This window comes from Contarinia nasturtii, unplaced genomic scaffold (assembly GCF_009176525.2).
Source record: "Contarinia nasturtii isolate CC-2019 unplaced genomic scaffold, AAFC_CNas_1.1 Cnas_scaffold_745, whole genome shotgun sequence".
In the NCBI taxonomy this organism is placed as follows: domain Eukaryota; kingdom Metazoa; phylum Arthropoda; class Insecta; order Diptera; family Cecidomyiidae; genus Contarinia; species Contarinia nasturtii.
Window position 1 is genome coordinate 2,815,884 of NW_022198093.1, and position 61,274 is coordinate 2,877,157.

Sequence of the window (61,274 nt, forward strand, 5' to 3'; positions counted from 1 at the left end):
CATATTGGATGTCCAAATATCATCTAAAAATTCGGTTTACAACGGAAAGTTTATAACATCTGTTGAGCCGCTCAACTTGAGCGTGTTAGAGAATTCGTTTAAAGCTAATGCGTATTTGTTCATGATTTTAAAGTGTTTTTCTCAAATGAAAAGGAATTTATTTATCCGAAAGAACGAAAATGTGCTTATTTTTCATGTTCGTGTTACCAATAATTTTATTTTCACATAAACAAAGTATTGTCAATATTTTTATTACATCCAAGCTGTGCAAATATCACTTTCTATTTGAAGTCATCATGTAATTATCATTATTTACCGATGAGACTCATGCAAGGGGCAAAGCAGTACTTGAATAATGATTCTAATGCAAAGTTAATGCCAAAAAATATACATATAATGCCACTTAATACCACCTAATGCTATGTGTAGAAAAATAATGTCAAACATACTTTTTCTTCCTTGAATGCGTATTGCTTCTTTTTAAAAACTTTAGCATATTTTTATTATAAACATAATTTCAATGTGAATATAAATAATAAATCTTCCTAAAATTGTAAACGCATCGAATATGCGCGTACAGCCTAACATGGCTTCGATTCCGCTGTACGTACGATGGTGAGAAGAAAAGTGAAGTACGTTACTGTGACGTAAACAACGCAGCTACTCTGCATTGGTAGATTTGACGTATGGTTGACATTATTTTCTATTGGCATTAATTTTGCATCAATGTCATTGTTCTAGTACTGCTTTGCCCCTTGGACTCATGCTAGTCCAAAATTTTAAACCTTTTGGATTTTAAAATCAATTGACCATTTGGAAATTCATTTGTTCACAAGTTAATTTGAGAAAGATTAGTTGGCGACACTACGATGATTTTTAATAGAGTATACGTGTGATACACATTGTGAAATTCCAATGGTGTCAATCATTAAATTCAAGTACAGCTAGTTTTTGAAAAGATTTCACTAATGATTTGCCCCATGGAAATTCTAAATTTGCGTAAATTAAATTTTTTTTTGAACGATCCTAAACGTGCTATTTACACACGTTGACACGTTTACAAACATTTTACTATAAATACAGAGCTGAGATACAAAGAAAATTCAGTTCATGTTGGGAATCGATCACAGGACAAATAAAAAATAAATAGAAAAAGATGGGTGTTTTCCGTAGTCTACTGTTTTTCGCGTTGGTCGCTTTGATGATCATTGGGTAAGTATCTGAAGAGACGTGAATTTCTTGGATCGTTTCTTATTAGATTCATTACAAGCTCAAGCTTCATTAAGAACAGGGGCGAAAAATAACTTTTGCTCAATTAATTGAGTTTGAAACCAAAGTTCTACCTAACCCTTGACGTTTTAAATTTTCAAATAGACTGATTAATTAAAATTTTTGGTTTTGAGCAATAAATGACTTGAGACCAATTGATTTTCTGAATTTAAAGAACAAGACGAACACTCTATAGTCATTCAATTCAAAAATTCAATTGATTAACTATTAGTTGAAAGTTTTAATTGGAAAATAATACTAAAAAATATTTTTTGTATCCCAAAAATGACAAAAAAATAGTATTATTCAGTTTATTTGGCTGTTGAGTCTCAAATTAGATTACTTGTTCGGTATATATTTTAAAATAAAAACATTTGTAATTATTTTACAGAGCACTTGGTAATGAGTGAGTATAAAACTTCTGAAAATCGACCAATGTGTGATCGATGTTTGTTTGTAAACGGCAGAGGGCATATGTGTTTCTGATGCAAAACTAACTTTATATAACTTGTTAATTAAACTTAAATCTTTGGTTTTTTTAAGTTTTAAGGAATTCAACGACATGGTAAAAAAAGAAAATATCGCAACATTGGGTAAAGAGTATGTTCATCAATTCAAAAATGTAAGCAACTAATTGAACACAAGCGTATTAATGAAATTATATTACAGCGGACACAGATGTGTGGATGCTGGAAAGTACGACACTGCGTAAGTATATCGATTTATTATTCTTTGCTTTTGACTTTTTTTTAATTATTATAATAACTATTAATTTTAATCAATACACTTATAAATTTTTATATTCCACACAGAGAATGGTACGCGCGAGTATTGGAGTAAGTATCTGCTGGCATTCATTCACGCATATAAATGTTTTAATTTTTGAACAATTTTTCGTCCCTGATCGAACAGTACAAAAAATGGTGGATCTATTGTGGCGTAAGTATACATTTACTATATATATATATATCGCCGCGTAAATGAATCTCCAAATTTTAATGTTTCTGAATCATTCTAGTGCGGCAATAAGAGATAAAATACCCAAGTAAAGTATTTGATTACATTTGGATAACGGAATTTGCGAATTGAATTTTCAACTAATATTTTTTTAAAGGGATTTTGATTACTTCAATAACCTGACAAAAGAGTTATCTGTCCAAAGATTGAGTGAAGAGTACGTTCATGAATTTATTAATGTAAGCCACTAATATTAAAGCTTATTAATGAAATTATATTTCAGCGGAAACAGAGCTCTGGATAATAAACGGTATGAAACTGCGTAAGTATTCCAAATTATTTTATTTGTTATTTTTATGGTTTTTTAAAAAAATGTTTTGAACACCAACATGGGAAAATTCATGCTAAAATTAAGAAAGATTTGGCCTTACAAAACAAACGGTTAATTGTTAATTCCGGTGCCATTTTTCTAAATTTAACATTCAAAATCCTTAATCCTGGCTTATTAACTATTCATTTTAATCAATACACTATTATATTTGAATATTTCACACAGAGAATACTACGCTAGGGTACTTGAGTAAGTATTTTTCTATCTCGTTTTATGATGGTATTCATTCACACCGTTAAATGGTCTAATCTTTGAAAAAAAACTTCCCTGAACAAACAGTGAAAAAAAGGACGGAGCAGGTGCGGCGTAAGTATATATTTACCTAATTAATATATCGCCGCGTGAATCAATCTCAACATTTTAATATTTCTGAATCATTCTAGTGCGGCAATAAGAGCCAAAATACCCAAGTAGAGATAATTGGCAGGAATAGATGAAAAGGTGGAAATATTTCATACACAAAGTTCATCTGCAGAAAAAAATATCGAAACTTTTGACTTTAGACATAAAAAGGTGTAAATTGTAGTACAACTAAATTTGGTTGAAATTATCTAATCAACCTTTATGTAAAATATCAAAAAAAGGGAAAATAAAAATATAAAAAAAAGTGAAAAATTCTTTTAATCACAGCGGACGACAGTTCGCACAATTATTTAAACAAAGTCATTACATTGCAACTCGACAATCCTTTTGTTAATTCCTGTCAAAATATGAAATTGTAAAGTTCACTTCCAGTATGGGAATATTTTAGCAGAAACCTTCTGAATACATTTAAAATCCTTTAGATGTTTATGTTCAGCTCAATCAAGTTAGCTTTTATAGTAAATTCATATCTTGATATGAAATCCAAAATAATTTGTCAGGTCTCTTGTGTGATATTTATCAAATATTTATATAAAACTTTTATTTAAGAAGAAATACTTTTCCGTTGAAAAAAATATGTAGTTGATATAAATAAAAGACAGTAACAATACATAGCCGTTAGTGTAAATGACGTCACGGTAGATGTACTGCCATCTAACGTTTCGAGGCAGACTTTGTCTTTAAAGAGGTTATATGTAAGGTAGACGCTTTTTTCATTAGGGAGCATACATGCAAGCGATTAGTTTTAAAGTTTATATTCTGCGCTAAATACACTTATTGTGAATATATCTTTGCATTAAATTCAGACTTAAGTGATGGAATCTTGATGTAGCATTTATCGGGAAATTTATTGAATATCTCTACAAAGGTGATGTTAACACCATTGTCCAATGATCGAAACTGCAAACAACAAAGATCAACAAATATTCTCATTATTACCAAGTACTATGGAATAAAATACATACACAGTTTTACACCCAACAAAGCCATCTATTCTCTATCTACTCCGAATTCGATGGATACAAATCAAGAAAGAAATGTGTGCGAATATTCATTTTTGTTTTGTAGACAAACTTATTGTCAAAATATTTTCAGTTTGACTCTTGTCCACTTTCATTTACATGTATTTCTGCGTTGTATGATTAAACCCTATTATGGGTCCCATATACATGCACAAATACAAGAGTTCGTACGTATTTTCTATTGAATGACAATTCAGAGAGAAAATTGTCCTGTCCTGCGTGTTGATATATATTCATAATACGTATATTTAGAGAAGAGGCGAGCGCAAATGCATTGTTTAAATAAATTTCAAGTTTTCTTTGTAAGAAAACCATATTGGAGGTGGTTAATTGTGATTGCATACACACATACACACAGTATCGGGTAATTGTTTGTGCCCGTCCGATTAAAGGGAGAATCTCATAAATAGCGGCTGTTTAGTATACTTAAATTTTGTGACACTTTTTGAATGTGGTTACAATTATTGTCTCTGAAATTGAGATTTTGACATCAGCATTTTAGATGTTTCCTTGCGCAATGAAAAATTGAGAACATGTTTTGTGCGTGTTAAAAAATTCGCATTGAATAATTTTCAAATCGAACAGAATATATTTCTTGCAAAAGATAAAAAATGTTTTTATTTTTTTGTGATCGTGTTACTTAGTTTCTATCGTTTGTTACTGACGCAATAGATATAATTTTGTTTTCACATTAAAATTCAAAGATGTTTTTTTAAAAAAATACATTCCAGCTGTGTAAATATCATTCATAAGTTTTTCGACAACTTGCCTTGACATAAAAAAATTTAAAATTCGATTTTATTGACGTAAGTAATTTACAACGTCTACAATTTTTTTGCTATAAATATGAATCTGATAAATGAGGAAAATTCAGTTCATTTTGAGAATCGATCCCGGGACAATTTCTAAAAGAAAATCAACAAATATGTCTTATTTCCGCAATTTAATATTTTTCGCTCTGATCGCTGTTATGATCGTTGGGTAAGCATCTGGGATACGAGATTTTCTTGAAACGTCTTTCGTTATTCGTTACAAGACACATTTATTTGGATGTTAATAATTTGAAATAAGTTTATCCTTAAAAAAACAAGCCGAAAAATGACATTTCACATTTAACAATGAGCTCGAAACTAAATAATATTTACTTGCTCAGTATCTGCGTATACATTTTGAAAATAAATATCTTTGTAATTATTCCACAGAACACTTGGTGCTCCTTCAAATTATGAGGAATTTAAAGCAGCGGTGAAGAATCAAAGTGTCGAAACATTGAAAACCGAGTAAGTTAATCAATTGAAAAATGAAAGCAACTAATTGAACACAAGCATACTAATGAAATTATATTGCAGCGGACTCAGATTTGCCAGAGCTGGAAAGCCAAGCACTGGGTTAGTATATTGCAATTTCTAATTTTGCCTTTTTTTTGTTATTATAACATTTTAATCAATACACTATCATATTTCAATATTCCACACAGAGAATGGTATGCAAGGGTATTGAGGTAGGTATTTTTTATATCTCATTTTCTGCTTGTATTCATTCACATAAATGAATATCCTAATTTTTGGACCATTTTTTCGAATAGTTCAAAAACTGCTACAGGCGCCAGTGCTGCAGCGTAAGTATACATTTACCTAATTAATATATCTATCGTAGATAAATATCTAAATTTTAATTAATCACACATTCTAGTGCGGAAATAAGAGCTGTACTAAAAGGATTGGAACATTGAATGAAGAAAGTGGAAACGTAACATAATCAGAAAAAATTAAACTTTCGGCTTTAAACATAAAAGACAGCCTTTTTTATTTTTGTGCTGTAGTCTAAATTATATCTAATAAACCTTTATGTAAAAAGTCGAAAAATAAATAAAAAATATAAAGAGAATCTTCTACAAAATCTTTTACTCTATAACAAATATGAAAAAAAAAATCTTCTGGTTAGCTGTATACAAATGAGATTATGTTATCACAATTTAACCGTCATCGACATTATGGAATTTTGGAAATGATAATGTGATGAATAATTCAAAGTGCATACTGTATTACATCCAATTTCAATTGAACCATTCTTCTATCGAAATATCATTAAATGAAATGTTCTACAATCACGAATCAGACGAGTTTGATGATGGAATAACATGCTAACAACTCGACAACAAATGAGCTCACGTATAATATGTTGCTTTCTCGGAAAAAGATCCATTCCATTTCCGCTATGCATGTATTACATGTTGAGAATACGCATTTTTTACAAATGTGTTGTACATGATCCATCAATACTATCTTCTTCATAGATACATAATGCATTGTTCATGTTGAAATTATTGTCATTTGCTTTTAGAAAAAGTGAAGTCAATCAAACATGAATTGCCACGCATAACTATTGCTACATCATTTTGCTCTTTGACTTGAATCATTATCATTGGCGCTGATGTCAACGTTGCTTGTCGTCGTCGTGCTTTCTCTATTGAAGCATCTATAATCAAACTGACAGCCAATAGACAGATTACATTTGATATTATATCATTCGCACAAGTTGTTAATCTGATTGGAGAGAAAGTTTTTATTTCGGAAATTGGCATCACCATTTAAGACTTCGTACTTTATCAGATGAAAGGAAGGGTTAAACACTCAATTGACTTAAAATATTCACTTCAAAATGTGGCCGGAATTGTTTTTTATATTGAGACAAACTTTTTGATTAGAGCCCCAATTATTTTGCGCATACACCAATTTCCGTGCAGTAAAATTATCATATAGATTATCATAAAGTTTATTTTGTTTTGCAAAAGCTGTTTTCAAAATGATCTATCCACATCTTCTTTCTTCAAATGTATGGGCGGAAATGATTCATGTTGCCGACTTAGTAGTCTCATGCAAAAAAATGATTATTCAGTGAATGAATCCGAATCTGTTCAGTTTTAATCTTGTGCTATTGTAAAAATCATGTAAGTGATTCATTGAAAGTTCGTGCATGGATCAACTGAAATAAAATTTATTTAAATGTTTCACACATTAAAAATCCTAACAAAAGTGGTGTTGAGTACTTGAAAAATGCTTGCAAATAATGTGCATAAACATGTGTAACCATTTGCAGCTGTTGAATTTCCGTAAAAAATCTTGTGTAAGATTGCTCGGTGTAATCTATGTATGTGCACTTTGTTCAAGTATGTATGACAAACAACAAAGTTTCCAATAAAATGTTTAAAATTCTTTTTTTAGTTGTTTTCCTGGTTATTTTTACACTGTTCGAATCAATGAAACACACAATCCGGCCGCAATCTCAATGTTTGAACATTCTTTCACTTTTTTGCGCACATAAATTACCTTGAAAGTCAAATATAGTAATTTTTGGCAAACGTAAACAACTTTCAAGTTTGTGCTACACAAAAGTAGCAAACATCGACCATGTAATTCGACGTTGCTGTCTGTGTTGAATTTGTGTGCCATCTTAAGCAACACACTTTCATCAGATTCATAGACAAACTTCTCGATGTGATCTTATAACTTTGTAATATTCCTTGAGTTATTCCATGGGAATTTCCTTTTTGTTGTACGTTGTACACTTGTGGCAATGTATAGCATGTCCCTATTTTCGCTAATGTGACTAAATTTCAACAGAAAAGAGCAACACCACATTCCGATTCGTTTTCGCAAACGAAAGCAAACCTTGTGAACATCATCATATTATAAGATTCGTAAACTTTTCAGTTTTACGGCAATTCGTGCACACGTATACGAGGCTCTCGATTTGATGGAGAGGACATCAGCAGCAATGGAAATAGCAGAGTCAAGGCATTGCTGTGGACAAATTTTATGCGCGTTTTGTAAGATAAATATATGTTTTACATTGACATGGAACATGCATTATACACTTTCACATGCTACGCGCTCAAATTACAAAATATAAGTTTTGGGGAGAATGAGCGCATCCCATTCGATGTGTATCACTCGATCTTTCTCTCACGGTGGTTGTCGACAATATTATTATTATTATTATTATTTTGTGTGTACGCCTTACCAAAAGGGATAAACGTGTAAAAATAACGCAAGAAGAACAAAAAAATGTACACGACCCCGAAATGTGAACAAGAGAAAAGAAAATGCGATTACAAACCATAATCGCCTCTAATCTTTTTATCTTCGCATTTAGCCCCGAATACAAAAATGAACCGTTTTTCGATTTTATGCCTATCGCATTTCGTCTGGAAAAAAATGCGCCACCTCAATCGGGTATGTTTACTTTACTTGATGTTTTCAAGTCAACCGCTTACCAGGAGTACAGTTTGTATTTTTTCAAGGATTCACATTGAATTGAAGAGTAAGTTAACTTTTCAGTCAACATGAACTCTATATATGGATTTTAAAAACCATAATCTCCGAGCTTATACTCCTAGTGTACATAAGAGACGTGTGCATCCAAATTCTTTGCATCAATTTCATTTACTATCTCTAATGCATATGTATTCGTTGGTTGCATTCCTTTTTGCATTTCATTTTGTTTTCGAAGAAATCTCAAAAGCGTCCGCAATATGGTCAGCAAATGTGGGTTCTTCAATAAAACCCTGTAGTAACATTCTCTGTATATTTGATGAGTTTTTTCTCCCATATTGCTTGGAATTTAAAAATGAAACGCTTTGCATACTGAAGAAGCAGAGTAAGTAGCATTCACTCAGCACGAAATTTCTATACTACATTCCCCGAAGGCATAACAACAAAAAAAGCACAAACAATGAGGACGTTCTATTAATCCAATTTCACTTTTGTGATGTCAAAATTTGAAAAAAAGATGTAAACAATACTTTCGCAAAAAAGAAGCTCCCTCAAAAAATACAATGGAACCAACATGATTGAATCGAGAATATAAAGCGAAATAAAGAAATGAATCGAATGTTTTAAAATTCGAACATTTTTGTATTGTGTCGTTCATTACGACGGAAGCTATTATTTATAATCTGTAAACAATTTAGTAAAATGCTTATCTTAATGACCTTTCGCAAAATGGTCGAACACGTTTTCTTTTTCATCTAAAGACGTGTCGCACACACACAAAAATGTTGTGACTAAAAGAATAATCATCACAAAATGCGAAAACGAGCAAACGGCATTTCTTTGGACCGAAATGGTCGTGATGTTGACTCACTTGAGCTAATGATACGAAATATTCTCGATACGTGTGTACATAAATCGATGTAACATTTACTCACATATTGCAAATGTACAACATTTCGCTATTGACGATTCATCGCCCGAGTTGCTGAATTCATCAAGTTCATTGCTTGTGCAAATGTGTTCTACGCATGCGATTAATTCGAGGGGGAAATGGACGTGTTCCGTACTTCATTTCTCGCTTGAAAATATGAAAAAGGCTATAGATTTCATTGAAAAGCCTACGCGCGCCTCATGTATCGGATGCAAACGAAGCAAAGTAGAATGAATGCATATAACGAAAGAAAGTCATTCAGTTGGCCATAATGTAGTGGGACAAAAGCACATGGAGAGAAAGGCCACGTACATATATTTATTACACAGTATAAGCTTAAGCTTACTCCGTTCAACGCAAAAACAATCGATATCTATATGGTGCATGCAAATTTTGAATTCTCGTATAATTGCTGAAGTCAATCGGCAAAGATATAATTCAATTTGGTGTGGCGTACAAAGAAACGTTGAGCATTCATTTCGAAAGATCAAAGTATGCGTTTGAGCTAGCACAGTATCTGGACAATTATCATGGGAATGTGGAAAAAAAGGAAAGGTGAAAACAGTTCAATTAGTAGAGTTATTTATGATTTCGTTTTGCAAGTGTTGGACTCATTCCATGATATGGCAAATAATAAATTGTAAAAAAGTGAAAGAAAAACCGGCACTGAATTTAATAACAATATACATTTTTATGGTTGCGCACATGACAGCTGCCTGCTTTTGCATGCTTTCGTGGGCTTTCGTGCGTTTCATAATTTTTCGTTGTTTTGCGATTTAATTCATTACACCAGTGGCTGCTGCTCGCTTTGATGAGGTCAACCTATTAAAATGTGTTTAATTATTTGTGCAGCCATCGGTGTATGGAGTGTGTGGGTTGCGCGAACCAATGCCATGTTGCCATAAATCAAAACAGAGCGAGAATGAATTAATACGGGACAAGAGTAATGAGTTTCGTTCTCTCTCTCGACGATACGTATTTCGTGAATTTTTTTGCCGTCGTTGCAATGCACGGGCCTAAAAAGCCAAACTCGTTTCGTACCGAGACACGATATGGTTGACCAACAAACATTAACAAACGACAGCTCTTTCTCGTTGCCACTCTGTTACACCTCTTTTCATCCCACCCTCCCCCGCATATCCATCCGCAATCACTCTCGCATTCAACCATATGAGGTTGATCGAATTGACTTTTTGTGGATTTTTGCGACATGATCACACAAAACAAAAGAGACGCACGCAAGAAACATTGAAATTGACTACTCATCTGATTGATAGAAAGAGACAGGAAAATTGGATACAAAGGGTAAAGGATTGAATACAAAACAACACATCTCGATTGCCATTCGATAAAGCAAAAACAAACAAATTTTTTCTGTTGCGATTGTTACATGTTTTGTATACATTAATGGACATTTTACTGGTGCTGAAAATGTGAATGTTGCTTTACTCTTTTGATTGGCCTTTTTGCTTGCTTTTCATAGTCAATTTACAATTAAACGTACACAATGACCCGGAATGACTCTGTGTGCTCATCGACTCAAACATATACATTGTAGCACAGAAGAAATAACGGAAGCAATAATTATAGCGTAAAAAGCATTACGTTCGAAAAATAGTCAACATACAAACAACATTAGTGGACATTTTTATTTGGTCTTTTTTCTCTCTCTCGCACAGTTTACAATGCCAAAATCATCATATATGCAAAAAATGAATGATTTTCTTTGAAACGTCATTTTATTTGACAAGATTTCAACGAGAGAAAAACGTCATCGTTGACAGAATAATAAACAGAGTGAATGAAGATGTTAGTAAAAGTTAAAATTTACAATAGAATTCATCAAAATGTTCACTTGTTATACACCGACACATAAAAAAATTAAAGCTCAGTCAGCTACAAAAATGTGTCGCACAAAATGAACATACAAGAATTTTTATCGTCATATTGCCAGACATACACAGGTCTTGGTAAAAGTTTGCTATGACAACTGCTTTTTTCTCTACAATCTACATGGTTGTGCAATAGAATTTTTGTCATTCGTACAACACGATGTCAAAATAAAAAAATACCGCTGGATACTGATATTCATGTAGACACGATGCAATTCGCTTGACTTCTTTTTTTTCACTTGCAACTACACAAAAACGACACTACAACAAATGGTATTTCAAATGACGAAATTCGAAGCACAAAACCGACGATGCACATTTGTGTAGGCATATTTCGACTATTGTTAATGAAGATGAGGTTTTATCATTGGAACTGTAATAACATTTTATTGACGTTGCCCAATTATTACCGACTCACAATGAGGAAAAAATGGGCTCCATTCTCCGGGAAAAAAACAGGAAGTTTTGTGTACATGAAGACGAGCACAATTTTTTTGTTACTGAAAATATTCCTTTCGATTGAAAGAGATGGATTAAAAGAGCGAATATTTTTTTCTGGTTTTTATCCAGTTGGGAAGAATGTTTTCGAGTAAATAAAGCCTCATCAAACAAATGAATGCGGATTCATGGCAATGGCATATTGCTTCCGCTGACATCGTTTTTACATGAATCTCATCTTATAATAGAATTCTAGTGCTTCCTGCCCATTCTGTTGCCATTCACTTTCTTCGTACTTTTTTCCTTTTCAAAATGAGACACGGTATTTGCAGTTGCATTCCATTCTTTGTATCAAGGGGTTTCTAAGCACTAAAGATACAATAAGTCTATTTGTCGCCGAAATTACCAAATTAAATGCCACTTGCTTGTGAACAATTGGTCCTCATTGATGAAAATAACAGTTGTGTTGAAACATCACGTCCGCTTCCAAACTTTTCCGGGACAATTTCTAATTCTTTTCATAGTTTTTTCGCCTTTTTTTCATTCGCTACTTTTCTTTTACTCTCTCTTTGCTTGTGTTTCGAAAATGAATGAAAACCCCTGGGCTACCATATTATATGAAAATTCTTAGCAAGTACGATTTCTATTTGTAGTAAAATATTAAAATTTTGTGCCGAATATATAATTAAAATAGTTGGTTTCGTGTGCCATGAGAAAGCTCTGAATTCTTCTTTTGACTTGTTCAACACGTAACACATATATTTTATCCATTTTTCACCACAAATATCTCATCAACTCGAATAATTTGAAATTCACTTTCAAAGAAAGTTTAAGGAAGGCAACCGGATGAAATGAAATTTATAATCAGTCCAAAAACATGCCACATTCATGTTCATACACACTAAATATTTTATCAGGCATTTTTCCCGGCGAAGTATGTCTTTGAACGGGTATATTCATGCCAAGAAACAGAGAACTGTTCATAAAATGGCTGATGCAGGAATTGTAGTCATTTCCATGCCATCATTTTATATATAATGATAAAATAGAATTTCTAAAAACCATAAATGCTCAATTAATTATTCATGGGATATTTTAAATGTGATTTTTAGTATGGCATAAAAGTAGTCTTTTAATTTCAAATCAATACAAGATATTGCTTCTCACAAAAACTTGACCACAACACTTGAGTACAGTTTTCTGTGTCGTGAATAGAACGTCAAAACTTTTGAATGCATGCAATTTGCTTTGAAGTACATTGTTGACAGTAAAAAGTTCAAAGTAAGATTCGTGTGAATACAAAGTATGGCCAACGTTAACGATAGGGATCTAAACATCACGCTTACTAGTCGAAAGTGGGAAAAAGTTAAACTCGAGATATTTTCTTAGATTAAAAAGTTTGAAACGGGTTCAATCAGAGCCAGGCTCTCTCAGTAAAAATGGAAATAGAATAGAATCCATGCTCATATTCAATTTCATTTTTAATTTGGATTTGGATTCTTTTCATCTGCAGTCAATGGAATGAAATATTTGTCATGTTTTCAGTTTTATAAACTATTTCAAGCATTATGTTTGAAATTCGATAACGTGAAATATAGAGATACTATTATTGTTGGTTTGAACTGAATAAAACTAATGCTGTGTGCTCGGGTGAATTGAGAAGAAAATCGAACCAAATCAGAACGGAAACAAAACATACAAAAAAAATGAATATTTTTCCCTTGATATTTTGTTGCATGAAAAAGACGATCGAAACTTCCGCAATACCATGACAATGTTGTGTGAGAACAAGTCGAAAATGGGATCAATGTAAAAGTAGAAATAATGAATTCTTTTCTGGTGGGTTAAGAAACATGGAATCGTCTGTGCTGCTGTAATGCCGGACATAGTAAACAAATGAAATGACTTTTTATAGTTTGCCTTTGTCTCATACAATGGCTCTATTGTAAGTATGGGTAATACACAAAACCAGTTATCTTAATATATATGATGGTTCTCGGTCATACATACAGCCCATGGGCATATGGATAGATGCATAGGTGCAAGTCCGAATAAACCTCCGCCCCTTAAAGCGTCCAACCTACTCCAATTGACCGATAGATCATTTGACGACTCGAAGTTGAAGACGAAATTCCATCAAGGTACTATGATCATCTTTTTCGAAATAAGGACCTTTTTCGATTCTTATTTTTTATGAGACGAATTTACACTAGGCAGAATGACTTTTTGAAAATGAAGATTTTTTCTTCCTCTAATCTAAATTTTTTCCCGGCTGTTAGCCTCAAGTATGCTCTCTGTCGTATTCATTTTCATAAAGCGGACGATTTTACAGAAATCCGAATTCACTTTGGGAATTTATCTTTTGAAATTGAACTTTCGAAATTATACAATTTAGAGACTACCAAGCACACATTCATCCGTAAAACCTCGTTGTTTTCAGTTGAAAATGTTTATTTTAATATTAAATTAAAGCGAAATTAAATTTAGTTAAAATGTAATCTTAATGATCTCAATGTGCGTGTATACACGTAAAGCATTGACTTTATAAATAAACTTAAAAACGTTTTCAGTGAAAATTATTTAGCAAGCATGTAAATGCAAAAGCGAATATGAAAAGTCACACACGGAATCGTGTATCAAGAGTAAAATTGAATTTTTTGCCATGTGCTCACCGCAATGGTGGAGTGATGTAAAATTTTCTTGTCAAAGAATGTAATTTTCTGCACTCAATCATGTTACATTGCCTGCTGTGTTATTTTAACTAAAAATTCATAATATAATACATGCTCTTTTAAAGTTTGACACATTTTTAATGGAGCTCGCATTTGATTTATATCGTTTGTATATACTTCTTCGATGACCAAATAACGTTGAAAAAGTTAAAATAAACGTTTTTACTTCGATAATTTTTGAATCTAAAATCCTGAACTTGTGTGACTTGGTACTAACTCTTACCTTTTAACCAATCTCAACCTAAACATGATAAACTCACAAAACGTAAGCCACAATACAAATTCAACGCTGTCTGCATTTTTGTTTGAACGAGAGCTAGTTTCAAGTGCTATCATAGAACAACGGGGGTTTATGTTTTGAATCCCAAAGCAATGCTATTAAATATTCTACGAAATGGCATTTGTTGTCCCATTCAATATGGAAAGATGTTGCGTTACACGTTGTAGGTTGTACCGACATTTATGTAAGCAAAATGCTTCATATGTGTAGAAGTAATTAACGTTTTACAAGCTTAAAATTTCTAATTAAATGAAACTTGAAATAATCGGAATGTCTCTCGATAGTATGATTTAATTTTGTTATTAAAAGGTTTTGTGGTGCATACCAATTTTGTTGTTGAGTTGAACTGATTCAATGCAATTGCTGTGTGTGCGCGCGTGTGTGTGTATGTGTATAAATTCAATGGCAAACCTTTTCACATATAAAACCAAAAAGTGCAAATGGAATTTTAACTTTAGATGAAATGGGGCCAGAGCCAGATTGCCCTTTACAACCGAAACAAGGAAATAAAAACGATAATATGGGATTAAATTTTTATGACCATAACTTTTTCGATGTATATGTGAGTATTGGGTTGAAGTGTTTGTGCATGGCGAACGCCTATCAAATCCAATAAACGAAGTTAATTGCGTCGAAAGTATTTTGAAAACCCTTATCGGCATTTTTTTGTTTTCTGCCTGCTGGAATGGATAATTGGCCAGCTAACCGTTTAACAAACAACCATGCATATCGTTGGAGATTTACCTGATACTTCAAAACCTTTATCATGAAAAAGTTACCGGCTCGAACATCACCCGATTCGAATTAACTTGAAATTTTTTTCAAATGTTTTGCAGTTTTTCAACAGCCATTCATGAAGCAAATGGGAGAAAATCCACTTGAAATTTCATACGCATACCTTTTCTCGTACAGTTTTACTCTGTTTAATTTGACATGTGTCGTTTTTGACTTTCGTTTTTTTCACTTGTGTCCACATTTTCAAAGTGCAACTTTTTTTAAATTGAGACAACAGTGTACAATTACAGCTTTTTTCACTCTCCTCTTTGTTCTGTGAAAAGTGTCAACCCAGCACCATGAGCCACATGAAATGAACGCTGAACATGTACATTTGTTATGGGGTTACGTTTACTTTACGATGATGAATGTTGTTTGTGACACGATAGGTCTTTGTTTGTCGAATGAATTGAGTCCAATTCAACCGTATCGGAAAAATGACGCGGCATCACATAACCACAGTTTATAAAAAATGCATATCAAATTTGATAGCGCATATTTGAATGTGAAATTGATCCTATTTTCATTCTCTTTCTCTCTCATCGTCTCTTTTTCTCCCCGCCTCTAGTCTCTCTCTCTCTCTCTTTCCAACTGGTTTTCTCTTCCTCCCTCTTATTATTATTATACTATCTCACGCTCTACTTTCTTTCCATCACTCTATCCGGCTTCTCTCAGTGTCTCTCTTTCTCTCGTATTTCTCTCTCTCTTTCTCTCTTTCTTTCTCTCTCTCACTCGAAACAGTAAAATTTAATTCTCTTTGTGTCAATTGAATTATGCACTGGTTTGCATTGATTTGAAAGTGAGAATGTTGTTGTAATGCGAATAACAAAAGAAGTGGCTTTTGATTTTCATTGAAAACGTGAATTGTTTAATAATTTCAATGGTTTTGGCTGGGTGTTTCAGGCAATTGGCAATATTCAAAGTTTTTTTTATCAACTTTGGCACCCTGATGTTATTTTCATCGCATTCAAAACGTGCAATAAGCTGCCAACTTCAAAAGTTGAACCAATTATAATGTTAGATTTTTTTGACGTCAAACTTTTCCGCCATTTTCTCGCAATTCAAACTTCGAATTTTAATAGATGGTTTTCTATTCATCGCGCTTCGACATTATTATCCAAAATAATTGGCTTATTTCATTACATAAAATGATTTGCGTTAAACACGTGATATGATGATGTAAAAAGGAGTGTTTACAAGTAGACAGAAATGCGTTTACAAGTGTATATCATCCCCCTGATCGAAGTTTATTGATGTTGTCTGACAAACTTTTCGGCAGCCAAATAAAAAAAACGACAAAGAAATTGTTATTGGCTAGAATTTCATCCAGAAAAAGAACCAATGCGAAAAAGCGAGAAACAATCAATAACAATAAACAATGTTGAATTAAAGTCGAAACTACATGAGAATTCATCGTGCGAATAGAATTCAGAATATAAAGAGCCACCGGCCAATGCGTGAGGTTGGAGAAAATCCGAGTTGAATTGGTGAATCAACGCTTTGGTCTCATTTGACGTGGTTAAAGTTCTTCGCCAAAGTTAAATCTAGGACACGAAATGAATTTTATACTTTTTTCTCTTGTTATCCTTCGTTAATGCTCTCTCACACAAAGAATGCTCGTTATAAAACCGACTTATGCGAGAAAAACTTTGTGGATTTGCACGAAACGAAAATGATGCGAAAACGAAATCGATAACGACCACGTTTTATGCAAAAAATTGTGCGAGAGCGAGAAATTATACGACGAAGAGCGAACGAAAGAGATATCGAAATCAGATGTTTCCGTTGGGGGTTTATTTGTCGCAATGATTTCTTATTCAAACAATGTAAGTGGGAAAGTTCAATGACTGCCACGCTGATCATCATCATAATGTTTTCACCCGTTCATGATTTTCCGCACTTTATTTCCATCACATTCTTATCATCATTCAAGCTTCGATGTATATTTGTGTCTGTGTTCGTTTCGTCTTCGTTTACATTTTTCTTATATCGTGATTCATTTTGTTTATGCGATCGAAATTCCCATTGTCGCATCTGATTGCAGTCCATTTTTCTTGGTTGTTTGATTACTAAAACTATTAATATGCATTAAGCAAATGTCGAATGACAAAGATAACAAACCTCAAGGCAATATATGGTTGTTACATTGGATTCCATCGATAGAAATTCTTTCTCTCCATTGCAAAGGAACAAAACAAATAACAAAACAAATAACAATAATTGTATAGCTCTCTTTGTGTGCACCACAACAGCGCTCCTAATCCTTCATGCTGTCGATAAGAGAAATACATTACCAGCGATTTCAACAGCATAGAGAAATTCCGACTCGTTGACATATCGGAAAGCACAGTGCAATAACCAAATGGAAAACTGATTGCTTCTTCGCATTTTATAAAAATAGCGCAATATTTTATTGAACTAAAACAATTACGAGCAATGAAAATTTAAAAAAACGATAAAACAAACATCGTATTTCAATTCAAGTGCTATAAGCTGAGTCAGTTCAAGTTTTAATTAAGTCCTACAAGAGAATAAGCTTATATTTAATTGAAAATGTTTCGGTTTTTTGCTGCTGCCGTTGCAGTAGCGCGGCAAATTGACATTAATTTCAATACGAGGAAGAAATACAATAACAAATTGAAAATGCTTGTACATTTCGCTCAAAAGAAAAATTGCGACAACAAAATGTGGCAAAAAAAAAACTATGTGTTGTATATTGTTCCACGCGGATGTTGCTCAATTCCTTCTTCATCAATTTCAATTATGTCTATTGAAAATGTGAAGGAGCAAAAGTCATTTCGTATTTTACATCTTATTCGAATTAACTTTGGATAATAGCAACATGATTTTTGTCGTGCAGCACTTGATTATAGTGTGGCAATGTTTTACAATTATTTCGACCAACGAAAGCGACGTTCGGGTGAAACTGAAAAATTTAATTAGCAAGCAGCAGCTCGGTTCAGTTTTACAGTAGAACAGTTGCGAATGGGTTTGATTATCTCTACCCGTTATTCCGTTTTGAAAATGGTATTTGTCGCATTTCTTTATCAATTTAGACTATAAGAATGGCTTATTTTCGATGTTGACTTGGAAACAATGACAATTCGACACAGACACCCACAAACAAACAACAACAATCATTAAATAATTCAAAATTCTTCGCTGGAGAATTAATATGTATTTTCTGGTTGATGTCACGCAAATTCGGAGTTGGTTTGCATGCGTATCGAAATATCTCACTTTATCTTAGCAAAAATTCCATCCGAGTCGTCTGTTCAATGTTCATTTCGTTGCAAAGCATTTGGATTATATCCATTGGTTTGATAAGCGGCATTTTAGATTTCGCATTTCGATTTGAGATGTTCAAACAAATAATCACGAACACATAATTCAAAAACATTCAAACTTTTTGGCCAAAGGATGTTAATGTTGCTTTTACGTTCAACCCATCTTTACAGCTCATTTGCCAACATCCTGGTGAAATTTATCCAACAGTTCCATTGAAACAAAATGAAAGACGGAAGAAAAGTCTATTGAAAAGTCAATACCGAAAAATATTCTACAAAACATAAGCATTTGTTTTCATTTGCATTGTTTTTGGATTGTGAACGACAAGAGTTAATTGTAAGCACCCATTTCGATTTGTACAATCGTATCGACCATCATTTAAGCATCCTTGATCTATATATTTACCAATGGAAATGGTTTCTATATCAAAAACACGCAAACTACATCAAGCCAGAGAGATTCATTCCGGATTTATGCACGAGCATACAAATTTATAGTCAAATGGATTTAGTTATGTCACTTTTGATCACTTAGTTTGGGGAACGATTATGACCAAATTGTAGAAGTGCATACACGATTTGGGTTAATGGTACAAAGTCGTGATGCCATCACCATGGACTTTAACGAGACCAAAAAGTTGCACACAGGGATTTCTTATGTAGTTTTTAAGTTTTCACATTGGAAAATTTGCAAACAGCAGCATGACTGCGAGGGTGTACGTGCTGTGTGGGTAAGCACTGGTAAGCACAAACATATTTTGCCTAGTCAAGCATCTATAGGAAACGACTTTGGATGAATCAATTTTGCACGTTCTACATCGGTAGAACACAAAACTTTTATTCGATTCATGTGCAAACAATATCGTTACGGCCACTGCACCGGTCACACCATAGATCTTTGAACAAGCATGAACAACTGATTTTTGATTAAAATACAATTTATCGTTCTATTAGCGGTAGTTTCACGAATGAAAGCAATGAAGTTATTTGGTGGCTAAAAAAATATATGCACTTTTCGATTAGAATCGAAAGTCGTTTCAAAGCTAATTTTTTACAGAAGCACCATAGTTCTATCAATTGCCACGTTGCAAGGCCAAATTTCTGTCCATAAAACATAGACTTTCAGGCACTTTATATTACACGACTAAAGGTAGATATATACAATGCTTGTATTTCACAATAGTCACTTGAATATTTAAACAAAAATTCTATGAATCCAATTTTATTTGCTTATAAAGTTGGTGATAAAAGGAAGGGCTTTAATTTTAAAAAAATGTGGAGAGGTAAAAAAAAAATAATAATAGTCCACAGTCCATTCTCTTTAGTGTAAAAATATGATTCCACTCGGATCAAAATTGATTGACCGGGGGAGAATTTTCGGAATTTTCATCAAAAAACCAAATCGAAAGAATTTTTCCATTTTTTTAAATTTTGTCTCGGAAATAGAAGTCGCCACCTGAAGTTCCAAGACCGAACCGCGAATATTATTTTCTGATCTAGCGAGATTTGTAGGAGGTAGACCGTCCGGTTTCCAAACTCCACGGTGGTATAATTGAACCCATTGGAACCATAATGGGAAGCCATGTGTCAATATGTTGATCTGTCTACAATTTTGTTTTGTTCCATCGATTGTCTGAATGATTAGAAATGGCCCATTCGATGTAAATGAAAATTAAAATTTAACAATGAAAACGCAGCATTTCAAATAACCAATTCAATTCATTGATTATCTCCAATGCTTCAGCACTAACCTGTGTCAACAGCGTTGCAAATCTCGAACGTACTTTGAATAATTTATTCATGTGATTTATGGTTGTTGGTAAAGAATGCGCGTCAAAACGACTTGAGACTGAACAAACCATTCTATGTTTTACGCTTGGAGAATTTGTTACTAAGAAAGAGAGACAGCAAGTGCAAGATGAGAGGAGAGTGCTTGTAAGTTTATATGTGTCATATTGTAATTGCAAACAATTCATCAAAATGAATATTGTATCAAATCTCAAGCAATATTGGTTTGTGCAATACACTTCATGCTCGAGTCTCATCCATTCAATCGTTCTTCGAATTTTATTTTCAGCACTATATAACACTTAACCATTGAAGCATTGGTATTTGCACACACACATTCCAAATGAGCAGAAATTCCAGAAGAACACTCACACACAATGTGTGTTTGAAATATGCATTGCCAAACCAAAGAATGATGGAAATTGCTATGGGATTGTGAAAACCAAAACAAACCCCAAAACCATGTCATGACTTCAATTTCTCTCTTCGTATACAATAAAGTGTAAATCGATGTTTGTTGCATAAACCGGATAGAGAGCAGTCCATTGAGAGGTTTGATTGAGAAAAAGGGTTCATTTTTCACCCATTTTTTGTTATCTACTTGAGTACGAATGCACAAGCGTGATAAATGCTCCATAGAAATATGAACGACTGGAATTTACACACATACACTATTCACAATGATTCATTCAAAAAACATATTGATTGCCTTTGATAAAGCCACATTGTTGTGTTTTCCTCTGCATGCTCGGGACATTTTATGATCGTTTCGGTTTTGCCATCATATCGTTTCTGGAATGAATTTAACTCAACACGCCTGTCATAATGCAGAGGCAGACACATTGAAAATCGGTATACATTCATACAAAAATGTGATAATCGCACAACAAGCGCATATATTAAATAACCGTGTAATTTTTTTAAAATAAATTGCGGCATTTGAGACACACTTCCTTTTCCGTTGCCGGCATATGTGACGAAACTTGTGAATTTTTTTTTTTGAATTCACTCTTGTGCCAAACTTTGCAAACTGAATCGATTTTATTCAGTTTATTTTGTCGAACATTCACCAAAATCAAAATATAAAAAAAACACCAACAAATCATAACGAAGCGGACAAAAGTCGTTGACGTGACATATTTAAATCCTTCAATCTTTCACGCTTTAGCACAGTGAAAAATGAATAACAAAACATTCAGGTGCATGGAAAAGAGAAACGAAACTTCTGTGCCACTTTATTCGTATCTTTCAGTTCTTTTTCCAAAAAATTGAGCATGGGATTGGAACAATAATCAAGCGTAAATTAAGGTACATTTTGAATTCTCCAAAAAACACTTTCACTAAATCACTTTCTTCTCTAAAAAAATTTTACTAGAAAAATCGAAAAGTGAATATTGTGCACAGTTGTTAGAAATTATTGCTTCCACACAAAAATAGTCTACATTTATTCTAATTCAATAATTTCCAACTGTTACTGTATAGTCCGATTTTTCCATCGTGGTGCATGAAAATGGGAGATGATTAAGTTTTGTAAAAAAAATAAGTCATTTTCAGTAATTTTTAATCTAGCCCATTTTTGAACAAATTCAAAAGCTCCGGAATCTTCAATCGGGTAGCATCACGAACCGTTTGTGATGAACGGAATATATCTAGGTGAACTTGTATTGTTGATGTATGAATTGAATCAAGCAAAAATGTGCGCCATCGTAGACAACTCATCAATTTTTTGTATCCAAAGGTGATTAATTCAACAATTATCGTAAAAGTGGCGCACTAAAACTGAAATCCCATCGGGTATGCGATAAATTAAATCTTTATAATTTATTTGAAGCAAACGGTGCGATATTTTTGACCTCAATAACGGTATTTTTCTGCCATTCAAAGTCATTGACGTGATAAAATATATGTTTCTGTCACGATTTAACGCTTGTTTTTGTTTGTTGATGCGACATATTTTGCGACTCACCTTAATTTAAATAACAACTATGAGAGCCGTATTTTACCATCTCAACCTTTTCATTTGCCTTTACCATGTCACTTGCACAGCAACATTCACCTGTGTGATATGATGCGAGATGTAAGTTGCCAATCCACATGCTTACATATGTCTCTTTTGACAATTTTGCTGAAAAACAAAAGGCACAATCTGTTAAACGACGATGACACCAAATACAAAAATCTCATACCTGCGTCGGATAAATGACGGCACAGATATCAGGTGTTAAAGACCTAAGGGTGCTTTACATTGTTTTCCGTTGGGATTGTAAACTATTTCACATGCTACGCATCATATCTAGTGTGCACAGGTCATTTCCAAAAAAAAAATCAAAACTCAAAATAGCATTTCTATTCTCTTTAAACTTCGACTTTTGAGCATTCAAAATGGCGACGAGTGCTCGGTCAAGTCTTTATCATGAATTCCAAAGAAGCAGACATCAAATGTGTTCTATTTATGGAGACAGAATATATATAAATAAATCCATGAGCACACATTTCAATGGCAAAATTGTAAAATTAAATTTTTGCCAGTCAAATGCATTTTGAATAGATGTGGCGGGAAGCACTTAGTTGTTTATCATTTTCTCAACTGTCAAAAGCACAATTTTATCGGTTGATATACTATATATGCAAAACCACTCTTCAAAACTTAATTCGTGGATTTTCCATATTTGACAATTCAGTAAAACATTGAACATATTCGCATCTATTTGCGGTTCAGTCAGACGAAAGTCAGATTAGAATTTCAAATGTTCCATCGCATTTGAATGTTTGTACACAACATTTTATATGCATTCACATTACTACACTCTATAGTGAATGTAAAGGCTTGCTCCATTTATGCCTGCTTTAATTATTATTCACTTTTTGTGCATTCAACTCATGTCGGGAACATGATGCCCCAAAAATGAACTATTAAAACCATCCAAATTGAATTTGTGATAATAATCAACCATCTTTTTTTGGATTGATTCTTTTCAATTTTGATATTTATAGGGTAGATAGAGAGAGAGAAATAAAGTGTAATAAACGAATCCAAATTGGAAAATTTATCAAAATTTTAATTAAGTCGTATTTAATTTAATCGTCATCAAACCAATTTGTGATTAATAGCCATTTTATTAGGTGCAAAAAATTCGAGTCAATTTCATGTTTTTCATTAAAAAACCCTCATATATTAAATCTATCAATTTGTCATTAATTGTTGATTTTTGGTTGTGTTGTGTGTTGAAATAGTTTAAAGGATTTATGCACTGGATGAGTAGTCAAATTACGACTAGCCAGACTCCGCTTCTGACCATAAGAGGAGTCTTCTCACCAAAAAAATCTTATAAGCTAAGTAAACAATTTGTTCACTTATGATTTTTATAAAATTGTGCAGCCAAAACCCTTCCCTCCCTTCCTCTTCGTCTCCTTCCTTCTCTCTTCCATCTCCACTCTTTCGAAAAATTCGTGATTTATGTCTGAATTTCGATTTGATGAAGAGTGAGCAAATATTTAATTTGCTTTCGAAAAAAACATATATTCATATTGGGTCTGTTATGTGGAATATCATAAAACACATTTGATGGATGTGTGAAGCACATCGAAAATGGATTTTTAGTAACAACAACCATTTTCTGACAATAAATGTGTGCTTAAATTATGTTCCGCCAATAAATTCAAGCGTCGTTGTTTTATTACCCGATATCATGAAGTTGAAATGTGATATTTGCTGATTCCGAAATTTAGTTTATCACATCTAAGCGCATATAATGGATGCTATACATTTTAAATTCGGTCCGTATGCGTTCACATACCGCGTGCCACAGCCATCACTGTGAAGTGCAATTGAATGATCGTTAATTCTTTTTATATCTACTTCATTTATTCGCCAAAATACAAATCCTTCAATACAAGCATTTTTTGTTTGTATAAACGCTATTAGCAATTTGTTCGTTTTGTTTTCGTTTTCCATATTTAGTTTTCGTTGTTGCCAGTTTGCTGCACAATGTTTTTTCTTGTTCGTTTTTTTTCTACTGCTTAACACCATTGCACAGCACACATTAGTCGAACCAAATCTAAACAGAGAATGACTCAAATGAAGGAGAAGAAGAAGGAATAAGAAAAAATGTGAATAAATCGAAAAACTTATTTTCTCATCTGTCACCATAAATTTTACGAATTGCACACTACGTTCAAACAACGAGAACATTGCTACTGTCAAAAAATGCTCGCCATAGCAAGCAAGCACGGGATTGTGTTGCACTGCTGCAAGGAAAGTGCTGAGAACAATAAATTTATAGTAACTAAAAAAAAGTGCTGAGAACAAGAGAGTGAGCATGGGAATTTCAAACTAGGTCAATGCGATGAAAAGAACAAAACTAGAATGAGCAACAGCCTGTGCAAGTAAATGTTTTTCAAGTATAAAAAAAGAAGAAGAAAAAACAGGAAGGTTTGAATGTCTATTGTACTTTAAGAGCTTCGAAAATTCGTTACCACGAACATTACAATTTTAAATAACACTTTCCGTATTATAAAAATTTTCGAATATATGCGATACACATTTAACGCGTTGAGCATTTTTACAACACAGCTTCACTTAAGTGGACCGACCAACTACACAGGCTCTAATCTGTGATAATTGCGATTAATCGCTTGTATAGTAAAACACATAAAGTCAAATATTTTAAACAACTGGATTATTTGCCAAACTTTTTGGCAAAGTATAAATTAACCACTTTTTCGTTTGACATCGAATCACTTATAGTTGCTCATTTTGTAAGAACAATATTTTCAAACTTTTACTTTTCTGAACAACAATTTTTCATATTTTTCACTGAAAAATGTGACAGTTGGTCTGAAATTGGTAAAGTTGAATTTTAAGTTCAATTATGGTGTAAATTCAATCAGCTCACTGTAATTACTCCCACGGATGACGATTTTATCCGTATCCTTGGCGGATATACATTTTATTCGTGTCCGTCAAATTGAGCTCGCAAAAATAGATTTATTGTACGTTCGATTGATCTGTATCCGGTTAAAAATCTGAATGCATGCTTCCATTATTAAAATAAAAATTCCATATCGAAATCAATAAATAACTTCTTAATAGCTCTAGTAGATAGAAGAGAGTCCAATTGAATCGGTTAGAATATTTGTGAGCTCAGGAAGTTTGTTAAAGTAAAATATCAACATGTTGTGCACGTTGCAGTTTTATTTTGACACATTTCTTGAGGTCACGAATATTCTAGCCGGTTCACTTAATATCACCAAGCTTAGTTTTGTTGATGAACTTATCACACAAAAATTGATGTTTATTTCATAAATGGACTGTGACTTGTAAATTAAAAACATTGAAATATTAACAACATTTTTATACCTATAACAATCACTTCTATTGTTTTCAATCCGTATCATCGCCTGACAATAGTACCTTACTCTATAGTTCAGTAATTTTTGGTGTAGGGCGGCGCCACCGTATATACATAGAAATTTACATTTAAAATAACGCCATCTAACGTGTTTGATAATTTTTTTCCCCAAAAAAGTGGCACTATAACCCGTCTTTGTCGCCTGACGTCATTCAGATGACAAAATCCAAATATATTGTCTGTTGAAAACCCAAATGCCACTGCGACGTTCTCCTTTCAAAGTTTATTTCTTTCTTTCTATCTATCTCTTCCTCTCTCTATTTCAGCTTCTTTCCACCTCTCATTATCTTTTTCTCATTTGATCCATCTAAACTTCCTTCTTAAATTAAAACATTCGCATTAAAATATTTTCGACGTTTCTCAATTTCAAAATGTGTTTGTTTTCTGGTCATATGTTTACAATACAATTGTCGGCATTATTTAAGTGTGATTCAGTTGTTTGTTTTGAACCTTGCAAAATGTAAATAATCAGAAATTAGTTCACATAGAATATAATGATGTTCACGTAATGGATGATGTACATAAAATAGTATGCACGTTGCCAACGGCGATGTTTTTATGCATTTTTCCCTTCAAGTTTGAGTTTTATGTGCTATTTTTTTCCCATATTCTATTTATTCAAAATCGTTAATGTGCGCGAGCAAGTTTGTCGTTTCTTCAATTTGTTTCGTCCGTACATAGTATTATTTCATTTTTCTCCAAAAATTTCTTCAATGGTTTTCGCATTAAAATGAATAGTTTACACTGCAATAAAGATTACCCGAAAGATGGCGGAAATGTATGGCTTCCCAGAGACTCGCTTTCGGACAAGGTTTTTTTCCTCTCTCTCTCTGTCTGTTTTCATTTGTTGCATTTTGCATGCGAATCTTTTCATCGCAATTTTTGATTTATTTCCTAGTTGAAAATGATGGAAAACTATTTTCTATTTTTATTCGCTTTCTATTCATTTAAAATTTAGTATTTGAATCGAGAGCGAAAAAAATACCGACGTGATATTTGAAATGTGCGCGCTTGAGGCGATTCCATGAATGGAAATTTCGCAGATAGAGTTGATAGTTTGTTGAATGGTAATTTAAGCATGGAACATAAAAAACACTCATTCACTCATTCGGACAGACAAAGAACTGAACGTCTAAACATTTCATTTGGATAAGCAACTTTCTTTCATTTTCGGACTCTCTTGCGAAAAGCTATTTCATCACTTGTACGTGCTCGCACTAATCCGTTCTCTATTTTTTTTTTAACTTACAATTTAACATTGGAATGAAATGTATAGAATCGAAATGGAATCCAAACTATTCGAATAGATTACTTCACGACTTTCACCTGTGAAATTGTGCTCCTTTTTATAGTGTGTGTATCATTGCAGCTACTGTCTGAAACCCGCACGAAAAAAACACGGAGCATCGATTTAAGGAGTCGAGTATGCACTGGAGAACAACTACATTTGAAGCAACGGAATTTTGAATCATTCTCAATGTTCTTTAGTTTTACGGGGATTTTGTTTTTTCATACAATTTGGACACACATAACGGTAACATCGAACACAATCCAGAACACAACTCACGTATAAATGCATTCACACATTCTCTTTTTTTGTGTACCTGTTATCCACATCCACTTATCCAACATGCCTGTGCCATTATTATTTTCTTCCGCTAAGCCAGCTTCATAGTGCTCTTATTACGATTTTATATCGATAAACTTGAGAACTTTAGATCAACAATCTGTGCACAGCATTCATGTGTATATATATCATAATAGAACGGAAACTTGTTCACATTGTGTAATTCACATTACATACGGAAGCATCTTTTTTCATTGAATGCAACACATTTTCATATGGCGTATGATGCAAATGTCTTCTTATCGAAACTTTTGTGATTTTCGCAATGGAAACGAGAGAAAAGAACGTATAACCACATCTAAATCTTCATTGGGACTTATCATTGAATATTCGATGCAATCATCATAATAAAACCAATAACAACCATTATAATAATAATACTTACGCTAGTTTCATGTACACAATATAACTCCGAGGAAATTTTATTACACATTTTGGCTTTGTTAGTAGAAATTGAACGTATCATGCATTGCGGACTTATGAGATTAAAATGTCTATTGAATAACAAGCAATCGTACAATTTATCAACATGAGAAAAGTCAATTTTTTTCGTTTTCATAATTTATCCTCCTATACGTTTATTATTTGTCTTCTTCATGTCATATTTACCTTGCCTGTGTACGATGCACTTGGAAATTGATTTTTTTTTTTGCAAATTTACAGGTATTATACGTACTAAACCGTAAATAATTTCCAAAAAAATTCAATGTCTCATATCACCTCTGACCGTCAATCCAAGAATAGTAAACTCAGCAATTTACCCAATTAAATTGGTAGCGTTCATTTTATTAATTAGAAAAAAAAAATAACATAAAAATGTTATTAATGTACAATTGTTCATTTTGGAAAAATTATGTTCCGTCATGTATTCACTATTCACTAAGTTATACGCAACGTTATTAATTTCATTATCATGTGTCGTGCAATATTTTGATGTCATTGTTTTTCATTTAAAATGTCAAAATTCAATAGTACGTTCATGCATGATTGTTGTATAAAACCATTCAAATTTAAAAAGTAAAAAACGGAAATCGTATATAAAAATACCGTCCGATCTTACATACAATTCAAAACAGTGTATAAAACATTGTACCGAGTTAAGCTCGGTCAATAAAAAATAACAATTTTTTCGTCTGTTTGGCATTTAAATTCAAACAAATAATGCAGATATCCAGCCGTTACCATTGTTTTGTGGAACATCCTTGTTGTCGTCAATGATGCCATTGTCATTTGGTGCACCGTCGTTGTCACCATTGTCTGGTGTGTCCTTCCATACTATGTGCCGTTCATAGAAATTCATGACAGTAATTGGATACTGCACATTGGCTTCGTCCGATGGAATGAGTTTCAATGTACTTTGGTTCTTGAATTTGAACAAAAATTCAAGATTACCGCTGGCTTTGGTTGCGCCCATAATTTTGGCATTTTCTTCACGCGGCTTTTTGGACGCACGCTTTGATTCGGAACAATTTCCAATCTTCTTCTAATGAAAGATGAAAAGCAAACAAGATTTTAGTTGGAAATGCTTGTAAATGAAAATGTGCAAAAATTAAATGTACCTTGGTGACCTTTTCATCTTCGGAATCGTCAAACAGATACTTGAGTGGTCTATTGATGGCTCTGCGACTGCGTTTTGTCACCAAATGAGCTATTGAAGCACGATGACCTTTGTGGCGTGTTTGTCTATCGGTAAACTGAAACGAATATTTTAATTAGAGCTAATGAATCGAAATCGAATTGATAAGAAATAAAAAAATACGCGCACGATACTTTCATACCTCAGAATCAGACGAATCCGATGTAGAATAATCAGATTCCAATTTTTTTCCGGTTGACGTCATTGTCTCTTCGAATGAAAAAAACTCTCTCAAATTGTTGGTCACAATTTACGATTTTCACAAATTAATTGATAAAAATGTAGAATTTTAACGATGCAATACTAAAACAATAGCAATTATCTCTAGACCATGCAAATCGGCTTGAATAAAAATACAATGAAAACCACAAATGTCAATGTTCACCTCGTGTTTTTCGTTTCGTCGGTGTGGCATTGTACCGATGTTTGTGTGCAACGGTTATGCGTGTGATTTGTCAGCGCTATCACAACATCACATTCAGAATGTATTTTCCTTTTCATTCACCCCATTTCATTCACCTAACACACCAGTGCTGTTGCACGGTGGTTCGTACGTTTTTTTCGTTCGTTCTTATTTATGTATGTGAAGTATACGTAAAATGGTTTGATGGTTTACACTCTCTTTGTGACAATTTTGAATGCCACTCAGTGACAATTTGGCCGAAATAAATGTTTCACTTACATTTGTACGTTCAAACGTGAGAAATAATTCAAATTTTGAATTTTTTGGCGCACAAATGTGCGCATGCTCAATTTTTATTCGATGCCTAACAACGAATAGTGACAATCGAATCAAACAATAGAAACATTAACTGAATGTTTATCACAACCAGTTTTGATTTCTTACCTTAATTTAAAAAAAACAAAAGTACATAAGAATGGATCGTTTTGACTATGTTGTATGGCAAGATCGTGAGGTTAAATTTGATATTTCCAATGTGTAAGTTGGATCATTATACTTCAGTTTTGTTCACAATTCAAATAAAATTTGTTCTTTGAACGTAGACAACATAAGATCCGTGGAGGTGAAGAGATTTTGGATATATTCGACTATGTCGAAGATACAAAAGGGAATCCGAATGAGAGAGGTCGTTTGCTGGTGACGAACCTTCGACTTATTTGGTATTCGTTGAACAATAACAAATTCAATTTATGTGTGTTATTTTTGCACTTGTTGTAAAGCCACAAATTATCATAAATATTTTATTATAGCCATTGGTTTCAATTGTATCCTGACAATAACATTGAAATCGGTGCTATCGAAGCTTCGTGGTACAACATTGGCATTATACATTTTGACATTGTGCCGCAACTCACGCTTTGAATTTATATTCACCAATTTGGCGCAGAGCAACACGCGAAAATTTTCATCGGTGCTTGATGTTCATAGATCTTATGAATCGACGGTTTTATACAGAGAATTGAAATTACGAAGTGCCATTATGTCATCGGGTCACTTAATACTGTTGCCAAAGGAACAGGTTTATAGTACTTTCGGTGGAATTTGGAATTTGTCCAGCGATCAAGGCAATTTGGGTACATTAATCGTGACAAATGTACGCGTCATTTGGTATGCTGATATCAATGAAACGTTCAACATCAGTTTGCCACACATGCAAATCGCTTCGGTATATCAGTTTTTACCGTCGCTGAATGATTTATTTAAACCATAATATTTTGTCTCCGAATAGATAAAAATCAGAGACTCCAAGTATGGGCATGCATTAGTGATTCAAACGCTGGAAACTGGCGGTGGTTACACCCTCGGATTCAGGGTAGATCCTGCAGCAAGACTAGTTGATGTGTACAAAGAACTCGATTCTTTGTTTTCGGTTTATTCGGCAACACCAATCTTTGGAGTAACTTATGAGCGCAAAGAGGTTTAATACTAACCATTAACATACTTAGCTATGCAACAATTTGCAAATTGCTTATTTATTTTTGTCCAAATAGGAAGCGCCCGAACGTGATGATGATACAATTTCAATTGATAAAATCACTGAGGTTGACGAATCCAAAACGGATGAGATTAATACCAAATTCTCAACTTATTTGGCTGATGGAACGGACAATGGACGTCGACCGCCATTCTATTGCAAAGAGCTTGGATTTGCAATGGAAAAAATTAAAGACGGTTTTACATTGAAAGATCTATGGGAAGTTATTCCAACTACGAATTGAAAAATGTTTGAAATTCAATTCGGTTTCATATTTGACTATAATAAATTTTGGTTAGAGTAAATGATTTGGCTTTACTATTTATTTCAATTCTTTTATGTGCAGCTGTACATGATTTTACTTATCCAAAAATATACACAAAATTTTGTTGTTGTAGGTAAGCATTACCAAACCGGAACAATATTGTGAATTCATGATTAACTCGCGGCTAAAATTGATATTGATTGAGAATTGAATATAAAAAAGCGAGGACCCATTCCTTTTCTCCAGTGAATTATAATTGGTTTGGAGTTCGTGTATTTTTAGAGAATAAATCATTTTTTTATTTAAATCATAAATTTAGTTCTCTCTCTTTATTTACGTTCAAAATATGAACAGTCAAACATGGAAAAAGAAAAAAAAAACTTTATTGAAACTAATGTTGATATTTGTTTTTTCATTCTGATCCCGAATTTGGTGAACCGGAACCACTACGACTTCCGCTACGACTACGTTCTGAGCCGCTACGAGAATGATGGGAATGCGCACTTCCACTGTGTGATCGTGAGCGAGATGAGCGAGAACCTGAAAATATAGAAAAATAATAGAAATTTATCAACTATCTGATTCACATAGATTTGAGCTCAAAATATGAAGAGAAGTGATTCGCTATACTTAATTCGGTCTTTTTTCTCTAATTTTTGTAAAATACTTACGACTTCTACTTCTGGCCGATCCACTTCTGTTAGATGCAGGGCTAGGTGAACGAGAACCTATTTTTTTTTTACAAAAATTTCATTAAAAAAATGAATTGTAAATAGATATTCAATTTTAGTGCTCACCACTTTTAACCGAGCCGCTGCGGTTTGATGCTGGTGTTCCGCTGCGTGAACGAGAATTCGAACGAGATCTACTGCCTATGAAAAGGTGATATTGTTTAGTGGAAAAACGACAAGAAAATCTATGAAATGCTTACCACTTCGGCTTCTGGCTGAACCACTGTGATTCGATGTAGCGCTACCGCTGCGTGAACGATTTGAGCTGCTACGACTTCCGCTTCTACTACGCTCTGAATCGCTTCGGGAATGGCGAGAATGGACGCTACTTGGCGAGCGTGATCTTGATGTGCGAGATCGTGACGAATGTGACTTATCCGAATGGTCACTTTCATTGCCATCAGTTTTTTCATTGACCTCAATAACTTCCTGACTTTCGGTGATTTTTTCACTTTTCGGTTGTTCGGTTATTTCATGCTCTTCTATTTCTTCGATTTCTTCATCTTCACATGGTGGTTCCAATTGTTTTTCACGATAACGTTGCATACGATCCTCACTCGCGTTCAAAGGAACGTGTTTTATTACCAATCTATTTTGAAAATCATGGAAAAAATTGTGTAAATGTTGTTCAGAAAAATTGATTAAAATTCAGTCACTTACTTTGTATTATTCGGTTGTTGTCCAATGTTTTGTCTACGTTTGTTTAGCCGAACTCGAGTCTCAAGTTCATTGTAATAAACACCATCTTGTCGCATAATCAAAAAATAATTTTCTTCGTATCCTTTCGATGCCTTGCTCTTGACATTCCAATTGTATTCACGGGCCATTTTGTATTCATATTCTTGATCGTCTTCGTACAATATTTCATTGATCAAATCCATACGACGTTTTTCCATCGTTTCTTCCGTCGGCAAAAAGTATGCAACGAATTGTTCACCACTTTCGTCCATCACACCACTGCAAGAGAATAAATTGCATCGAAACCATTGAACATTGAATATTTTCATTTAAAAAAAAAATTCATTAGAGAGACTATCAATACAAACCGAATCATAGCTTGTGACATCTCTTCCATTTGCGCGGTCACATGCTTATTCGTGTTGGCTGGCGCTGGATCACTGTCAAATATAACCTGAGCAAATGGATACTTCCAATTAGCAAAATCTGGATACACCGGACAAATTTCCATTGGCGTAACATTTGGCTTGCTAAAATTAAATAGAAATCAACAATATTACTTTTCGTTGATACAATCAGATTGAAATAAAAAAATGTCCAAATCGAAATCATTAACTTACCTGTAGTGACGTGTAATTGGTTTCTTATTTTCTTCGAATGTTTTTTCAATCGATTTGATTTGAGCCTCGCGATCCATGTACAATGTCTCTTCAACAAATGACTTACGCACATTAAAACCGACTTTTGCTTCAACCTTTTCATTGTTTTGTGGTTGGAACCGCGTTTGTTCCGTTGAAATATATTCCGATTTTCGTAACCATGATACACTTTTGGCATGATGCCGTGATCGTTGTGAATCTTGCGGTGTATGCACTTCTTCTTCCAGCAATCTTTCATCGGCTGGATCCAAATGAGTGTTCGGATCCGATTGGTATAAATCACGATTAATCAGATCAATGGTTACACCCAAATCATGTTCAGTTAATACTTCATATTTGTAGTTGCGTTCAAGTGACGTTGGATTGTATTGAACAAAACGGTCGTTGGCAAATGGATACGTAATGTATTTCAAATCGAACGGAATGTCCGGCAATGTATTGCAATACTTTACTCTGGCAATTAATTCAGATCTGAAACCAATCAATACACAATGAGTGAATAAATTTCAGTGGCACAACAACGGTACTGTGGTGCGTGAAAAGCGTCGAAGTCAACACAAAGTCACAAACACCATTTACAATAATACTTACTTTTTCTCGATTGGCCGCTGTGGCCGAACTTCAGTGCCAGTTGTATTGTTTCCATTTTGGATGGTAGGTGCCATCGCCTTTTTTTATTATTTTATTCAAACGATCAACACACGAGAGAAATAGAAAAGTATTCAATGTAGTCGGCAGAATAACACAACAGATGTCAAACCGCGTTGATTTGACAGCATGTTGTGTTTTTCTTGCAGTTTCTTTTATAGCAACGTTGCACATATTAGTGTTGTCGCTTTTCGGACTATTGACAATTTACTTCTGCTTACAACGAACACAAATAAATGTTTTTTTGATTGCAATGTGAACAAAAAAGAAGAAGAATTCCGTAAATTAATTTTTGTCAAAATTTTAAATTGAAAAAATCGAAGTTTATTTAAAAACAGACACCATGTTCAGTACGAAAAAGTGGTTCAATTTATAAAAACACAACTAAACTGAACCGGATATATTTGACAGCAGTGTCTAAGTCTTTTGGCGGTACATTGATGTTGACAATTGCCTAAACAAAACTTAGAGAGAAAAACCAACGAATCCTAACTGTTTGTGTAATTGATTTGAAATATATCTGAGACGCATAAAAAATAGACGTAAAAATGGAAGTTGACATAAAATTGGAAAATGACGCTGAATCAAAAGAAAATCAAGAAATCGATTCATTAAAAAGTTTGGGTCCGTACATAGCTCAGAAAAATAATGCCGAAAGTTTTGTGTATTTCTCAAATATACCGCAAATCTGTTTCGATGAACCGTGTATGCTTGGTGTTGACGAGGCTGGTCGTGGACCTGTTCTAGGTATGCAATTTACATAAAAACATAAATTCAATATTAAAACGAAATACTGCTTTAATTAGGTCCGATGGTGTATGGAATTGCGTTTTGTCCTCTGGCCAAAGCCGATATTTTGAAAACGCTTGGTTGTGCCGATTCAAAACAGTTGACCGAAGAAAAACGGGAGGAAATTTTCAATGACATTTGCACAAAAGAGTATGCAAATACGAATATGGCGTGGGCCGTTGAAGTGATTTCACCGAATGTGATTAGTAATTCAATGTTTCGGCGCTCAAAACATTCATTGAATGAAGTATCAATGGACTCGGCCATCGGTTTGATAAATCGGGCCATTGCGCTTGGTGCAAATATTGCCGAAGTATATGTTGATACAGTTGGACCCCCAGAAAAGTATGCATACCATCACATTTCCAATGAATACAGCTAAATGAATTGCTTGTAACACTCTCTTTCTCACATATAGGTACGAGGCAAAATTGAGCAAAATTTTTCCCGACTTCAAGATTACCGTGGCAAAAAAAGCGGACTCAACGTATCCAATCGTTTCAGCGGCTAGTATTTGTGCAAAAGTATCCCGAGATCATGCGCTCAAAGTATGGACATTCCCGGAAGGTATTACTGTGGATGGCTTTGGCAGCGGATACCCAGGTACAATGAAATTGAACGCAATATTGACCTATTACACACACAAAATATTCAAACTAATTTATGTTATTTATTGCTCTCAGGAGATCCGGTCACCAAACGATTTCTACAAGAAAACATCGATCCGGTATTTGGTTTTCCGCGTTTGGTGCGATTTAGTTGGTCAACTGCTGAGAATATATTGCTGGCAAAAGCATTAAAAGTTCAATTCGAGGATGCGGACGAAGCAACAACGGTGAAAAAACCTAAAAAACCAATCACAAACTTTTTCACATCAGATAAACCAACGACACGCCCACGGCACATATTTTTTCGCGATCGGTGCTTACAAAGTGTGTCAGATTTGTAAGTTCATCGCGCAAATGTCGTATTTTTCGTTCAATTTTCGACAGTTCATTTTGTAAATGAAGACTTATTATAAAAGACCTTGTTTTCCTGCCAAAACTCAAATAAATGAAACTCTTTTTGTACGGTCATTTCTTTATTCCTTTTTAAATTGATACAAATTAATTAAATGTGGGGACATTTTTAGACGAATTGATATTTTGTAAGTGTGTGAAAATGCGATATAAATCAAATGGAAAATGCTTACACGATCGAATACACTCGACTGCACTCTTAGTTCTACTTCCAAGAGGTGTGGCTGTAAAATAGTCCTAAACACTAATTCTAAAAATAGCCAAATAAATCTGATTGTGATTACAGTTCACAAAAAAAAAATAGATTAATTTCTTCGTGTATCTCTTGCATTCTTAACATCTAATATACATAAAATATTTGTCGTTTGTTTTGTTTAAATCATGCATGTATGGATAAATTGTCACCGGCGTTTTGTTGTCATCAAAAATCAATGTGTGCCTTATAATCAACAAGAATTGTGCCACAATTTATAATTTTCTCATGTCCAATACAAAAACGCTGCCATCTGATGCACTGGCACCAACTTTGCTGCCGCGTGAATTCCAACATACTTCAAAAATGCCGCCGGTACCTTTGTAGCTGTGCACAAGTTGTCCACTTTGTGTGCTCCATATGTGTACGCATTTATCAAAACTTCCCGACGCTAAGAATTTACCATCGGGACTGAATGCAACCGAGTAAACGGGTTCAGTGTGTTTGGTGAGCGTGTGAATGCAAGCGCCGCGTTCAACGTCCCATAAACGAACGGTTGAATCAAATGATGCCGACGCCAAAATCAAATTCATATTTGGATTTTGTGTACCGGCTCCGGTCGGTGACCATTTAATTGTGTAGATTTCTTTTGAATGGGCCTCGAAATTGTGCACACAATTGTCTTGTTTCATTGACCAAATTTTCAATGTCATGTCATCAGAGCATGATGCCAATAATTGACCTTGTGGATCCCATTTGATGGCATTCACTTCGTTTGTATGACCCTGGAACGATTTTATTGGCTTATCAACGCCCATTTTACAAACATGAATACGTTGATCAGTGCTGCAACTTGCGAATGAATTATTTGTTTGCCAATCAACGTCCAATGCGGGTGCCATATGAAACGAAAACTGTTGAGCACATTGACCGGTCGCTGCATCCCAAATTATTGTCGTACGATCAACCTTTACGAACGAAAAAAAGATTGATAAATTTTTTTGTTTGGAAAATTAAGTCAAAATTCCCAGTACTTACACCCGCTGACAGAATATAATTTCCTTTTTTGTTCCATTTCAATGCAAATATTGGCCCTTTATGTTGACCCAATGTATCAGCCAAACGACCATCTGTCGTCCAAATGCGAGCATATCCATCGTAGCTACCAGTTGCCAACAATGTACCGTTGCAATTCCAGTCCAATGACGTGACATCTTTGTTGCTCGGCACTTCGGTGCCGCCTTTTTGAATGCAATGACGCAATACCAATTGATTTGGACTGGTCGAATTATCGGACATATCCCAAATACGTGCCGTACTATCACCAGAACCACTGGCCAACAGATCTGTTGTTGGATTCCATGCACATATGAACACTTCACTTTCGTGACCACGCAAAACGGTCGCCTTTGACGCTGGAATTTCGATACTTTGATCAACATCCATTGTTTCTTCTTGGGCTGGTGTCGTTGTTGCAGCTGGTGTTTTTTCGCCATTAATTTCGGACGGTGCCAGTGGTTCGGTTTTTGTCGGTTCGGTTTTTATATTCTCAACTTTTGGCGCAATCTTTTGACTTTTTATCTCTGGCATTACAGCATCGATTAAACTTAAACCTTCGGTTAAACGATTCAATGTACCTGACAGTTCAATTAGTTAATTAGTCAACGAAACAACAAGCAAAGTGCATAAAACAAAAGTCTCACATACCATCTTCACCAATACTGATTTCAGCTTCTGTGTACTGCAAACCTTTTTGCAAAATGGTCAACAATGCAGCTGGTGGCACGAGCGCACCATTTATATTGCTTTGAGAGATATGCGATTCGATGCCGAACGTGTATGCGGAATGATGAAAGCCTGAAAATTGATATCGGAATCTATTACCAAATCTCACCAAAATTGTTTATAATTTATTTATTTATTTGCTTAAATTGACTAATTTACCTGATTCTTGTAAATAGCGATAAACTAAAAAGTTTACTTCATCACTGGAGAAACTCATATTGATTTCGGTTATAGTTCAATCGAATGTTTATGAAATGAATAAAAACTAAAGTGCTTGGGATATTGTCTTTATGCGACTAAATGATGAAAAGACGCCATAGCAGTACATGTCATTCTGTCTCTCTATGATGACACACTCCAATCGAATTTGGTTTTACAGCAGTGTAGTTCGTTGTAAACCGAAAAAAAAATATCAAATTAAAAGTGGTATCTTTCGATTAACAGTCAAATATTGATTGAGATTTGATTGAAAAATATAAAATATTTACCGTCAATCGTATAATATCATTTAAAAATGTGTTTTTTTTTTTGTCGAACGAACTAAACTGCTGTAACACCAGAATCGGGCGTAGAACATACTCCAAAAAAGTGTACCGCATTCTATGTTGGTATTGGTTATGTCATGTGTGTAATGTGTTCCAATGAGCCTAACACATTGTATACGAGCAACGTCGTCTTTCTTTCTTGATTAAACACGCAAACTGTGTGCTTGTACTCTCAAGAGCTAAGGACAATCGTCTACTTGCACGATAATTTTTTTAAGTGAAATTTATAAAAAACCTACTCATTTCCCAGAAAAATGACATCCAAAGCTGAATTGGCCTGCGTTTACTCCGCACTCGTCTTGGTTGACGATGATGTTGCTATTACTGTAAGTGAATTTAAAATATCCAATTTTTTTTTGTTCATGTGTTAAAATGTCAAATCAAAAACGAAAATTCCATGAAAGAAATCGTAAAAAATTTCATCACCTTGTGATCATCGAACGATAAAAATTGTGTAAAATGAATGTTTAGTGCCTAAGAATTCGATGTCAATGAATATTTTTGTGAATTTTCACCAAAAAATGTGTAACATTCAAATAAGAAAATGTTGCTGGCCACAATTGTATTCGCCAAATAGATTGAGGTTATGCTCATGTTGTATTGTGATTGTACTAATGCGTGGATTGTGTTTATTTTTTATTTTTGTACATACAGAGCGAAAAGATCTCAACGATCTTGAAGGCTGCCAACGTTGATGTTGAACCATACTGGCCATCACTCTTCGCCAAAGCCTTGGAAGGTGTCAATGTTAAAGACTTGATCACCAACATTGGTTCAGGAGTTGGTTCTGCTCCAGCCGGTGCTGCTGCTCCAGCTGCCGGTGCTGCTGCCCCAGCTGCCGCTGAAAAGAAAGAAGAAAAGAAGGAAGAATCAGAAGAAGAAGAAGACGATGACATGGGATTCGGTACGTCTACATTTTATTTTTATTTTAATCAATTCATCGTTTCATTTCTTGTACCAATTATTTACTAATCGATTTCGTTCAATTGTGTCATTGCAGGTCTCTTTGAATAAACACCAGACTCTTCCTGAACAAGCTTTTTTGTTTTGTACAGTTCTAATGTACATCGGAATAAACAGTGTTCATTGAACATCCAAACACAAGAAAAACACGGTGTATTTTGTTGACTCTTTTTTTCTTTGAATTTTCAGTGATGATTGCATGTTATTTGTTTGACTTTTCTGCATTCTATTTTAAGTGAAAATTTCTTTATTTTTCATAATCATTTCGAATGTAAATCTTAACTTTAATACGGATTTGGTATCGAATACCAAACAAATAAACATTATTTAGGAATAAATGAACATTCACATTGAGGTAAGATTTGTATGGAATACCGTGTCATTGAAGTGAGGTTAGGTTTGTATGCTATTTGCGCACAATTTATTTGACTGTTATGTATACAATTCTGCGTTGCAATTCGGATGAATGAAATATTTTGAATGAAAAGGTAAATCTAATGAATTAGAATAGAATATGTTCCGCGATAAATAAATACTTTGTTGTTTTCAATTTTTCACAAATATTTTAACAATATTTTGAAAATTATTTCAATTTTCGAGGAAGTCCCTCAAAGGGACGTTCATGCTAACTATTTGAATTTACCAGTATTTTTTTAATGGCATTAAATATTCGAATTTTGTATTTTTTGATTCACGCTGTACAATGTACATTCAGTTTTCTTCTTTCCAGTGAGTCTTCATAATAAATGAAAACGCTTTTTTCACGGATCGTTCCTCTGAGGAGGAAAAACGGTAAGGAGGAAAATGAGAAGGAGAAGAGCGCTGAAGAGGAACATATTTTTAACCAAAAAATTCCCGCTTTTTTTCCTATCCAATGAGCATTAAATTCCCGATGATCGAAATTAATCTTCTTTTTCGGTATTGAGAAAGCACATTCATACAAGTTTGGTTTTCTATTGGTTAGGGCTGTCGAATTTTGTCTCTCTCTGAGAAAGTTTTTTGGTCGATGCCTCATTTTGGCTCGGAAATATGAAAAGTTCAAAATGCTATAAAAACGTTTAAAAATTATTTGCACAAAACCATATAATTTTTATTTGAATTCTGAACTCTGAAAAACTGAGACATTTATGGAAATTATTGGAGGAATAAAAAAAATCAAAAAGAGAAAAGTAAAAAAAGAAGAAGAATAACAATATGCTATAGTAACTATAGTTCGTATACTATAGTTGAGTAGCCCGATAAAATAAATTTAAAATTCGTAAAAATAATAAGTAAAAATGTACATTGGCAGGGTGAATCAAATATGTTCAAAGTTTGAATATTTTCAATCAATTTTTAATCTTTTGGTTCTAACGACAAGAAAACTCTCGTTTCTTTGAGTCAGAAGATTTCTTGGAATCTCTATTGGTATGTAAATTCCGAGAGACAAGTGAGAAATTCATTCATTCATTCATTCATTCACTGAATATCATCGAAGCATGTGCCATCAGGCAACACGAATGAAGAACACCACATCAATGTATGCAATTGAATGGGCGAGACTGTGGTATTGGTGAATGACTACGTAAATGTGCGTATTCATGTTGTCGCTTCTGTCAAATAATAATCTTTGCACACAAAAAAAAGAAATTTCAATTCAGTTTGATATTAGTCGTCGTTGACTCAGCACTGCACATAAACAAAGCACAAAACTCTGTCACTTTCCATTTGGCTGCTCTAAAACGTAAAACTGAAATCAAATCACACGAAATTAAGTTGAAAATTGCGAAAAACTTATAAAATTGTCTGTTCTTTTTGTTACATTTAGTATTTTAATAGTTTTATGACATCTCAGTGGAATTGATTCGAATGGAACCATAAATCGAATGCAAAGTTACAGCTTATGAAGTGATTTTTAGTTTTGAACAGACCAAACGTAATATTTGTGTTTTTGGTTTACAACGATGAATTCAACGTATATGTAAAAGTCGCTTCATCGAAGAAAAAAGAGAAAAGAACTACGTGTTTCGTCGTAAATTGTGTCGCAGTAGTTGAGATATTCGTGATTGAATCAAATGAATATTTAATCGGTTTATTACGGAAAATGTGATTGAGTTCGCGATTATTCGAATGAAATTGACAAATATCAATTGAAAAAATTGCGTTTTTTCTTCACTTCGTCTCCTTCTGCATTTCCATTCAGTTTCAACGTCACTTTCATTGCATTCGGTGTGTGTGGAGTGTTTTTGTTTGTTTCATGTCAAACGTCACAATTATGTACTTTTTTTGTTATTCGTTGATCCAACTTTTGTTGCTGTGGTGATAGTTTTTGAATCGGTGTGCCATACCGATTTATGATATTTGTGCCGAGAGAAAGAGAGAACATCAAAAGAAACAAAAGTGAAGAAGAACAAAACCGAAACGTCGAGAATATCTGTCATAAAACCAAACAGGAAATAAACAGAAAATTCAAACTTGGAGAAAAACAAAGAACTGTTTTGTAGGATTTCTTTGGTGCAAAAAAAAACATTGAACCTTTTGTGAGTGCTGAGCAAGTGAAACAGAGAGCTTGCACTTTGAACAAACACCTTTTCAACATTGTTGACTGTGAATTAAAAAGAATGTGAAAGAATTGTTGCTGAGATGCGATTGACTTAAGCAATTTTTCTTCTTTCAAGCAAATCTTTTCAGTTTTTTTTTTTGAAAGACGGAGACACAAAATCAAAGTAAACGTATTCTATTTTACTACATAAAACAGTTGCATACGATTTTCAACTAAAGAATAATAAGATAGTGCTCAACGAGTAAGAACCAACTTGAAAGCGATTCGCAACAAAGGCATCGTCATCACAGTGACGAAAGAGAGCGAGATAGAAATCAAAGAAACAGTAAATTATCGTATAAAGTGTAAAGTGTTGTGTGACAATCGGGATAATATGGCGGTGGTGCGAAAGAAACAAGACGATAAAAATCTAAAAATTTTGCGCGAACTGGTTTCGGTGAGCGGGAATAAACAATGCTTTGACTGTAATCAAAAAGGTCCGACTTATGTAAACATGACAATTGGATCATTCATCTGCACTCGATGCTCCGGCGTTCTGTAAGTATAAAAATACATTTTTTTGATTATTTGCTTAATTTATTGTCCTTGCCACGTCAGAGCGGGCAAAAAATCAATCAAAAACACATTAAGCCATGTCTGGCTGACGTCAAAAATCAGATATCACACACATTCAGATGAAATGATACAATCAATATGAATCGATTTGTCGTTGGCGAGAGGAGAAACAAATCAATTTACTACTCTATTACTCGTTGAATGTGTCTGTATGCGTGCGCCAATTTGGCGACTATTTGAAAGTTGAACATATCAAACGCACACAAAGCGTCACAGTTTCTCCCGTCCGGTAGAAACGAGAAAAAAAACACAAACACAAACTTAAAAATGAACAAATATGCAATTGTTCGAACACACACAAAAAAAAACCGAATGAAACAAATGCTAACCGATACTAAAAAAGAAACGAACACGTTTCTGAGATGATTTATGCATGGGAAATAAGACAACGCTCATCTCAAAAGAAAAACAACACAAATATAAATATTAAATGAAAGTCAACAACAATGAGGCAGATGCCACACTCAGATTGGCTTTGAAAATGAGCTAAACAACAGAAAAAATGCACAGATTTCGGTCGATTTTTGTGTGTTTTTTTTCGCTGTCGTCGTCGTCATCGTTTGTTTCTTTCTCTCGATTTGGTGAACAAGTGAGTGCGGGAGCCGTATTTGCTGAAACAAGTGACTTTTTTTATTTAGCATATGCATCAAATGAATAAGGGCACGTCGCCAAAGGTTCAATTCAAAGTCAAATATATTTATAAGCGACTTGCAAAAGATAGTTAAAGTGAAAAGACTTTGTTTCGTCTTCAATTTATAAATAGATAAAACGCGGACCTTTTTTTATTTGTTTGTTAGTCGCACATTTTTTTCCCGTTTCACTCTCTCTGTGTGTTGCTACTATATTTTAGAATATATGCGACAGATTCATTTAGTGTGATTGCACTAATTGTATGAAGATTGTTTGCTGCACGCGAATGACACGGTGAAAGTCATGCATATTGTCAACTTCATGAAGGAAAAAAAGAAATCACGAACGTACAAGCGAAATCCATTTTTTTCACGTCAAAAAATGCACTGACAAGTGGCCTCTTTCTACTATCGGCTAATTTTATTACCTTTTTTTCACCACACTGTCAATGCACAGAAACAAATTATAGACTGCATACAATTACTTTTCTGTAAAAAGTTTTTTTACGCGAGAAAAATTCTGCGCTGTTTTTCTCGCTTGAATTCAAGCAGAAAAAATTTCGAAGAAGAAATAAAACTGTAAATGCTTGGTTTGGCCGCGTGATAGATTGTATACTTCATTTGAATACTGAAGAGAATACTTAGAATCGCTGGTACGCTCAAAATGTATTCGCAATTAGAAAGACTAATCGGCCACAAGAAAATAGGCATAAACATTTGACGTATCTGTCTCTTTCGTTCTCTCTCGCCTTATGTACTCCATGCGCACGGTACACCGAGAGAAGAATAAACCAAATATGGAACATGCCATGAGATAATGATCGTAGTTATTTAAATTCAAGCCAGTGGAAAAATAACTAGGTGCATTACTTTTCTAGTGTTCATAGTTTCTATATTCATCACAACCGTTTGTTTGCATCTAACCATATTACGCTGAATGTATTTGTATGCGGTGTGTACGGTTATTGTTCCGGCCGTATGTCTTGCACATTTTGCTTGGCAATGTGTTTGCCATTTCATTCCGTTTAACAGGCAAAATTATAATTAATTACTACTTGACCTACCTATTTACGTATCTAAACTTTGTTCTACATTTTCATGTTTATTCGGCGCTGCACAAAACACAATGTTACACTCTTTGGTTTAGTTCGCGTCTTTACTAAGTTCGAAAGGGAATTGCGACTACGCAGTTTTTAAATGTGGTTCCATTAGTTACGCTAAATTCATTTCCTTCATCCAAATTCAATTTAAAAACGTTTGTAGAACAATGAGACGTCAATCAATAAAATTAAACGATAACTTTTCGGTGTAACTCTATTGCTGGCAACGATGGAAAATGATGCGTCAATTAAATGTTTTCCGCAATTTACAATGCTCCACAATATGGGCGTGACTCCGAATGAATTGCGCTGAAGCTTTTGTTTTCTTTTTGGAGTCTTTTGCCGAAGAAATATCACATTCAAGAGATGTCTATTTTAAATCATTTGGCTCTTTGTGACAACCGACTTTGCATTCGAATGAGTAGAAAACATCCATTTTGACGAATGCACGAATGTTACCGTGCATGAATTATACTTTTTGAAATATTTTATGCAAAATATGCACTCAGAGCCACGAGTTGAACGACGATTCCAATCGTTGTGGCATGAGTTGAATTCTTTTGATTGCAATTTTGCTGCTGTGCACAATCGTACACGCGCAAACAACGCCGATCATCATTCGCATCACAATAATTGCGATTTAACAAAGTCAACAGTGCCTGCGGTGACAGAGTCGCTTTAAAGTACATTTCGGAGATAAAATTGTGCACGGTGTTGAAAAGCAAAAATTCGAACAAAAGATTTTTGGCAGAATAAAAAATACCTTCTGTGGAATTTCTGTTAATCGCCAGTCGATTAGAGACCAGAGACAGAACGAACGCAAAAATCACACAACGAGATTTCTCGCACTCTCCGAAAAATGAGATGGCAAAAGCTACGATCTCCGAAATGCGGCACGATACACACAAAACAATAACGAATCAACACAGTAAACGAGAGAAGAAGAAAAAAGCGCCAACACACGTAAACATAGATTGGAATGCACATAATTCACTTTTGAATTAATTGATGCCGCCTGGTACGGATTGTATCGTGATGTTATGATGTTAAATGGCGATTCGTGTGACTACAACAACAACCACCAGTCGAAAAAAGAACAACAACGGAAAAGTATCAAGCGAAAAAAAAAACACACGATACACAACGCCTTGTGTGCGCTCGCATTCGATTGCAACGAACTCGATGCTATCGGAGAGACAGAACGAAATAAGCGCATGTTAAAACCTTGGTGTTTTGTGGCAGCGACCCATGCAAACGACCGAACATATTTCGTTTTTGCTGTTGGTGCTCTCTCTGTCTCTGTCTCTTTTGCTTATTCTGTGTGTTTTTTGGGTTTTTCGGTGTCTGTTACATCTTTCCGTTCTCGATATTGGGTTTTTTCATGAATGTCAATGGATAAACAGTGTCTCACATCGGTTCGCAGCCGTAGTAACACCAACAGTTAGATTAGAAAACAACCAAGCGATGACTCATCCACACTAATCGAAATTATCAGAATATGCTTTGGCAAACAAAACATCGATAAGAGTCCCACTTGCAGTGTGTTTTTTTGTGGTTTTGGCATTTCATCAGCTGGGTTTTACTTACTTTTTATATTATTTCGGACTTGGGTCAATGTTTTTCGGCTTCCTTCAAATTTGCGATTACGTTTCCAAATTTTATTTACAGTTATGATTATGCTATTTTGGCTACACCATTGCACAGTAATCAGTGTAAATAAAAACAGTTTACAAAAGATTGCATGAATATTTTCTATTTGATTTGACTAATTTAATCAGGTTTCATGCCATTTTGGCACAGTGACTTTGCCGTGACTCACAAATTTTAGAAACTGTTACTGTGTATGATTTCGAAATCACTTTCTCGTGACTAAGCCCACTGATTATTCTTTCGTTGAATGTTTTCAAATGATTGAGCAAGTAAACACTTCCAAAAGTGAAAATATTTTTTTATCAAAAAAAAAATCTCTTTTGAAGTGCATCTCGCCATTAAATTTTGTATTAAAACGGGGAGTTATTAAATTAAAATTGTCGCCAAAGTTATTTTTACAAACATTTTGCTGAATTTATTTTTAGGAAATTCCGTTGTGGGAATTCAGATAAATCTAATTATCAAACCATACCAGACAGAACGTTCCATATTTGTTCGTCGAACTCTGTCGATATCAGCGTCAGTAAACGAGCACGCTTTTACTATATTAAAACTATAAGCTGCTTTGTTTCCGTTTAATTGTTTCCTGTGGAGATTACTTCCAGTGAAAAAAAATTGGAACTGCGCGTGTCTGAAGAAGCATGCTTAAACATTTTTTATTATCAGAACAAACATTCTTAATACGAGTTGGTACGGGTTGGTGCAAGTAATTGCCGTGTGTGTAATGATAAGACTTTTGTCCATGCAATATAATATGATGACTTTAAATTACCATGAAAAAAAAACGGCATCAGACACAGGCCAGTACAGGCTGGTACTTAGAAAACATTCTTTCAAAAGAAAATGGTGACATTTGAGTTGTGTGCCATTGGATAGTCGCAGTCATTGCATGAATAATGAAGATGCATGGTACGAAAATAGCTATAGAAAATGAAATGAACAGGCGTTCATTAAATGAAATGACGCTGAATAATAATGAATGAAATACAGAAAGAGTTCGCTTTGCTGTGAACGTTGCATGGTTTCATTATGGATTAAAGTAAGTCAACGGCTGAATAAATTATACTTGTGTCTGTGGATCTGTGTGTGTTCCGTTTAAAACGGTCACTCCGTCGCATCGATGGAATTCATAAGAAATTTGTTTGTTTTCATCATTTTGCAAATAACATAACAAAATAAACGAGAACCATGTTATTCGATCCACATTAATTCCCGAATACATGGCATTCGATTACAGATTATCCATCAGCATTATTGGCGACAACCATATGCATTCGAAAAAAATTCAATAACGACGAAAAAGAAAGCTAAATTTGGCATTAATCAAACATTGGAAATACAATATACTGTCTTTTGTTTGCATGGGACACACATTGTGTATGTGCTCATGTGGATTGTTTAACAATCGATGTTGTATGCCGTTGATTTTTATTGCAGAAAATGTAAACAACAGCTCACATGACATCTGAAGCAAGTCGAAAATATAAAAATGCTTAATATTACTTAGTAACAAATGTATCTGCAGAATTTCTATATATAAAAAAGCGCAATTACGCAAATAAAAATGACGCACTTTGTAAGTCGCTCGTTTCAATGACGATAACAAAAACCAAATATTCATAAAGTTTTTTTTCGGTTAAAAATGATAACGACTCATTTTCGAAAAGGGTCCATGACGTTGATGTTAACGAATTTCAAATCGCATCAGAATTTACATGTCAATCGTCAATCTTTTATCAAGTGAATTCCAAAAAGTCGAAAGAATTCTTCAAATCAAAAGGCGTACACCGCCTCCGTAATCTGAATTTCAAAAGTATCGTCTTGGAAACAGTCGTGATTTTGAATTGTATAAGTGACTGTTCCGATTGAGTGTGAAATGTGACAAATGATTTCATCATACTTTGGAATCAGACATATATGTGACATTGCCATTATTTCCGCAATACTCTCTAAATAATTTGATATTGAAACCAAATCAATTCAATTGTCTTTGCTAAAACAATTCGCTTTTTTTTTTCTCCCGCCGTCATGATTGCCCTTGTGTTGTTTCATTTCTAAGTGACAAAATCGCGTCAAGCGATGTGAATGCAACTGCCAATCCGAAACTGATAACACTAATTAAATGTCACTATTTTATCAGCGACAAATGAATCTATCACGGGGAATGACGGACAGAAAGAGAAAGAGAGAAGGTGTAGAGATAGAGATAGACAAAATCAGAGAAAGAGCCATAATTACCATGGCATAGATCAGAGGTGAATTGTATGAGAAACTAAGTTATTATCGGTAGTTTTGCAACCAACATGGAAATTTCATAAACATGGAATGAATCAGTATATATTGCAATTATTATACATTGAAGTAGGTTTTTCTATGCATTTCAATGGCTTTATAAAGAGAAGTTCCGACTGGAACAAAATTTATGTAGTCAAAGTGAGAGTGGTGAAAGAGCACCGACAGATAGACACAGCTAAAGATAGAGAGAGAGAGACTGAATGAAAGAAAGAGCGAGTATAGAATGCAACATAACAAGTTTAAATAAGAGACACAAGAATTTTTGAATCGAATGTGCAGTATTTATTTGTCAATGACCATGGTCTTCAAAGTGTAGATAAAATACCGGAAAACATTGATAAAATGTTGTATATTTTATTGCCGTTAAAAATCAAAACGATAACTATGCACCACTCACTTAATAATAATTCATTGGTCGTGAAGTAAGGTTCGAGGTATTGATCGCATTATTCGAGTAGCTTGTACAGTTCCCACTGTATTGCAGCCGTGGCGAGAGTAAACGAAAACACTTGATTAAATGATTCTGTCGCATTATCTAAAAACACGTTTGTTGGTATTGGATGCATTTGCTCGAACCGAATGATATGCGGTTATAGGCAGCAGACACATTTTCCGATGTACAACTGCGTCGATAATAAAATATCATGAATTATTCGAAAATAATTGAATAAAGAACAACTACTGTCTACACGGTCATACAGGTTCTATCGCTGGTTAAACTTTATCATTTTCATTACCATTTTATTTATAGTTACTTATAGCGCACTTTGAAACACACACACACACACACACACACACCGAATGTGGCATTTTACCATTTAAACAAATAAATGAACGCGCACAAAACGAAATGATGTGTTTGTTTTAATATGTTGTGATAAAGAGCTGCCCAATAATAAAAGAGAAAATTGGCCGCCACAAATCCATTCCATGGAAAATAAGCGATATATAAATGCGATGGCGCATAAACAATTCATGCGTTCTCATTTCTGTGTGCCGCAACTTCCACCAACTTTAATAACTTGATTGTGTCAATTATTATTTAATTGGTTGGAAAGTAATTTTTAGATTGAGTATTTTGTCTTTAGACGGATATTACATTTGAATGGTATGTAATTGTGAGCTATTGTCAGGCGATGAGTCGCATCAGATTCATCAACATACGTTAACGATTGATTGCGTTGGTGTGATTGATTGTAATGCAACAAACAATTTCAAACGAGTGAGAGACGATATCTTAATAACAGCAATAAACAACTTCAATTTATAATCGGGCCGTAGCATTGGAAATGTGTCAGTCATTAGAATAATTCACACTTGATTGAACATTTGCAACGAACAAACGAAATCGCCTCTTTTTAACTCTGTGCATCGACTTTGCATTTGCAAAAAAAATCAGACGAAGCACATAAACTATGGATCTATGTAATGCAAAAAAGCACGAATATTCATATGCAGCTTGTGTTAAACAATAGAAGAATGGGTGCATATGTTTTGAGACCTTGGAAGCTACACAACAAAATCCACAGATGTACTACATGCATTCAATTGTTTTTTGTACATTTTATTTATGTGTGTGTAGAATATGCGTTTCATATTTAAAAAATAAAGCCATCGTCGAGCGTAAATTAAAACAAAGCACAATGTGCTATATCGTCAATGCACGTACGTATTTCAAAAGCTCAAATTGACATCTGAATCAACAACGTCGTACTAAACACATTTAATTTTCAATTTTTAAATTCGTTGTTTATTCTAGCGTACTTGTACTGCCCATCAATTTGCTTACTCATTCAGTTTTCTGAATGTGTGTGTCATTGCATGCGCAGCAATTGTCTAATATTTCAATGCAATAAATGTTTTCTATTTCTGATTTGATTTAGTCACAAATCTTTCAACGTTCACATAATTGTTATCGCACGAATGCGACGAACATATTAATTAGAATATATTGAAATGGAATACAATCAATATTCCATTTGCGGTTTAGTTCAACGCCACATCAACATTTCTTCTCATTTTTTCTTGTACAATTCGTGTTTTTAACTAAAAATTGTTTTAATGGCACTTCAATTTATAATTGGATTTCAATTTATATTCTCAAATCGATCACATTTAAAATTGCTTCAAAATAAAAGTGAAATGGCGAAAGTTGGCGTCGACAAATTGAACGAGACATTTTCCATCTACACTGGAAATACGGGTACGTGCTTGGTGCCAATATTTGTTCTCTTTTCAAATGTCTTTCGAAAAAGACGGTCCATCAACAAATTATCATAACTTTTTGCTACTCTTCATTCAACGGCGTCATCGCGAGTTCTGTTCAAAATGTTTGAAGAGGAAAAAAAAACATAATTTCAAGTGGAGTTCATGTTGCGTGAAATGACAAATGTCGTTTCACATCGACATGGTTCAGTAACCACTGGCCGTCATGGTGGCAGAAGCTAGATGGAGAAAGAGAGAGGTAGACAGAGAAAAGAGAGAAAGAGAGAGTGATTGAGAAAAGCAAACCCAAGTGGACACAATCGTATTTCAATTAAGTGGAAAATATACATGCAAACAGTGCACACGCTTTATTTATGCGTCACTTCTGTAATACAAAATATGAGCGCACAAAAGAGAGAAAATGTTGGCGAAGAAGAAAAAAAACGCGTCATCGTGCAATGAATCCTTAATGGGTATTTATGCATTCACTTGTCATGGACGTTGATGATGTGCCTTTTTAGAAAAAATTCTTCATTGCATGCAACGTATTAATTTATGCACAGTTCACACATTTCAGTTATCAATTTATGCTTTTGAATTGTGTTTTCTATTTCACAACAGAATAGACGTTTCTATATTTCACATTCTCTTGCATTATTAGATTGAGAACGGTGTAATTCGGTGCATACAGTTTCATTGAACGCCACATTTGTAGGTCACACCATCTGAAGCGACATGAATATTTCACTTCAATTTTTGGACCATTTTTTCTGGTTTTTTTTTTAATGACTTTTTCGTCATAAATATGGCTTTGTGCGACAATTATGGGTCATTTAAACGCATCATAGAACTTGAAACAGAACTATTTCGATTTTTTCTTCTCATTTTCACTTGCCAACCGTTGAACCGAATGGATTTTCTTGTGCTGTTTACAATAAAATTGACCCAGATTTATTGTGCATTAAAAAAGAGCAGAACACATCGAACTCGGCACATTCATTCTTGCTTCGTGTGTACAAATTAAAGCGAATAAACAAACAAACGCGAAATATACGAAGTGAGAAAATGAGAGAGATCGAGCAATAGAGAGAGAGAGAGAGAGAGAGAGAGAGAGAGAGAGAGAGAGAGAGAGCGGGCGATAGAGAATAGCGTACATTGTAAATGCAGCTTCTTTATGTGCGCTGCTTTATGTACGTCAAATATGTGGTACTTACTGTTGAAGTGCTTATTACACGCTTACTAACTGGCCAAAGCATGAGTGGCAGTATTATAATAAAGTATACAAAAGGTCAATTGAATATGCAAGTGGAATTTCATTATGAGAAGATTTACAATGCGAATTTTGATTTCTTTTCTCTTTTAATGCGCAGAGACGACACATTTTTCTGTAATAATTTAAGATAGATTCTCCAGTGATGGCATTTTGCCAAATCGAATAAAAGCACTATTTATTAACAGGGTTAGGCAAATAAATCACAATCACGTAGCAGCGTTCAACAGCGTAAATGCACACGCAACATGAACGAAAATTCTGCTAGCTCAACACACTCGTATTTTATGAGACTAAAACAACGGCAACAGCAACATTACCGAGCTACGCTGTGTCACTAAATGTATGTATGTGTACAAAACCATCGATGAAAACAGCTGATGTAAGCTAAGTTTAGTACTCACTAACCGACAATTTTTACACACGAAGAACATCGTCAAATGAAACAGGTGTCTGTGTGTATAAAACAGACTTATGCTCATCAGTTGAAATATTCTACATTTCTCTTCGTAATAATTTTCTCTCTTTCTCTACGCTTCGATTTTAACATCGCTGAAATGCTAAATAATGATGATTTATTGGCATCTACTCCACGATTTTAATCTATAAATATTTATTATGAAAATATATCATCGATGACATTGCTCAACGGCACTTTATTCATGTATACATCGTGTGCGTAGAACAATGTTATCCGATCACCGTTGAAACTGTTTTTTTTATTACTTATTTGCAATTTAATGAAAGATCAAAAGCATAATGGGCATATATGAGCTCGGTGTGGTAGCTCGTGAATGACAGGCGTATTGGGTCATATCGATTGGCATATTTAACACACCATATTTTTTTGCATTGCCTTATCGTCGCTTGCGTAGCAATTAATCTATCGAATTTCCATTGTCTCATCATGGTCATCATTCATTTTTATACTCTCTCCCTCTCACGTTCATTCTCGTTCTTTCTGTCATGTTCTCTCTCTTACTCCATCTTTGTGCTCTCACTTTGAGTATGACCAAGAATTGCCCAATGAAAATTGATCGGCACCAAATTGGAAAGGTTTCGTGATTCATATTTTTGGCTCAGCAAATTCAAAATGTATGAAATTGAGCAGACAGAATAAAAAATTGTTTAAGAGAGCAAAAAAAAGCCATGAAAAAGCGTCAGTTACACATCATTCAACAACCGGAAACGATGCCTTCTGTTACTGTTCTTGATGTTTTACTGATGATGGTGCAATAAACTCTCTTTTATTCGCTTTTTGTTGGCCAAACAACACAATTGTATAAACAGCCGCTTTTACAAACCAAAATAAAAAGAGGTAAAATAGATAGAGAGACCGAGAGACAGAGACACAGAGAGAGATAGAGAAAAGAGCGAAAAAAAAGTTCAAACAAAATAACGAACGTTTTTTTTTTGCGGAGAAAAATAAGCAGCTGTGCGGTTTAATTTACGTTGACGGTGTGGGTTTATGTTTTGTGCTCACTTAAACTCTTGAGTATGATATGTATAATTTGCATGTGAACAATTCTATCAGATGTATATATTGTAGCTTTTCAGCTATTACATATTAATGTAGCGCAAGAGGGAGAGAGAAAAAATATATTTTTTTGACTTTGTGTGTTTTTTCGTTGTTCATTTTCTTTCCGCATTTGAATTTCAAACACATTACTTTTGTATGCAGAATAAATCGAGGTTTTATGACGTGTGTCTCGCAAGTGCATACTATATCGCTAATGTAATATGTAAAGAAACGGTGTATTCAATAGTATCAACTATGCTATATGTCTTGGTGTATTCTAAATAATATGCAGCAGCAAAAAAAAACCAATGACATCATTACCAGTTGCCATAAGCGACGATGTGAAACGTGCAAATACGGTGTGAGCCAAAATGTACATCGGAGAATTTTAGCATGAAAAAACGAAGCAGAAAAACAAACAAACACACACACAGAGGCATATCAGCAACGACAAACACCTTAAGACTGACATAAAAAGAATGTGTGCTGGTGATGAGCACGCAAAACGTCGTCAAAATTCAGTTGAAAGAAGAAAAAGGTGCTGTGATGCGTTAAAATTGCCGCATTATAAACAATTTTATGTAATTAAATAACAACAAAACCAAACCCTCAAAAACACTGAAGCGTTCAATTCTTATTACGTCTTATTCTCAACTTGAGTAGATGCGCCGCTCTTTCAATTGATGATGAATAAAAGAAATTCAATAATAAAATTTAATTTCATCTATGAACCCCAGTCCATGTTGACTTGATTTCTCCGCCGAGCCCATGAGTTTTATCTCAATTTTACGCAAGCGAATAGAAGACGATCTAAATAGCAATGGCGTCTAATTTTGTTATTAGAATTGTTTGCGCTGCTGAATAAAACCGTTGTTTTGTATCATCTTGTGTGAATGTGATTTTGTAAGAGTTGAAGTCATTTAGATCTTGAAAAGGCCGACTTGAAATGAAATTGAAACACGTCCAGTGTGACACAATGCGTTTGAACAGACCGCTTACAACCTACGTGTTATGGCTCGAATACGCTATTTACTCGGTTTTTTTTTTGTGTCGCTGAACATCTATTCTCTTTGACTTTAACACGGTGCTCAACTAACGTTTATTACATTCTCCATTCTTTGCACAAAGGCAGTTTGCAGTAAAATATGCGGTTCGAATCTTATTCAATTTAGAAAATGTCTCTCTCTACATTTGAACGAGAAGTGTCGATAAAAAACAACATCATACCTAATTGAATTTCTTACGACCAGTCAAACACTCACATGCACAAACGGTACTTTTTATTAAGACGCACCATTAGCTGCACTGTAAAACTATTATCGAGCAAAATTTTCGTGATGAAATACATTGTAACCACTTTGGTTTGTTATTACATTAACAAGAAAAAAAGAATATTTATTGTCACTTGAGATTATTTCACTTGTTTCGGATTGCGCATTGAAACATTCCAATTGAAGTCATTGGACTTGGTGCACTTTGTTTGACTGGTTCCTTTATCTTGTGTACAACAACAGCGACAATTGTCATGCGATGCGATGTATGGCGTTCTTTTTTTTCCTTTCGTCCATTGCCTTCGTACGTGAATAGGCGTGTGACAATATGGTTAACACCAACTCAATCAATGACACGAATGAAAAATTGACGCAATCACTATTTCAATATTGATGAGAACCCAATGGAAAACGAACTAAAAAATCGAGATCCAACGCTCTCTTGCAGTTACAGTAGCAAGCATATCGATTATATCATTTAACGAAGGCAATAAAGAGAAACAGAAAAAGAGAGATACAGAGCAAAAAAGCGAAAGCGAGAGGTATACACAGACAGAAAATGCCGGGTGAAAAGATCAATAGAATTGATAGGTCACTTTTGCCAAACAATTATTACCGACCGCAACAATATGGATAGTGTATATGCGATCACGATGGTGTGCACGTGTACAAAATGAATGCATTGAAATAAATTTGCGCATTTGCTCAATCAATTTCTCAATGGTGCCATTATTGATTACGGAATACGTAACCATTCAATTTGGCTCACATCTCGGTTCACATTTGAGTTGAAAGTTCACAAATATTCGAATGGCAAAAATTCCGTCTGAGCGTGAACACAATGTCTGAAATAAAATTTGTGTAAAACTAAAAAAAAAAAAACTATCACATGAAATTGGTTAATGGAGAAAGCCAAAAATTCGTTGGAATGCCTAACGAGAGTTGCTAACTGACGTTGTTATAGCTGCCAAATCTTTCATGCATTCAATCTGACATGTGATTCATGGGAATGAATCAACGATATTTTTCATATTTTTCTTGTGATTTCCTCTTGGCTTGAAACGCAAAATTTCTATTTTTTCTTTCATTCTTCTACCTTTTTTTTCTCTTGTTCAATTTATTGCAATACATTTCTTTTTCGCCTAAAAGCATATACGACGGTAAATATCATCATAAAAAATTAGACCGCATCGCAATTACAACAATGTGTATTCTTTACCTTTATGTTGCTTTTTTTTTCTCTCTCACTTTTTCACCTTACTACTTAAAGCTTGCATTATGATTCATCGAAAGAAAATGCAGAAAAAACACACAATCTTCACGCTTCGAGAGCGCCATATGTGAGCTCAGAGCATTTCTTACCATTAGTATCATCGAATCACTCATTGCCATCGAAATCGAATGAATAAACTTCAAGCGGAGCACTGTTTCAAAAGGTTTTTTCTCTCTCTCTCTCTCTCTCTCTCTCTCTCTCTCTCACGATTTGCTGCTTTGTAATCGTATAGGTGTGTGTAGGTATGCTTTTCTATCTAGTTTTCTATGCAGGTTATCTTACAACAGTTTCACTCGTTGTATTTTCCTTATGAGCGAAATAAACATTTAACAAAGAATGAATGAGAAAAACAACTCACCTATGAATCATCACGGTACGAAGTTGAAATACCGCATATTTATGTTGCATATGATAAAATTCCATCAAAATTAGGAAAAAACATTCGATTTTTTTTTCGTCGAACAAAAAAGAATCATTTATTGCATGCATTTTTCAAATAAACAACTTCCATAAGGTACATCATCCTTTCGCTTTCATTTCATAAAATGTTTTTTTTTTCGGATGTGCGATTAAAAATCGTAAATCATCATTAATCGAAAACGATTTTGTTTCGAAAATGAAGATTTGTGATTCCATTATATTTCAGTTGATATTAAAACCTATTAATAAAATCCATAAAAAAGATGAACGAGTGCCGTGGTTCACACATACGATTATCAAGTTGTGATACAGCTATAGCCATAAAATTTCCGACGTTTCTTTTTATTTACGATATTTTAGTTTCGAAAATGTCTAATACATAATGCATTCTAAAGTTAAAACACTTAAATGTCATTCATAGAGAATTAGTGTGCATTTGGTTCCAAGATGACTACTTGAATTGAATCCAATGACGTAGCCAGGCAATATTTAGATTTGAAACCGGAATAGATGTTACAATAAAAAAATAACACGAATCGCAAATAATCTGAAGAGAGATTACCACTCCCAAAAAACAAACGTTGAATAATAATAAAAAAAGTATCGAAGAAATGCTTCAGCGCCAACTTGAAAAAAAAAACATTCACTTACATTTCGTTGTTTTTCCATTCATCACCATTTAACCTTTTGAATACAATGTATTTACGTTACGTTAAATGTGGTGTCTAAATCGTGTTCCAAGTGCAAAATCCGTTAATGTTTATTGGCATATTCGTTTAATTGTCATTCGTTTTAATGGGATAGTTGTCTTTTGTCTGCAAATTAAATGGTTTCGCTCATTTATTTGTTATTTGTTTAATTTCACTATTTTTTTTCTTTTAATTTCAGACGAGGTTTGACGCCACCGCATCGAGTGAAATCGATTTCGATGGCTACATTCACAACGGAGGAAATAGATTTCATCAAAGCGCATGGGAATGAATTGTGTGCTAAAACCTGGCTCGGTCTATGGGATCCAAAGAGAGTTCATACGCAAGAACAACGCGAATTGATGATCGACAAATATGAACGAAAGCGGTAATTTTCCTTTTTTTTCTCTCTCTCTCTCCGTTAAATGTTTACCTTCATTTTCACTTTGACTGACTTTGATTATAAATTATACTGCTTTAACGAAAAGAAAAGAAAAACAACAAAATTTTATTTACACACATATATATATATTTACGCATGTCTTAACAGCTATTACTTGGAACCGGCCAGTCCGCTAAAATCGATTACAAATACAGCTCAATTAGCGCCCTCGCAAAATAAACAACAGCAACAGCAGCAAATGCAATTAAACAGCGCAACGCTATTAACAAACGGAACGGCGAAATCAATTGAAGAAAATAACAGCCATTTATGGACATCAAATACAAATACAAATGGTAAAACATCGAATAGCCGATGGAAAATGGATTTATTTTCAACAAACGATAATAACAGTTTGTTCAACAATCACATCTCCGCCCCTGTCACCACCAATGGCAATCGCTCAAATGGCTTAAGCAACAACAACAACGGCACCGCTGTAACCAATGGATTCAATTTAAATGGTAATAATTATTGTAGTAAAAGAAAAACGAATATTTATAATAAAAAATAAATGATTTTTCAACTGAATTTCAGGTTCCAATACCGAAAACAACAATCTTTTCACACCCGACACGGATTTTGTGGCTGATTTTGGTTCGGCCAATATATTTGATGCCTTGAATAACAAACCATCCATTAATAATAATAGCACAAACAATAAAACAATCCTTTTACAAGGAAATTCAAATGGATTCAATCACTCGAATGGCGTTCAACTAACTAATGGCAATCAAACGAATGGTAATGCAACGACTAATCTAAATAAAAGTGCCGACGAAAACTTTGCAGATTTTGAACACAATACCATTTACAATGCAGCAGGTGAGAGATACATAATTCGATTCATTTGGTGTTCGTCTTTCGTGCAATGTCCCATGACAAATGGAAATTGAAAAAGATACACGTACAAAAACTTACTACTTCCATATAAATAGTAAAATGTAAATGACCCGCAACCACACATACAATTTATTTGTATGAGTTGGTGACACATTTCTTCTGTACGTGACTTCGTGCCCAAAATCCAAAGCTCTTTAGTCGTTGACACAAGCACACACAACTTTTATTTTCTCTTGTATTATGAATATGTATTCCAATTTAAATTTTATTCTCATTTTTTTTCATTTTGGACGTTTTAATGTACGTACAATGTTTTCTACATACATCGAAATCGATGACGAATTGAAACGATATACTTAATGTATGCATATAATTCAGCCATTGAGAATCAAAACAGCAATTACTTCAATAGTTTTAGTTACAATAACAATAGCACCAATTCGAACAATGGTAATGCATATACTCAATGGAGTGTTTGGCAACAGTTTCCATGGCCATACATTCAGCCAGAACAAAATCGATGGAGTAAGTGTATTTCATTTGGCGATTCTCGCTTCACATAATGTTGATGTTATGCCCATAGATGTTGAGTTTTTTCCCTTTTCAAGTCGATTTTTTTATTTTAATTTCTTAATTTTTTTTTTTTTGCTTTTCATTTCGATTTGTTAAACGCATTTTATTTTGCTGGGTGACATAATAATTTTGTTTGTTTGCTGTTTTTGTTGTTGGTTTTTTCATTATTATCTTCACTCTTGCGTTCACTTACAGTCGTTGCATGCTTCTCAACAAAGAGAAATGTATTTTTTTTATAAAAAAAAACATTGTTGTTGTTATCCATTGTCTTAAAGCGACCGACTAGAGTCAACTCGTATCACGGATTTTTTGTATTCGAATTTTTTTTTTTTCGTAGTTTGATTTGGAATTTTATTTTAACCAATAAAACAATCCATTATGAGCCGATTACTAAATCAAATTTGTCCATTTTACAGGTCTTCCGATGTCATTGAGCTCAACCAGTAATTCGTTGAAATCAAGTGGTACATTTAATTCCAATTCATCCATAAATTCAACACCGTCTGTGGATCGATACGCGGCTCTCAAGGATCTGGATGAACAATTGCGTGAAATAAAGGGGAAAGATAACCAAAATCAAAATACTCTATCAGCTGCTGCATCAGCAAATCCATTCAATGTTATTTTGTCCTCACCCACGGCAACGGCAACGCAACCAAATCCATTTCAAACAACGTCGTCACCACTTTGGTTTGGCGAACAACAGCAGCAGCAGCAGCAACAACAAGGCCTATCAACACCAGTTCAGCAGCCACTGTATCCGAGAACAAATAGTAATGGATTGTACGATAGTTCATCGTTTGGCCTGAATGGTTCTGCATTCAACGGCAATGGATTACATTACCCAAAGGTTACCGAAACTAACATGTTCAACGGAACGATGAACATGACAAATGGCTTTCCACAAAAGAATCCATTCGCGGTAAGAGTATTCACAGCCATTTTCTTAATGTTTGATCAAAATTTAATAAATTTGATCGTTTCGTTACAGGCACCAGTATTAAATGCTACCACAAACCCATTTTTATGAATCTCGTCATAAATCGAAGAACAGTCAATCCAGCAAAACCGACCACATCAAAATCTATTGCTCTACTTTAACCATTTTTTTTTGTTTGAAAACGAAAAAACACACAATTTGCTTTGAATGTCACGAAAATAGCATATTTTCTCTGTATTAATCCAAAAGGGTTCGAAAATGACTATAATAACAGTTGCTGTTAACTCTCACTTTGCAAAAGCAATTTTTCGGACTTTTTTGTAAAAAAAAATGTGCGATCTTAATGTTATATCGCTGGTGCAATGGTGCAAACGAGCAAATCAAGTGCACGAATCTAGCGCAAATATTTTTTTTCTTAGGTTAGATTTATGTAAAAGGAACGCAGGAAACGTAATTTTAGTATGCTTTTCAGTTATTTTTCTGAACAACTGTTTTGTTAACCCTAAACCACTTTAATTTACATACTCTATTTTTTTCAATACCGAAAAAGCGAAAATGTTGAGAGAAAAACTAGCTTGAAATCTCTGTTTATACCTATTTATTTTAATTTTAACAAGGAAACTTGGGAATACATGTACATTTTTTTTCTTCATCAAAATCTTTAATTTAATGCTTTAAAAAGGAAAGAAGAATTTGGTGATTTTTCTTTGTCAAAAGAATCAAGAGTAAAAGAAATCCAAGTAAATGGAACGAACATCGTGAAAAAAAGTACATGAAATTATAATGACGCCCCGAATATACACGCCACGAGCGAACAAACGCAAAATTTTGTGTCAAGAACAAAAGCAAGAAAATATTTAGGCTAGTAAAATTAGGTTTAGGTACACTTTTGGCTGTATAATTCGAACAGCTTGAATGCCATTTGATTGAGGGTGTTATGTTGTTCGTTCATTTCATTTTGCTGAAAATTGAATTTCTTTTGCGTTGAATCGCAAATTCTTAATGTGATTATAATATGCTCTCAGTCGCGCATCTTCTCGATAGTTTCCTATATACAGAAATTTGAATGAAACATGAATGATGCCAAAAGAATCGAATCGACTACTAATTTCGAATCGTTCGAAATAAATGTCATTTCATTGTAAGAACAAATAAAATAACACTTCGATTCCAATTTTTGTTTACTTTTTTTTCAATTGTTATAATGAATAAAATTAAAATCATGTTTTATAATTTAGTTAGGTACCAATAAATTTATTATTATATTTCAAAGCTCCTTTTTTTAAGTTAAACCATTTTTATTCGACAATTTTCTCTTTTTTGTCTTATTCAGCCAAAACCAATGTATATGAACAAAACAATATAATAAGAAAAACGATTAAGAAAATGAACAATAAATATGATTGCGAACAGCGTCACCAACAATGATGTATGGAGAATACTATTTTTTCATTAGCAATTAAGTGAAAGAAAATGTGTTTAAAAAAAATCGATCAAATAAATGTCTGATTAGGACAAGGGGCGAAGCAGTACTAGATTAAATTCTTTCAATTCCATTCAATTCCACTCAATTCTGTTCAATTCCAAATTAGATGACACTTGCGTGTATTATTCGCCAAGCGTGATTTGGATGTTAAAGAATGTGATTTTTTTCATTCTGATTGAACCAGGCGATACAAAAAATTGACCGGCATTTGAGAATTGAAAAAAAAAA

General features: G+C 34.0%; 9 protein-coding genes across 10 annotated transcripts; 6 read left to right on the top strand and 3 right to left on the bottom strand.

The window, feature by feature from the left end:
* Nucleotides 1–1,092: 1,092 nt before the first annotated feature.
* LOC116341701 lies at nt 1,093–3,218 on the top strand. Its single transcript, XM_031768934.1, has 12 exons — nt 1,093–1,212; nt 1,661–1,675; nt 1,813–1,869; nt 1,939–1,977; nt 2,082–2,105; nt 2,182–2,208; nt 2,288–2,314; nt 2,384–2,443; nt 2,510–2,548; nt 2,783–2,806; nt 2,897–2,923; nt 3,001–3,218. Exons 1-12 carry the CDS (start codon nt 1,157–1,159, stop codon nt 3,029–3,031), a joined length of 426 nt encoding a protein of 141 aa, XP_031624794.1. The 5' UTR covers nt 1,093–1,156; the 3' UTR covers nt 3,032–3,218.
* A 1,628-nt stretch (nt 3,219–4,846) lies between these two features.
* Nucleotides 4,847–5,889, top strand: LOC116341729. Its single transcript, XM_031768972.1, has 6 exons — nt 4,847–4,983; nt 5,205–5,282; nt 5,352–5,390; nt 5,480–5,503; nt 5,588–5,620; nt 5,695–5,889. The coding sequence occupies exons 1-6, from the start codon at nt 4,862–4,864 to the stop codon at nt 5,732–5,734; spliced, it is 336 nt and encodes a 111-aa protein (XP_031624832.1). The 5' UTR covers nt 4,847–4,861; the 3' UTR covers nt 5,735–5,889.
* A 22,345-nt stretch (nt 5,890–28,234) lies between these two features.
* LOC116341747 (heterochromatin protein 1-like) lies at nt 28,235–29,412 on the bottom strand. The gene is made up of 3 exons (XM_031768999.1): nt 29,215–29,412; nt 28,996–29,130; nt 28,235–28,919 (listed from the first exon to the last, which is right to left on the bottom strand). The coding sequence occupies exons 1-3, from the start codon at nt 29,275–29,277 to the stop codon at nt 28,587–28,589; spliced, it is 531 nt and encodes a 176-aa protein (XP_031624859.1). The 5' UTR covers nt 29,278–29,412; the 3' UTR covers nt 28,235–28,586.
* A 478-nt stretch (nt 29,413–29,890) lies between these two features.
* LOC116341713 (Bardet-Biedl syndrome 5 protein homolog) lies at nt 29,891–31,254 on the top strand. The gene is made up of 5 exons (XM_031768951.1): nt 29,891–30,012; nt 30,078–30,226; nt 30,285–30,700; nt 30,764–30,952; nt 31,026–31,254. Exons 1-5 carry the CDS (start codon nt 29,951–29,953, stop codon nt 31,251–31,253), a joined length of 1,044 nt encoding a protein of 347 aa, XP_031624811.1. The 5' UTR covers nt 29,891–29,950; the 3' UTR covers nt 31,254.
* Nucleotides 31,255–31,311: 57 nt separating this feature from the next.
* LOC116341568 (RNA polymerase II-associated factor 1 homolog) lies at nt 31,312–34,111 on the bottom strand. Its single transcript, XM_031768714.1, has 8 exons — nt 33,934–34,111; nt 33,304–33,813; nt 33,052–33,213; nt 32,666–32,962; nt 32,206–32,594; nt 32,072–32,146; nt 31,946–32,002; nt 31,312–31,814 (listed from the first exon to the last, which is right to left on the bottom strand). Exons 1-8 carry the CDS (start codon nt 34,005–34,007, stop codon nt 31,687–31,689), a joined length of 1,692 nt encoding a protein of 563 aa, XP_031624574.1. The 5' UTR covers nt 34,008–34,111; the 3' UTR covers nt 31,312–31,686.
* A 179-nt stretch (nt 34,112–34,290) lies between these two features.
* On the top strand, nt 34,291–35,855 carry LOC116341553 (ribonuclease H2 subunit A). Its single transcript, XM_031768693.1, has 4 exons — nt 34,291–34,737; nt 34,797–35,124; nt 35,198–35,382; nt 35,463–35,855. The coding sequence occupies exons 1-4, from the start codon at nt 34,539–34,541 to the stop codon at nt 35,726–35,728; spliced, it is 978 nt and encodes a 325-aa protein (XP_031624553.1). The 5' UTR covers nt 34,291–34,538; the 3' UTR covers nt 35,729–35,855.
* A 248-nt stretch (nt 35,856–36,103) lies between these two features.
* LOC116341552 (F-box-like/WD repeat-containing protein TBL1XR1) lies at nt 36,104–38,096 on the bottom strand. Its single transcript, XM_031768692.1, has 4 exons — nt 37,936–38,096; nt 37,699–37,848; nt 37,030–37,628; nt 36,104–36,959 (listed from the first exon to the last, which is right to left on the bottom strand). Exons 1-4 carry the CDS (start codon nt 37,991–37,993, stop codon nt 36,267–36,269), a joined length of 1,500 nt encoding a protein of 499 aa, XP_031624552.1. The 5' UTR covers nt 37,994–38,096; the 3' UTR covers nt 36,104–36,266.
* Nucleotides 38,097–38,444: 348 nt separating this feature from the next.
* Nucleotides 38,445–39,431, top strand: LOC116341554 (60S acidic ribosomal protein P1). Its single transcript, XM_031768694.1, has 3 exons — nt 38,445–38,647; nt 38,976–39,225; nt 39,322–39,431. The coding sequence occupies exons 1-3, from the start codon at nt 38,576–38,578 to the stop codon at nt 39,333–39,335; spliced, it is 336 nt and encodes a 111-aa protein (XP_031624554.1). The 5' UTR covers nt 38,445–38,575; the 3' UTR covers nt 39,336–39,431.
* Nucleotides 39,432–40,938: 1,507 nt separating this feature from the next.
* LOC116341644 (arf-GAP domain and FG repeat-containing protein 1) lies at nt 40,939–60,734 on the top strand. Of its 2 annotated transcripts, XM_031768822.1 has the most exons (7): nt 40,939–42,363; nt 56,962–57,150; nt 57,313–57,668; nt 57,742–58,029; nt 58,426–58,572; nt 59,037–59,542; nt 59,612–60,734. In XM_031768822.1, exons 1-7 carry the CDS (start codon nt 42,200–42,202, stop codon nt 59,648–59,650), a joined length of 1,689 nt encoding a protein of 562 aa, XP_031624682.1. In that variant the 5' UTR covers nt 40,939–42,199; the 3' UTR covers nt 59,651–60,734. The 2 variants fall into 2 exon arrangements, with proteins under 2 accessions (XP_031624682.1, XP_031624684.1); XM_031768824.1 differs by lacking the exon at nt 58,426–58,572.
* Nucleotides 60,735–61,274: the final 540 nt, after the last annotated feature.

What these genes read in the sequence shown, in the direction of transcription:
- LOC116341701 (XM_031768934.1), top strand. Translation starts at nt 1,157, where the DNA reads ATGGGTGTTTTCCGTAGTCTACTGTTTTTCGCGTTGGTCGCTTTGATG. An exon ending in GCTGGAAAGTACGACACTGC is followed by an intron (nt 1,978 to 2,081) that starts GTAAGTATATCG and finishes TATTCCACACAG; the next exon opens with AGAATGGTACGCGCGAGTAT. An exon ending in AATGGTGGATCTATTGTGGC is followed by an intron (nt 2,209 to 2,287) that starts GTAAGTATACAT and finishes GAATCATTCTAG; the next exon opens with TGCGGCAATAAGAGATAAAA.
- LOC116341729 (XM_031768972.1), top strand. Translation starts at nt 4,862, where the DNA reads ATGAGGAAAATTCAGTTCATTTTGAGAATCGATCCCGGGACAATTTCT. An exon ending in ATCGCTGTTATGATCGTTGG is followed by an intron (nt 4,984 to 5,204) that starts GTAAGCATCTGG and finishes ATTATTCCACAG; the next exon opens with AACACTTGGTGCTCCTTCAA. An exon ending in GCTGGAAAGCCAAGCACTGG is followed by an intron (nt 5,391 to 5,479) that starts GTTAGTATATTG and finishes TATTCCACACAG; the next exon opens with AGAATGGTATGCAAGGGTAT.
- LOC116341747 (XM_031768999.1), bottom strand. Translation starts at nt 29,277, where the DNA reads ATGACGTCAACCGGAAAAAAATTGGAATCTGATTATTCTACATCGGAT. An exon ending in CGGATTCGTCTGATTCTGAG is followed by an intron (nt 29,131 to 29,214) that starts GTATGAAAGTAT and finishes TATTCGTTTCAG; the next exon opens with TTTACCGATAGACAAACACG. An exon ending in AAGATGAAAAGGTCACCAAG is followed by an intron (nt 28,920 to 28,995) that starts GTACATTTAATT and finishes ATCTTTCATTAG; the next exon opens with AAGAAGATTGGAAATTGTTC.
- LOC116341713 (XM_031768951.1), top strand. Translation starts at nt 29,951, where the DNA reads ATGGATCGTTTTGACTATGTTGTATGGCAAGATCGTGAGGTTAAATTT. An exon ending in CACACATGCAAATCGCTTCG is followed by an intron (nt 30,701 to 30,763) that starts GTATATCAGTTT and finishes GTCTCCGAATAG; the next exon opens with ATAAAAATCAGAGACTCCAA. An exon ending in TAACTTATGAGCGCAAAGAG is followed by an intron (nt 30,953 to 31,025) that starts GTTTAATACTAA and finishes TTGTCCAAATAG; the next exon opens with GAAGCGCCCGAACGTGATGA.
- LOC116341568 (XM_031768714.1), bottom strand. Translation starts at nt 34,007, where the DNA reads ATGGCACCTACCATCCAAAATGGAAACAATACAACTGGCACTGAAGTT. An exon ending in CCAATTACACGTCACTACAG is followed by an intron (nt 33,214 to 33,303) that starts GTAAGTTAATGA and finishes ATTTAATTTTAG; the next exon opens with CAAGCCAAATGTTACGCCAA. An exon ending in ATCGGCCAGAAGTAGAAGTC is followed by an intron (nt 31,815 to 31,945) that starts GTAAGTATTTTA and finishes CTATATTTTCAG; the next exon opens with GTTCTCGCTCATCTCGCTCA.
- LOC116341553 (XM_031768693.1), top strand. Translation starts at nt 34,539, where the DNA reads ATGGAAGTTGACATAAAATTGGAAAATGACGCTGAATCAAAAGAAAAT. An exon ending in ACAGTTGGACCCCCAGAAAA is followed by an intron (nt 35,125 to 35,197) that starts GTATGCATACCA and finishes TCTCACATATAG; the next exon opens with GTACGAGGCAAAATTGAGCA. An exon ending in CTTTGGCAGCGGATACCCAG is followed by an intron (nt 35,383 to 35,462) that starts GTACAATGAAAT and finishes TATTGCTCTCAG; the next exon opens with GAGATCCGGTCACCAAACGA.
- LOC116341552 (XM_031768692.1), bottom strand. Translation starts at nt 37,993, where the DNA reads ATGAGTTTCTCCAGTGATGAAGTAAACTTTTTAGTTTATCGCTATTTA. An exon ending in TCGCTATTTACAAGAATCAG is followed by an intron (nt 37,849 to 37,935) that starts GTAAATTAGTCA and finishes ATCAATTTTCAG; the next exon opens with GCTTTCATCATTCCGCATAC. An exon ending in ATTATATTCTGTCAGCGGGT is followed by an intron (nt 36,960 to 37,029) that starts GTAAGTACTGGG and finishes TCGTTCGTAAAG; the next exon opens with GTTGATCGTACGACAATAAT.
- LOC116341554 (XM_031768694.1), top strand. Translation starts at nt 38,576, where the DNA reads ATGACATCCAAAGCTGAATTGGCCTGCGTTTACTCCGCACTCGTCTTG. An exon ending in ACGATGATGTTGCTATTACT is followed by an intron (nt 38,648 to 38,975) that starts GTAAGTGAATTT and finishes TTGTACATACAG; the next exon opens with AGCGAAAAGATCTCAACGAT.
- LOC116341644 (XM_031768822.1), top strand. Translation starts at nt 42,200, where the DNA reads ATGGCGGTGGTGCGAAAGAAACAAGACGATAAAAATCTAAAAATTTTG. An exon ending in GACAAATATGAACGAAAGCG is followed by an intron (nt 57,151 to 57,312) that starts GTAATTTTCCTT and finishes ATGTCTTAACAG; the next exon opens with CTATTACTTGGAACCGGCCA. An exon ending in GCCAGAACAAAATCGATGGA is followed by an intron (nt 58,573 to 59,036) that starts GTAAGTGTATTT and finishes TCCATTTTACAG; the next exon opens with GTCTTCCGATGTCATTGAGC.